Below are 72,089 nucleotides of genomic sequence, written 5' to 3'. Positions count from 1 at the left end.
TGGATTGATCATTTTTCATATTTTATCTAGATAGTCCAAATTTTATATGTTTTTTACAAATGATTTTAATACTTTTATCGTCAAAGAAGAAAGAATAGAAGAAAAGTTTTCTGACTATAAATTTTAGAGAAATAATCCTAAATACTAGATAGATTTTAGGAGAGCATGTATATCTTGGTTCTTCCCAACAATAAAAATAGCAAATAAAAGATGAAATCTCAATTGTAGAATAACGTGGGCAGTCCAAAGCCTCTTGTTACAAAATCGTTACTGTGTTATTTTCCGACACAGATATTTTATACTACTCACTCTTGTGGACTTAGATTGTTCAAATCAAACCACTCTATTGCTTGCTGTTATTAGTGTAGCAGCAAAGAATATGCTTCCTTAAGATTTTTTTTTTTTTTTAATTTCACCATTGGCTTACTGATTTCTCACACGACAAGTAATATTGCTTTGCTCTTGTTGAACTTGTTTAATGTTTACCGATCTTTAATTTCTTTTTTTTTTGTCACTTTTACCGGTAAATATTCGATGCGTTTGTCCTATCTCAATCTCTCAGTCCTTTGAAATCTAGCCTTTTATTGTTTAACGTGATATTTTACATGATTTATTTTGTAAGATGAGCCTCAATATAATATCTTTGTTTGTCATTGTTTCATAAAACCTCCAATTAATTACTGGTTTTGTTTTGTGCATTTTCTTCTCACTCCATCTTAATTAAACCAAAAACGTAGCGGGATTTAACTTAATCTTTGTTTCTTCGATTGGTTATGAACTGAAGGTTTTTCAAGGAGTGCCCACACCCTGATGAGGAACAACGCAGAGATTTAGGCAAGGAACTTGGTCTTGAACCTAAGCAAATCAAGTTCTGGTTTCAGAACAAGAGAACTCAGACCAAGGTACGTCGTACTTGGTCTCAAGTTAGTTTCCGGATACACTTTAATTTAATTATTGTGAACTTATAGGGTTGATTAATGATTATTTTGTACGTGTTATTTTATATGTAAAATTATTCAGACGCTGAATGAACGGATAGATAACAATGTTCTTCGTGCTGAGAATGAGAGAATTCAGTCTGAGAATTCAGCAATCAAAGAGGCTCTCAAGAGTGTGGCCTGCCCTTCTTGTGGGGGTCCCTCCTATGGAAATGAAGAGCAAAGACTTGCTATGATGAAACTGCTCCAAGAGAATGTCTATCTCAAGCACGAGGTTATTATTCAATTAGTTTGATTGATCACAACCCTAATTCTAGATGCTTTTTTATGCGTGTCGTCTTCGAAATTCAAAAGCCTAATTTCACTTAATTACATACTTCGGAATGATGGAGTTGAAACTGATTTAACTTTTTGGATAGTAAAATTGTGTGTGTGCTTTGGGAGATTGCATTAATAATGATTGCACAGTAATGAGTGAACACATGGATATTATCGTTTCAACCTTATCATGACATATATATGATGTTTGTTCCTTACAAAAATGTTTGCTCTTTGAAAATCATTTACTATATATCTCTACAACGATGAAGCAAGAACAAATCAAAATAAAGTCAATCTCTAGAATGGTAATTAAATAATTAGTCCATATATATATTGTTTTAAATGATTGCATCGTATCATCATTTAATGATCTGTTTGAATCCTATCATCTGATGCTGGCCCCTTGAGATATAGTGTTTATAGTAGCATTTTATGATGAAATTGAAATACATACTATAAAATAAAATGATTAAAAGAGTAATAATTGGTACTTGATTCAGTAGTTCAATGGCTGCTTAGCTTCTTGATTTAATATTTCCCGTTTGATTTTCAGTATGAAAAAGCGACAAGGCTTGTCGCAGACTATGCTGGGAATCCTCTGATAGTACAAAAGGATTTCCTAACCCTAGGAACTCCATCACCATCATCACAACATGCCATGCCGACCACGTCCATGTCCGATGACAATAGTAACATGTTGCCAAAACAAGGCATCATCAACAAGGCAGTGATGTTGGAGACAGCCATTAGTGCCATTGAAGAATTAATGAGGCTTATGCGTGTGGATGAGCCACTTTGGGTCAAGTCTGAAGCATTTGAGCTCAAGGAAGGCTTCTTTCTCCCTAACCCTGAAACTTATGAAAGGATCTTCCATAGGGCTCATCACCTCCGCAAGAAGCTTAATAATGCTCGTGTTGAGTGTTCTAAAGCTTCCTGTGTCATTAACATGGCTCCTTTGCAATTGGTTGGCATGTTTCTTGACTCTGTAAGCACATCCATTCACTTTTTTTTTCTTTGGTATGGTATCTGAGAATAAGCTTAATGTCATTGTCCAATAATTGCGTTAGATTTAACTCTAATGCTCGAGGTCCGACAGAGATTAGTTTTATATCCAAAATGACTCAGAAAAACTCTGAGTTTATACAAAAAAAAAGAGTTAGATTTGATTTCTAAATATAAGATTTCAATCCACTTTGTCTATTATATTTATGATTTTTTTCAAACTAATATATCTCTAACTTATAAACTGATGTGTAATCTAATGTAGTCATATAATGGTATTAACTAACTTACTTCACTTTTTTAATCTCCCAAATTATTTAAATAGCTTTTACATTAAGAACTAAAGGGAATACATACTTGTTCAATTTTGTTAATGAGTTTTGCAGGAGAAATGGGCTAATCTATTCCCAACAATTGTTGGAAAAGCAAGCACATTGAAAGTACTTGAAGCTGGTTCGCTTGGGGGCAGGAATGGAGCCTTGCAGCTAGTATGTGTCATTGTGTATGTGTGTGTGTGTACATACATATATGTTTAAGTGTAATTATATATATGTGCAAATTTTAAAGCATTTTGGATATATATGTATATATGCAGATGCATGAAGAACTTCACATGCTTACAGCTATGGTGCCACCTCGTGAATTTGTGTTCCTTCGAGCTTGTTTCCAACCAGACAAGGCAACATGGGTGATAGGTGATGTGTCGTTTGTGCCCCTCGAGGACATCGGCGACTTTACTTATTCTTCCTCTTGCTGGAAGCTTCCCTCTGGATGCATGATTCAGGAATTGCCCAATGGCTTCTCCAAGGTTAGTAACTATACATAACCCTGAGGCTTCTAATTGATTTGCCTCATTCTCTAATGCCTTCTTTAATATTTCCAATTTTGTAAATTTTTTTTATTTTTTATCATTAGATTCCAGATAAAATGGGCAATAGTTTGATATCTTACGTTGATGAAATAATGTAGTTTTGAATTTTATTTTGGAAAAATTCTAAAAAAATAATTGTTAAATTTCAAAATTTCAAATCAGTATTAGTTATTATACTTGTAAAGAAAATGACTACACTCAAAAAACAAAGGATAACACATTTTTTTTTTTTAGTGATTCTTGACTTGGAATGTTAAAATTCAACAATCATTTTTTGGGGATTTTTCCTTTTATTTTTATGAATTTTTTAAAAAATAAATGAAAACGCACAATTTTAAAGTATTTTTCTTCAATTTTTTAAAAAAACAAAACTACACAATTTCATCGCTTCAAGATATCAAAATGTCACTCATTTTGTCTACAGTTATAATGAAAAGGAAAAAAATATTTTGAAGGTTGAGTTATAACAAATTAAGGACATTAAAGTGAAGCACGTTAGAGGCTCCAAACCCAATAACCATATTTTTCAAATATGACTCATTATATATATATATATATATATGATTAATTAATTGATTGTGGTGTGTTAGGTAACTTGGGTGGAGCATGTGGAAGTGGAACATGAAAGCCTGATAGTGCACATGTTGTATAGAAACCTGGCATTTAGCAGCATTGCTTATGGAGCTGAGCGATGGGTTGTGGCATTAGAGAGAATGTGTGAGAGAATTGGTTACACCGTAAGCCCTCACATTGCTCTTGATGGTGAAGCTGCTTCAGCGATGGGCGTTGTACCTGAAGGAAGAAGAAGCTTGATGAAACTAGGGCATCGCATGATGAAGAGCTTCTGTGGAGTGATGAGCATGAATGAAACATCATGCGAAGAGTTTGAGGAGATAAGTGATGAGAATGAGACTGGAATCAGAATGTTCATTCGTCACAACCTGGAGAGAGGTCAGCCCCATGGCATCGTTCTCACTGCTGCTTCTCCTATTTGGCTCCCTCTTTCTCCCAACCGCATCTTCCACTACCTCCGCGACATCACTCGCCGGTTCCAGGTACACGATACAAGTAACTGAATTACTTTTCCAGTCCTTAATATAAGACTTATTTAACTAATTTAATTATATTAAGAAAGTTAGGTAAGTTAGTTAATTATAAGAAATATGACATGTTTTTCCTATAATACTATAATCATCTTTCTCAATATCCTCTTTCCTTCTTCTACTTGATTATGGTTAGAGGAGTATCTATAGGGATAATTTAGAAAAAATTGATAAATGTAAGAAACAAGTATTATATTTAAGACCAAAATCAACTTAACAATTAGGTCTTATATTAAGGACCGGAGGAGTACATATATAGATAAAGGAAAAGTTAGTTAAAATTAATTAAAGAGGTCATAAATATGGGGAAAAAAACCCTTATTTTATGAGGAGAGAATGAGCAAATTGACAATTAATTCAATGGTTAATGGGGCGAAAATGGAAAAAAAGAAGGATGCTAAAAATTTGAGAGAACTGCTATGAGGTCCTAAGAAAAGAAAATAATAACTAAAAAGTCCTCATTACAATTGAGCAGTTTGTAATAACGACAAGTTCCAATGTAAGAAATGACATCATGTTTCAACTATTCATTTGCAACTCAGATTAATTTTGTTAGTAATTATCTTTCTTTTAGGACTTCATACCAGCTGGCAACTTTGAAGATGCTTTCACTATCTCTTATAATAAATAGGAACATGTTATCTCTGATTGGATCCTCTCGTATATAGGATTACTGGACTGGATTTGAATATGAATGACCGTATATATATTTTGATGGCAGTGGGATGTTCTTTGCAATGAAAATGAAGAGCAAGAGGTTGTGCGCATCTCGACTGGAACTCATCCTGGAAACTACATATCAATTATCCAGGTATAATTTTTTTTCCCGGTGATAATCCAGGTATAATTTTATGAGCACCATATATATATATTATTAGTTGAAAACTTACTTTTTTAAAGCCAAGCTAAGTGATAGTTGTTTCCTGTTTAGCGTATTCAAAATCACTTTTTTTCCTCTTAACCTTAAACATGACAAAATGTACGAGGCTAATTAAGTAAATATTATGGTTATTTCAAATTATATGGCAGACACACAATGTGGACGGCAGCGTTGCGATTCTTCAAGAAACTTGTGTGGAGCCGATGGGTTATGTGCTGGTGTTTGCTCCCGTGGATAAGCTGACGATCAATGGGGTGATGCAAGGGGAGGATTCGGCCGCCGTGTCGATACTGCCATCGGGCTTTGTGGTCATGAAGGACGACGTGGGAATATCCAATGGCGGCGGAAAGGACGGTGGTGGTTCATCTCCCGGCGGTGGGTCAATACTGACAATGACTATGCAGATTCTGGTGAGTAGCAGTGTGGAAACGAAGAGCTTGAACAAGAAGAGTGTGGCTACGGTGAACGAACTCGTGAACACCACTCTCAACAAGATCAAGTTTGCTCTGATGAATAATAATTAGGGCTTTCGCGTGGTGATGATGAATGAATAAATTATGCCCAAATAATAATAATAAAAAAAGACTTTTGTTTCATTTCAAGTTGCGTTTTGATTTCCCGTTGTAATTTGCATGGATTGATGATGCCATGCAGACTTGTTTCGTGTTTGAACTTGAAGTTTGGTTTTCTGCGAATAAAATGAGACAGACATCAGTGTGATTATGGATGCGTGATTGAGTTTTCTTCAATTGTAGTACTACTTTCGGTCCTAATTATAAAACCTAGGTTGTAGACTACAAATAAAACTTTATAATTAGGACTGGAAGTAGTAGTATTTTATGGTTTTTACTTTTTACTTTTTACAGGCATGCATACACACACACGAAGCATACTGTAACTTAATTAAGCGCTTTTGGAGTAGTTTGGGTTAAAACGTGATTTTTGATCCACAGGTATTTTCATATTGTTTTGGTTGAAAAGGTTGTTTTCACCAAAAGCAAAGGAAGCTCTCAAAGCATGCATAGAATAATGTTTTATCTCTATTCTTTTTCTACTGATTTGAAACATAAAAACATATTTACCCTCTTGTTCTATGTAAACATATAGTTTTTGGAAAAAAATATAGCCCTATTTGTAAGATATCTTAAAAGGATAATCTTATTAAAAAAAGTTTAAAATTACTAAATCCTATAAAAATGTTTTATTATTTTTATGAAAGTGTTGTTATCAAATATGATTTGAATAGGATATTTTAGAAAAACAAATATCATATTTATTATAATTAACTAATTTATCTAATTTTGTTAATCTAATTAAATTAATTAAATAAGTTTTATATTAAAGATCAGAAGAATAATTTTTCTCCACAAAGTCAATTATATGAAATTGTCATTTTGCTTGAGTGATATGAAATTGAATAACAAATTCCTGTTCATAAATAACAACTTTGATCATAATACTTTTCCAGTTCTAAATATAAGACTATTTTTATAGTGTAAATTACACTATAAAAAGAGTCCTATATTTAGGAATAGAGGAAGTAGTATCAAAAACTACAAATCCAAAGCCAAAAACTTTGCTGCACAAAATTAATTACAAGATTATCATTTTACATGAGCAACTCTAAACTGAAGGTGACAGTGATGAAAAACCTACGACGGAAATCACTGACGGGGGCGACAAGGTTCCCTGACCGTAAATAGCTTCACCTTCCGGCAAGATCGGTGGAAGAGAGCCTCTTACATCGTAAATATTCCTTGTCTTTTACAACTCCTGGTGTGTTTGGATTAACGGTGGAGAAGTAACTTTTTTCTCAATCTGACTTTTCTAGAAGTCAGATTGAGTAAAAGTCAGATAGGGTAATGTGATTTATGTTTGGATTGGGTTTTAGAAAAAAGTCAGTTTGAGAAGCTGAAACTTGTTTGGATGATAAATGTAAAAGTAAGTTTGGATGCAAAATGACTTAAAAGGACATGAATTTTATTAAGTAGTACATATTTAATAATGTGACCATTTTAAAAGAAGTAAGGAAAATAATACTTCATCTGGTTCAAAATATAAGTTAAATTTTATCCATTTATGTTTATCAAGAAACTAGTTAAAATTAATTTAAAATAATAAATATGTAAGGCATATATTTGTTTTTTCAAATATATCTTTATTAATGAAAAGAATAAGAAAATGATGTAATAAATGAATTAAAGAAGAAAGAGAATTTATAGAGGTAAAATTGAGAAAAAAACCTCATTAAATACTTATACAAAATTAAATATTATCTTATAAAAAAAATTAAGTGCATTCAAATAAAATTTAGTTTATATTTTAAACTGAAAGGAGTATTATTAAAAATAAAGAAGACGCTGGGGAGGCCTTTGTTATATTTTTTATGTCTCGTTTTGTCTTATCCCAGGTGAGAGAAAATTTTAGGTAGCAAATTCAAACGATATTGTCAAACGCCCTGTAAAAGCAGCTTTGAATAGCTTCTTGCAGAAGTCCATTGGCATCCCAAAAGTCAGATTCAAAAAAAGTGGAACCAAACATGTTTTTTGCCCCATCTGTGACTTTTCCGATTGGGATGTGCGTTTGGGGGTCCAAACGCCATCCCAAACACACCTTGCTCTATCTTCTTGTTTTTTAAATGTCAAATAAATCCGTTCTCTTTGCCGTACGTTCTCTCCGATATATTGATTCAAATTTCAGCTAAGAACTACACTTTATTGCTCTGCCGTTCTCTCCACCGGCAACAAAACCCCCCTTTTAGTGTTCTCTCCGACGTCACTGCCTTCTTATTCTCCACTGCGTCGTTTGCTGGCTTCTCCTACGGCATTATCGCTCAGATGGGGTCTTAATAAATTCTTTGGATATATATATATATATATATATATGCATATATATGAGCAATCATTTCGTTGAGAAAATAATGATTCTTTTATTTCACTGAATAAGGTTTTATAAAAATGGAGTAGATGCCCACTTCATACAATTTTTAAATTACATATACAAAATGTAATTCATTTTACAAGACACTTCTCATATTGAGGACCGAAAGGAGGATATATGTGGTTGTGGGTGATAGAGTTAGAAAATAAGCGAAGGCGAATCCTACTAATGGTCTTAGACCACAACAGCTTAGGCCTAAAGTCTTGTTTTTCATACCACACATTATTTATCAAATTTAAGCCTGACTCTTCTCTTATTATGATGGCTTGGGATTGTGCCAATAAACATGTAGTATCTCCAACCCTTAATATAAAAGCTAGTTCTAGCTAATACACTTTATTAATAAAGATATTTTAGAAAAGACAACACTTATTTATTATAAATAACTAACTTAACTAATTTTCTTAGTTTACTCAAATTAGTCAACTGACTCTTATATTAAGGACTAGAGGTAGTATTTATTTTTTTTAAAAAAATGTAAAATTAATAAATTCAAACATAACATGCAAATTATAATATTCAAAGTCCAACTTGCATCTCTTTACAGCTAAATAAAAATACTACTAATATATATGTTCTAAAATTTGATTAATTCAAATATAAATTATCTCGTCAACATACAAAAAAAAGAAGTAAAGAAGACATAATTACATAAACTAAATAAGTTTATTTCTCAATATCATCAAATTAAAGTTACATCCTCAATCCACACTATAAGCTTAAAACATGAACATTAATGATTTTTTTTAAATAACGAATTTATTTGACATTTAAAAAAAAAAAAAAGGGCTTGGCCGAGCTTAGATGAGTTTTTTCAATACACACACCCGGGTCTGCCAAAATCGATGATTAAAGAATTGGACCGGACCAGTTTTTTAGCCTGACTGAAAAAGACAGTAAAAAATTTTTTAAAAAAGAAGAAAAAAAAAATTGACCCCCTCAAATATCCTAATATATTTTTAGACTATTTATAACCATATAGTATTAGTTCATTAAAATTTTCATATATTGTGATGTTAAAACTATGAGTCGCTAGCCTTTTTGTTTTGATGTCTGGTATAGTTTTTAAAACAATGTTTTGATTTAAATGAATTAATAATTTTTAATATTATTAAATATTTTAAACATACATAAATTTAAATATATAAGGTTTTAGTGCATTTTCAATGATTTCACAATAATTTTAGATTATTTAAATGTATTTCTAAATTATTTAATAATTTGATATTATATATACTCCTCTTGACCTATTTATAAGGCACTTTCAATATGTTTCACACAGACCAAGAAAACCCTTAAACTTTATTAACTCTCATTTAAAATTTAATAACTTTTCAACTTTATTCCTATTTAATATATATTATACCTCATGTAAACAAAGTCAACACAATAATAAATAAAGGATAAAATTGTACATCCATATAAAAAATTTCTCTTAATACCTTATAAATAGGACAAAAAAATATTTTCTCTCTCTCTTTCTCTGCCCTATAAATAGGACTAGAGGAGTATTAATTATATGTATATAATATTATTTTTAATTAATTATTACATTATTGGTCTGACCAAACAGTCTAATCAATCCAACTGATTAAACCATGACCCGTTAATATTTCCGGATTGACTTCCGGTTCGGCTTTTAAAACATTGGCCAAAATCTTAAAAACCAAGTAATTAGGAGAGAAATTTTCGTCACTAAATAAGTTTGCAACGAAAGTTAAGATTCCGTTACTAATTTAGGGATGGATTTGCAGTGCGTATTCCTCATGGAATTTTTCCATCGCAGACCAAAATTTCCGTCGCAAATTTCGAGAATACCGTATCACAATAAGATAAACCTAAAGTATATTGACTTTAAGTTGATGCAATTTAATGCAACATAGTTTCCGCATAAAGCATAAATATAAGCACAACAGAATATAGATTCAATTTCCATCATGATCTGAAGCATTCAATGGCATAAATTACATTAAATGTTTATACCTAATGTTAGTTTCATATCTAATGACTTATATATACAGAAAACAACACAGAAGAACCACCTATATGTAAATTCAAGATAGAGGAAGATCGATCTCTTTGCTGAAAACCAAGCACGACCATGCTGCACTCATCAACCCTTCGTCTTTTGCTGCTTGTTCTTGTTACAGCGACAACCTCAACGACTGCTAATAGCAGCAACAACAAAGATGAACAACAACCAGACATAAACCTATCAATGGTTGATATTCACAACGATCTGCCATCGAACTCGCCGAGATTGTACGTGGTGGGTACCTTCCAATCGACGGAGGCTCCGATCGAGCCGGGAAAATCATACAACTTCGTCGCGGGAGGCAAAGAAGAGACATGTTTCCTGATAATGGATAAGGTATGTGCCGACATAGTGGTGTTTGATCCCAAAGTGGATTTAGGACACCACGGCGTGTTCTGGTCGGTGAGAAGCGATGGGGCGTATCACAGTTGGGATGAGGCCAAGTGGGAGAAGAAGGCTTCGTGGCAACCAGTAGATAAATGCCAGTAATAATGAATATAGCTAGTTTAGTTTATTCGTTTCTATCTTCTTGTTTTGCATTTGGAAGATGATGAAGTTGCGTGACAGATGTAAACTAGCCATAAATAAATAAACAATCTCATGCGGATTTTCGTATCCTTTACATTAATGTTTCAAGGAAAGAATCTAAGGGTTGTTTGTTTTTGTTTTTTGTTTTTTGTTTTCTTGTTGTTAAAATAATTTTATAAAATTGTTTTTTTGAACAAGTTTTGAAAACAAAAAATAAAAAAATTTGTTTTGATAAAAATCTTAAAAAACATGTTTGAAAAAAAAACCCATAGAAAACCACACTTGATATGTGATAGTTGTCGTTAGTAATAATAAGGGTGGATAATAGGTGAGAAGAGAAAAAGATTTCTCAAAACTTCTTAAAACAAAAACAAAAAAACATATAAAAGTTGTTTTGGTTTTTTTGTTTTTAAAAACATGTTACTGTTTTTTGTTTTTTAAAACAGTCAACTAAAAACAACTTACCATACATGTTTTTTTTATTTTTCTGTTTTTAAAAACAAAAAGTTGTTTTCAAAACAAAAAACCAACCAAACCCTAAATCATTTGTTTTTTTAGTCTTTTTTATAAGTTTTTTTCAATATGTTTCACATAAACTAATAAAAACTTTAAACTTTATTAGCTCTTATTTAGAATTCAACAACTTTTCACTAACTTTATCCTAATTTAATATACAATATATCTCATGAAAATATAGTCAAGATAATAATAAATGAAAGGTAAAAGTGTACATTCATATGAAAATTTTCTCCCATTACCCTATAAATACAACAAAAAATTTCTTTTCTTTATGCCCTATAGATGAAGTAGATTAAAGCAAAAATGGTTTGCATTCTTTGAGTGACAAAAGCGACACATTTTCTTTACAAGAAAATAAAAGTTTGGTCTACCAAATATAAGACATTGGTGGGGTTGTAAATTTCATAATTTAAAGGCAAAAGTGCACTTCTACTGTTTTAACTTCACATTAATTTTATTTTTACCTCTTAATTTTACAAAGAAAAAACAATGACAATAAAATTTTCAGTTTCGACAAAATACTCTCAATTACATTACTGACAGTTTAATTTCAAAAAATTAAAATAATTGGCACAAAAAATTATCAGTTGAAACCAGTAATAATAGGATCAGAGAAATTGATACATTGTGAAATTAAGAGAGCAAATTAAAACCTTGTATAAATTTGAAGGACTAGAGATATACTTTTTTCTAATTTAAAATTTAAATTATAATTTTTTGAAGGGAGACTTGTATGGCACAACCATATAAATTGTATACTTTGCTTTCTTTTTTTGACCAGCTTATAATTTGATTTCAAAAGTAGAAAATGAAAAAGGAAATATTGTAATATCTCAAGAAATAACTTGTAAATAAACTGAGAGGAAGACTTTTTTCCTAACTGAAGTGAAAACAATGATCAATTGATTTATAAAAATTTGAAGTAGTTAAAAAACATATAGGTTAACTTGTAAATTGAGCAGAATGACTTGTAAGTAAAATATCATTTAAATTATTATATATTAAAATGTTAATATTTTAATAAAATATTATTAACAATAAAAAAATTACTTTTTTAAGTACTCATCGGCTCTCTGTCCGATGGCGGTTTCGCAACTAGGGACGAACCCATTGACAATTGCACAACGTAACTACCAGGGGAAAAAGTGAGCATTCCATCAACCCTCCTTCTTTTGCTGCTTAATATGATTAAAAACATGTCAAATTATTAATAATTAATTGAGAATAAAACATGTTATATCGATAAATGTTAACTTATCAAAATGTATATTTAAATAAAATATTAATTTTGTTATAATTTGAGCATATGAATAAGTATATAGAGTAAAATACACCTTCGTCAATCTATTTCATCTTTATTACAGACACTTCCATTCTATTTTTATATACGTAGGACATGATGAATAAGATTGTATAAAAGATATGAAATGTATATCCAATTCATAATATTTTTCTGCCGAGAACTCATAAAATTTTTAAATTATAAACAATGCAACTCATGTTTCAATCACCATAGCAGGAAGCCTAAAAATGGGTGATGGATGGCCCTAATGGTCTCGGCTCTCAAGAGATGTTAACCTTATTTTTCATATATTCTAAAAATCATTTACAAAATATAGTTCTTATAATCCTTATTATAAGATATTTTCTAGGGAAAAAAATGAGAGAGCATTATTTTTTTGGGCATAATTTTAAGTGAGTTGAGTCTTAAAAACTCATCAAAATTAGGACATGTTTCTGACTTTTTATTAATGGGATTAATTCTTATTGACAAAATATTACTATTGTTTATTTATTACAGCTGGGACCTAATTCATCCTCAGTGGATTAAGGCCCAAGATCATCTGTGTAAAACTGTAGATAGGTTGGGTTGTTTTTCCTCATCATTATTAAATATTAATATTTTTTTCCCTAATAATGATCCCTCAACACCGTTAGCTATGTGAGCATCATGGCTCATGGCTGCCAGATCATTCCATCCAACTTACCCAAATTCTCTCAAAATCTTTCAATTACATTTTTTCAAAATTGTTCCTATTTGAAGTTTGATTAGATTTTTTTATTTCAATGTTCAATTTCTAATTCATGGTTTTAGATATGTGTGAGTTTTAAAATTTGCTTATCTTTCAACAAATTTAATGAATTAAGTCAATTAACCAGCTCTATTTAACTTTGGTAAAATGATAGGGAAAGTAGGAGCCGAATAATATATATTAATCTCAGTTTTTAATATAAGATCTAATTGACTAATTTGGAAAATTAAAAAAGTTAGTTAAGGTAATTATTTTTAATAAATACATGTTATATTCTCCAAAATACCCTTATTACTCGTATGTGTTTTTCAGCCCAAAAAAAATCATGTGCGATTGAATTACTTATTGATAGTAATCCCTTAACATATACAATTATTATAAGAATTATTTGTGGGTAAAATAGATAAATATTAGAGATAAAATAGATTGTCGTCTTATATTTAAGATTAAACTAAAAATCAAATTATCTCTTAAGAATAGAAGGCTGTAAGTAAAAGTCAGACGCTTCAGAAGCATTAAATGCCAATTGATTTCCATTATGATATGAAGCATTAAATGGCTTAAATGCCAATTGAATTTAAAAATCCAATAGCATAGTTTCATACTTCCTCCTCTTTTTCTTGTTATAATAACCCATTTACTAATTCACACATACTAATGAAATTAGTTTAAAGCATTAAATTTATCATAAAATTTAAGTAATTTCTAATATTACGTGCATTAATTATAGGGGAATCTAATTTGAAGATCCTTACAGTTTTTATCAATTTTGAATCAAGACTCTCTACTTTTTTATTTTATTTTATTGGGTCTTTTAATTTTATAATGTTAAATATATTAGTCCCTTAAAGTTAAATCTGTCAACAGTGTTAAATTTTCCGTTAGCTCAAGTCTGAAACATTTCCTTCCACCATATCTACCCAAGCTCTCCTCTCTTTTTCATTCTTTCCTTAATTTCGTCTCTTTACTCATTGTCTTCCTATTGATAATTGGCTTACCATTGCTTTCAACCTCTCCATAATTTTAGCTATAAATTTAATTTTGCTTGGCCAGAGGAACCTAGATTCTCGTAGTATTTTATTTTTACCTCTATGGATGATTCTGCAACAGTACTTGTTTTTTTGGCTCAAAAGAATCACCCACCCCTTTTCTTCTCACAAACCTGACACTTTGTCTTTTTTCATACTTTTCTTGTTATCGTAATTCCAAACGGGGGTTCAAGCTGGATGGCCATGGACAAGTGACTGCGAGGTGGCTGAAGAGGGTCCTGGTGACATTACAACCAAGGGAAGAGAAGGTATTAGGGAGAGGTTAAAAGCAACGGTGAGCCATTTATTAGTAGGAAGAATGATGGATAAGAAAATAAACTTGTTTTTTTTTTTTTTACCAAAGAAGATAAACTTGTTGAATGAATGAAGGAGAGGGGAGAGCTGGGTCAGATATGGCGGAAGGAGAGAGAGGGCAAAGATGTTTCTGACATGACTAACAAAAAATTTAACACTGTTAATAGATTTAACTCTAAATGACTAATAGGTTTAACATTATAAAATTAAAGGATCCAATAAAAAGAACAAAAAGTATAAGGACTTGATCCAAAATTGATGAAAACTATAAGGATCTTCAACTTAGTTTTTTCTTAATTATATTAAATTCTAACATTATACTGATTTTTATTCTCTTACTATCTTTATTAAATATGAGCATATATAAAGAAAATTATCTACAGTTAACATAATTTTTTTAAATTAATTTATTAAATTTGAAGCTATTTAAAAAAATACATAAGTTGATTGGTAAATTTAGCAGAATGATTTAGTCATTAAATACTAGAAAAATGTCATTTAGTCATCGCAGTGTATATGAAGAGGGTTTCATGCCTAGCATTAAAGTCCCGAGAAGTTTATAGTGCAAGGGAATTAATCATTACTATCCGCGATAGATATCCTAGGATCAAATTTTAAAAAAAGTGATATAATGTACGGATTGGATTTTATTAAAAATATTTAATTTTTTAATGAGGGAAAAATTGTAGAATAATTAAGCTTATTTAAAGTTTATTAGGATTAAGACTTTTTAAAGATAATAAAATAAAATTCAATCAATCGGTATAATACACAGTATAATATATGTACGCGCATGTGACTAGAGGCCAAAGGGTCAAACATTCAAATGATACATAACAAGTGGAAAAATATAAGAACTGCATGTAAATACACGTCTCTATTTCAACCCTTAGTACCTAATATTTTTTCCAAAAAATATTGACGCAAATCTTCACCATACAATTGTATCTTTGTGCATCAAATTCCCACCAACCTTACATACGGTATAAAAACCGTAATTCTTTCCTCTTAAAGCATTACCCAAAACATGACATTAAGGGATTGAGGTAGATAATGTCAAATTAATTATGTATATATGAAGTATTTTAAAGTATTAGTACATAATTTATAAGAACAAAAATATGAATTCTATTTTTTTAATTTAATTGTTGATCTTTTCTTTTCTTTTTTCTTTTTTGAGTTATATGTTTTATGTTGTTGAAGGAAGTTCAAAAAAGATATTTAACTCCACAATTAAAAGCTTAATAGAATGTATCAAAATAAGGAAAAAAAGAACTGATCTTCAAGTAGAACTGAAGTTTGAGGCATGAAATTTAATAATAAATTTTTCACCTGATGCCTAACGAATAACTGTCAATTGGCTTTGGGCGGTTTTTATGAAGCACTTTTTAATACTATTGAGTGTGTTAATTTTATTTTAGCTGATAATAATGACTGTATCATGGAAGATTGTGTACTGAAACTGCAGATGATGTGAATCAAAATGAAAAAAAAAAATGTTTTCGGGCTAGTGCAATTTATAATACTCATCGTTTGTAACCGAATTTTTATACTAATCCTGAGCTTAGAAGTTCTCTCATTAATGTTTTGCTTAAATTACTTGTAGGAGAAAAATCCTCACATGCATTTACAAATTTTACATATGATTTGCTCTTGGCACAGTAATAAATGATAAATAAAGCTACTAAATAAAATAAAAAATTCTAATAAAAGATAAATAAAATAGTTATAGTATATGTTTAGTCCTTTTAAGTTTACATGAAATTTCAATTTAGTCTGTTAAGTTTAAAAGTGTATTTTTAATTTTTTAAATTTAACACCGTTACTAACAGGAAATACTGACATGTTCATTTTTAATTTAAAATACGTAAATTAAAAATATTTAAAATAAAATATAATTAAAGGTTCATCAAATATATGAGTAAATATTCCATATGGTTGAATTTTCTAACATGATTATATAGGATTTAGCATTACTCTTAAATTTTCATAAATAATTTAAAAAATATTTATATTGTAACTTTTCAAACTTTTTTATGATCATATTTTTAAATTATGATATTGGATCTAGCATAAAATTTAATAATAACATTAATCTTTGAAGTAATTATAATTTTAAAATTGTTCTAATATAAATTTTTAAGAATAATTAGATAATTTTTTAATCATAAAAGTAACCAAAAAATTATTTATTTCATAATTATTAAACTGCATACAAATTATTGATAAAAGATCGTAAGGTTTTGTTTTAAATATTTCCTAATTTACATACTTTATATTAAAAATTAATACGCCAGCATTTAAATACTGAGTTATCATTTTAAAATCATTCAGTAAGAATTTTCCGTTAGTAAAGTTAGCAGTGACAAGTTTACGAAAATCAAATGACTAAATATATACTTTAATTTAAATAGAATTCCAAAACATTATCAATTCAAGACCCACCACAGAGCGCGCTGATTTTTGAAGTGATAATTCGTCCTTATCATTCCAAATTTAAAGTTCTTAATTATTAATTTTTTAAGTATATTTATATTTTTATATCTTGCTTCTACTAAAATGAATATATATAATATTAGAATTGATAAGCCAAAAATGTTTGCTTAATAATTTGCTTAAACATGATCAAAGTTATATGCACTTCGGGTTTGTATCAAAGTTAAACTCAATTCTTTATTCTACTTTTCATCTATCATATGTCCTGTCTATACAAGCAATAATTCTTTGTCATCACGTTCAATTAACTTTACAAAGAATGGCAGGTTACATTGTTCTTGAAACACGTCAAAAGCAATGGGGTATAAATTTACACAAGTTGGCACAAGATAAATGCATTTCGGGTTGACCTTACTTGATATCTTTAAATTTTGTTTTTGCATATCTCTTTACCTCAACATTCATACTTTCACTAATTTGTGTGTTTCTCATATTTAGTGTGAGAACGTCCTTTATGTAGCATCTAGCTTATTTCTCCGTAATATTATGAGTACAGTTCAACCACCCATTTTCATGGACACTGTAAAAATATAACAAATCATCCACACTCCTTCAAACTTATCCATTTGAAAAGAACCAAGCATGCATTTTTTTAAGTTAGTCAAAAAAGTGAGTCTTCTTTCATCAAGTTCTCTAGGCACTCGATGCCATTTAGCAACAAATGCCAAGTGCACAAACAATATCTTGCACTAGGAAGCACTTCACTCAAATGCCCAAGCCATAGCTTGTTCCTAGTCAATAAACATAGTATTAGGCTTACTGCCGAGATGAAAGATTTGTCTATTTTTGAAGAGCCTAGTAGAGACGATGTTTCTCGGCACTTGAACTCATTCCTAGCATTATCCAAACGAGGAAAACATTGCTTGGCAATTGAATGACTCATTCCTAACTTTCTTGAAATGGCGCGCATAGATGAGGAACTCTTGTTGCTCATCATTATGCTTAGACAAAAATGAGACCTCTAAAAGGTTAGACTGTATCAGTCCCTCCTCAAACCCAACTGAAATGAAACTACAAATAAACTTGACACAAAAAGGCCAGTCCTCTCCTTAGCGAAGACTCCCAAAACTGAGATTAACTCACTCTATTGGCAGATACAGATCTTCTAGGGTCAATAATATGTGAAGCTGGCAAAGTTAACAATAGTACCATTATAACATCCACATTTTGCATTCAACTTCAGAGGATCTATTCTACTCTAACAGCTGCACCTACCCTTCGGTTATTTATAGACCCTGGTATACGGCTGGCAGCAGCCGCCTTCTCTGAGCTGGTACCTCAATTTGAGAAGTAAGACCATCTTTATCGTACTCTACAAGGTTTTGCACATATATCTTCAACGTGTCCAGTCCCTAGGTTCTAGTTTTTGTCGGATCAGTGCATGCATCATGTCTAAGGTCTGGTGTCCATGTCTCTGCTCCATGGGAAAAAAAATTCATAAGCTGGTCTGACAAACAGAAAGCAGCTCTTGAGTAAAAAGCATCATAGGAACTAACTATACACAGATTTCAATAGACACAGCATTTTCAATTTCATCAATATGAATTATTTGGTCAGCATATGGAATTATTGCTTGACTAGAATACCTCAAAAGTACCTTTTAAGCATAAATCAACTTCCACCGTGCTTTTCTCAAGTATGAAGCACCTCATATCCTATTTTGGCCAAATGAGATAAAAATGTCTGCCTACTTGAACCCATTTCAAATTTAAGCAATGAAACACAATCAAAACAATTCAAGCTATAAGAGTCAAATACGTGTTTTTAGGTTACTGGTGAACTAACTCTATAACAGATAACACTCCATGCACATTTAAGAATGTTTCAGCATTTGGAAGTATTAAATTCAGCAAGCATGTGACACATAGTAAGTGAAACCATAATCTCCATAGTAAGTATGACGGATGTAAAATATCTGTCATCCAAACATTTATCAGATAAAAAATGAAGTAGGTTAAATTCAAATGTCCAGTAAATCATATTAAAAACTGTTAAGACTTTTTTTCCCATACGAACATGTGACAGTCATTTGTACTAGCTACAAGGAATGAGAAGACAAAGGATCACTTATCCTTACTTAATTGGATCCATGTGCATGCCAAAGATCAAGGGACATGCCTCTATATAAGAGGATAGGGCGTATAGAATTCTTAGGTAGTCTGCTATAAATGTCTTATTCATAAATGGTTCATATATCCATGATTCTCTGGTATATTTTTTTAATTCTATTTAGAAGAATATGAAGGAATTGAGGCCTAAAAACACTATTCCAACATCTTTAAAGACATCTAAGAATGCTATATACTAATATAATCAAGAAATCTAGGAATTTTGATAGCCTATTGGGCAACAAAGAAGAAAGAAAAAGAATCTTCCTAGCGCATGTTAAATGTCAACAACATACTGAACAAGTCTTAAGTGCATTTCACTATAACCTAAGAAGTGTTTATATCAGAAGCTACTGGAATGGAAAGTCAATGTAGCAATACAAGGACATCCAAATTGATCCACTTAAATGACCAAAACAGCATAGAAACCGATACTATATGTTTAGACATATGGCAACTATATGCTCTGGCTTACAAGCACAAAGGTTATATCGTAAGTTATTAAATTAATTTACTATTTGGGTTAGAAGCTCCGGATCAGTAAACATGAAGGGATTAAGTCTCTTTACCATCAATTAACTCACCCATTTCATCACGCGAAATGAAAAACTTGGCTAAAAGAATGTTTAAGTGCAAACTTTTTGTATAATACACAAGACTCAAGGCATAGGAAATGTGAGATGAGTGCAAATAAATGTAAACTGTCACCTTGCATCACAATACTAAACAACATATACATAAAGTTTGATAATCCCTAATAAGTATATTTCTATCGTAAAGTTCTCGACCAATTAGCAAGAAATTGCGAACAGAGTTGAAACATACAGCTTACTTGTTCTAGTCTTTCCATTCAGCAATCATGTTTTCCAACAAAAGTGAAATCCTCTTCAGACCCGCAACATCTACACAACCAAAAGCGTCATTTAGTTCCTTTGCCTCCTTTATCCGAGCCTGCCTCAACAATCCGCGATATACACAATCCTTCGAATCGCAAGTAGGCGCCGTGTTAGCCCCCACCATAGCCCTCAAAACCTTCAAACCCTCAAGAACGAAGCCTTTTCTACAAAACCCATGAATGAAAATCCCATAAATTTTCTCATCTGGCGAGCACGGGGAGTCAGGCCTCTGTATCCAATTGAACACTTTGAGGGCTTCTTTGTATTTATACTTGTTAAAATACGAAGTGACAAGCATAATGATGATGGGTCTAAGATAAGGGTATGAAGGTGGAGTGAACTTGAGGCGCGTGAGAAGGGACATGGCGTGGGTCATGTCAGGTTGGGAAGCAAGAGAATCGATGAAGACGGAGATGGAGAGGGATTTCAGAGGTGGGTTCGCAAGGAGGGCGGTGGTGGTGAGATTAACAGCTGTGGCGAGTTGGTTTGAGTCGCAGAGGCGAGGAATGAGGAGGTTGATCTCTGTGAGCTCCTCATCGGTGAGAATGCGCTCTGTGGAATCGGATTGAAGAGGGGACTCCCCTGAGGAAGAAAGAGAAGAATAGAAGGGCGATGCGAGAAGCTTATGGCAGAGTGAACCGAAAATGGCAATGGCTTTTGACGGAACACCGGGAAAATGAAGCCGCCGGAGTGAACTCATTTCGCGTCACATGCCCAGATCATGCGTGGGTGCTTGAAATAAAATTGAAATGAAACAAAGCAAGGGTTACCGATTAACAATTTCAAAAAGACAAGAACAACAACACAGAGTTGCTAATCTATTATTGATTCTTAGATTTTATCTACACTAAATTAATTATACTTAAATTTAATTAGTTAATCTAGAATATTAGTAGTTAAAAGTGTCTATTGGTTCATTTATAACCCTATCTCTATTAATTATGTAATCTCTCATACAATTATATAAGGTCCAATTTAATCTAATTTCACTCTAATTTGATTACGTGGAACCTTTAGGTATATGTCTCCAACTCCACATTATTTAATCTCACGGTCTGTTTAAGATTTTATTTGTCAAATTCAATCCTAAATTTTCAAAACAAACTCAATGTTGGCCAAACACTAAGCAAGTTAAAATTAAATACAGGATTAAGTACACTAGATTAAAAATTAAGCATAACCAAACGGTGGGAATAATCTCTGATTCACATACAACTTCATGGTACTTTAGGTTGCAAAACAAGATTAGCTACGTATGACTTTAGGCAATTCCGATTCAGCAACAATGATTTCAAAACAAGATGACATAATGGAATAATAGAATAATGTTAACAGTTGGAATGAAAAATCTGAACAAGGGAATGATGGAAGTAGAATAATTGTAAACTAAACAAGAACCAAGTCTCCAGCAACGGTAGCTCTGTTCCAGCTCGACAATGCTTCCTTCCTACTAGAACCATTCGGTCCAGAGAAGAAGAAGAAAACGTCGATGAACCAGATTCGGTCTCCAGCCAAGCTCCAGCATCAACGGCGTTTCTCCTTAGGTCCAGCGAATCAGAAAAACTACCCAAAATCGTCCTGCCTCCTCTACGAGAAGATGATGAGCAATGATCTCCCTCTAGTCCAAAACAAGCGTCGGCGACGTCCTTTCATCTTTGATCTTCTCCACTGAACCCATTGACCAGAGCCCCCAAAGCCGCGGAAGAGGAAGATTGGAGGAGATGATGGACAGTCCGAAAATGCAGCCTCTGTTCCCAGGACTTGTTCCCTCTCCCCACCAGTTCGGCGCCTTCCTTCTTAGAGTGTTTGGCAACCTCCAAACCATGGTTTTAAAAGTATTTTTTTGTAAAACGAGACAAATTCCTCTACATATTTACTTTGTAAACCATAAAAGCACTTCTGAAATCATGGTTTGGTTTCTATCCAAACACCCCCTAAGACGATGATGAATAGCCCTCCAGGTCTCCCCTGATCCAAAAATTGCTTCCCCAAAACGTTGTCGTCCCAATCTCCACAATCTACACATGCTCCCCGTGACTCCAATCAAGTATAGCTGGGAATACGAGTCAACCCGCAGGTTGTGGACCAGCCCGCTACAACCTGCGAGTTATGCGATGCGGGCTGGAGCAACCCGCATTTTGGCGAGCTGGGAAAATCCTAACCCTAACCCGCCACAGCAGGTTAGCGGGCCAACCCGCCATCTTTTTTTTTTTTAATTCTTAATTTTTAAATCTCATTTTTATTTAATTTTTTAAATTAATAAATAATGATCTAAAATTTTAAAAGCAATCACAAGTATAAATTATGTTTAACCATATTTAAAATAGTCAATATTAATATAAAACAATACATTACAAATATTTTACATGATTAACATTCAACATCAACTCATCAAGTGATAAATTTTATAATTTTTTCCATACAAATGTGATGTTTGATACAAAACACTATCTCATAATAAATTAGAAGTGCATTTATCTCTTTTTTTTTAAAGTTCATTTATCATGTTTTTCTAAAACACTTGTTTTTGTAATAAATATTACCTTATATTTGATTGTAATTATTAAATTTTTGCTATAAATATATTATGCTTATTTTTTAAAAATATTTTTTATTTATATATGTATTATGTAACATGAAAATTGAAATCTAAATAAGAGAAGAAAATTTTCAAATATAATAACATATTATTTATGTGAAAATTTTTTTTTAAAAAAAAGGTGGCGGGTTAGGCGGGCTAACCCACCAACCCATGGGTTAGCCCACCACAGCCTGCGGGTTATGCGGTACAGGCTAGAGCAGCTCGCATTTTGATGGGTTGGCAAAATGCCAACCCTAACCCGCTCTTTTATGGCAGGTTGACGGGCTGACTCGTGGGTCCTAACTCATATTCTCGACTCTATATTTAAGAATGGCCTAAACGGTGCATTTATGCTTGTTGAAGGGAGAAGAACATAAAACAAATAAAAGGAAAAGAAATAAACTATAAGAAATTGAAAGAAGATAAGATAAAATCAAATAAATCTTAAACTTAATATTAATTATTTTAATTTATTTGAAACCAAGATATTTATAAGATAATCCCCCAAATAATACCCATAATCAGATCTTCCAATTAATTTTTAGAAATCTCTTAAAATATATTGATAACTCTCCAAAAATCACTCAAAATATTCTTTAAATATATTAAAAATAAAGAGTTATCAATGCTCATTTCACTTGCCCTTATGAGTTGTACTAAGGAAAGATAAAAATAGCCCAAGTTTATTATTCAAAAATAAAAATTAAATTTTTTTTATTTTTGTGGCAAATAAAAAACAACTCCTTAAGAAGAAATTTATACATGCAATCCTCCCTTCCATTTAGAAGTCAACTTCAAGTTGACTTAACAATAAATTAAGAATTTTTTTATTAAAAAAATTACAAGGCATAACAATAACTCATAAATATATTTGTTATAAGGGTTTTTGTTTGTTTGTTTAGATGATTACTATAATATTTAAATGGATATATTTAGTTCTTAAAAAAAAGGATATAATCAGCACTTCTAAGGAATTAATTAAAAATTGAAGAGAAGCCAAACTCGTTCCATGTCAGTTTCTTGTTTTAGTATTTCTTTCTTGGCGCAGAAACTCTTATTTTCTTGTATTTTCTAATGGAAACCCACATAGACAAGTGTGATGAAAAGTTCAAGGCCTACCAAAACTACTATAATGAAATGGAATTCGTCAAATGCAAAGAAGTATATAAAGAATTGAAGGTACCGCAAACAGATTTGTAGTTATGATGTATTGAGAGTTTAGTTGGATTTAATTTCTCTATCCGTATAAATAATGATCAGTACTTATTTTCAAGATTTATGGGCTGTTTTCACTAGCCTCCTGCCAACATTTGTCAAAACACCAAATGCTAAAGAAAATTGAATGAAAAGTGCCATGGTCCTTTTGTATCCTCCTTTTTACATATAATAATTATCGAGGAGCTCTCCAATGTTTCCCTCTTTTTTTTTGGTATCAGAACCATGAGTTATTTAAAATCTTTAGATGTGCTTGTGAAAAATCTTGGTATTAATGGAGCAGTAAATTTGAAATACTTTTTTACCATCTTTGTGACAAGTCTAGACATGAAGTTGCAAATTGCTTTAATAGGTTTGACTAAAACTACAAAAGTTATAATGGAGGTGAAAATGTTTATGCCCATGTTGCTACTCCTGAAACCGCCAATGATCATGCATGGTATTTCGATACCAAGACTACTCATCATATGACTCATGATTTCATAGATTGATTAGATTAATTTCAAAGCAATTCACAAATTGTTGTTGTTAGAAGGGAATTCATAATTCTAAGCTTTTATTCTCTAATCAATTGATTTCACCTTGGTCTTGTGATTAGCTTGCCAAATATTTGTGTTTATGAACCTGAGAGATCATTAATTTAATTAGTATCTATAATTTCTAGGGCAGATAACAGAGAATGGTATTTTTGTGGCTATCAAAATAGAAAAGCTAGAAACATTTGAGAAGGAATTCTTGCGATTGAAATTTTATTACTCTGATGACTGGTAAGTATTCTTGGCCTTTTTTCCTGTTTATGATTTTTTTTGCCATTATGATGATCAAACCCGCTACATATATAAAGGACATTAATTTATGAGGTAGTTTTTATAACTTTGCACAAGCATCTTCAATGAGAGCTTGCTATGCATTCTTGTAAAGGCATAAAAATACCTCATAGCAACATCAATAGAGCAACATTTGGGATTAAACCCATCCGGCTCTAGGTACCATATGTTTTAGTTAGTTTTACAACTTTAATTTACCTCTTGTAAGGAAACAAGCAATTAACAGACATGATTCTGATATCCATAAACCCATTGAATATGATTGTCTTTAAGAGTGCTAACGAAGTTAAAGACATTTTTTTTTACCAAAAAAAGTCTTTATTAAGTCTGGCTCTTTGAGCCTAAGAAATCTTCTCACATTCATACTAGAATTTAGTCCTTAAAATGAATCCCATCATTTATGCCAAGTAAATTAAACTTCTTTTGCAAATTAAGGATCATATGTTCCAACAAACAAATATTGCTTTCAAGTTCAAAATGGTACATAGTTTATTTTTCACAATACATGTGATAAAAGAAAAATACATTTAATTTTAGAAAACAAACATGAAATTGAAAAATAAAAAAATGTCCCACTAATTTGAACATTTACATGGCAGGCCCCTATAAAGATATCAAAAATTTATTTATTTTTTTGGGATAAAATGCTCAGAATATTTGCCTCGCATATGGAGTGGTTTAGCCTATTAAGGGGAAAGTTAGCTTCTGTTTTTATTTATTATTTGGGCTTTAAGCCTTTTGTCCTATTTTGGATCAAAAGACCCAAAATATAAATGTGGTTGATGTTCTCACTTTTATATTCTGAAAGTTAATTTTCCACTATTTTTTTTTCCAATTTTCTTTTTCTGACTTATATTTTTCTTGCATATTCACCACATAAGGCTTGCATAAAAGCATCAAGAGGGGTAATCACATGATTAGGCTAGTTAAAAAATTATAAAAAAATATATTAATATAATTTTTTGTCCCTTAATTTTTTATTTATTTATTTTTTGTTCATTAAATTTCGAACTATAGGTTTTGATTACTTAAGTTTTTCTTTTATTTAAAATATAAGTCCTTATAACTCAATAAAAAATTAGACTATTTTACCTCTTAAGAGACCAAAACTTGTGGTTTGAAATTTGAAGAGTCAAAACCAAAATAAGAATAAATTTAAGGGACCAAAAATTATATTAACCCAAAAAAGAATATAGAATTTAAATCTTCTCAGGCATTTCAATAAGTTTTAGTATAACCTAGTATGTATAATATAATATTTGCTTCCCTTAAGGTGTCTTTTGTGTTGGTTTTGTGGTAGTTGATTTCATATATAAATTGTTGGTTCATTTGTTCGGATAAAAGTTGTTTGAAACATGACCAAGACATAAAAATTTTCAGCACCAAACAGAGATTGAGCGATCCAGACCCAACTTCTCTCCGCTGCTATTTGAGTTCACTGCCCCAGAACGACGCCGTTTTCACATGGACAAAGGGATGATGAGACGCCACGCAAGAAAAGAGGGAGCAGGAGGCGCATGAAGGATGCCTTGGTTATATTACAAATAATTTATTAATAAATTTAGGGAAAATCCCAGAAAAAGCCCTTGGAATATACTAAATCCCAAATTGGGTCTTTAAATTTCGAAAATGACAGAATGGGTCATTGACCCAATCTATCATTCGTGAAATTCAGGCGAATTGACATTTTTGCCCCTGAGCAAAAGTGAGTAGTTATTCTCTAAACAAATCTAGATAACGCTTACACTGTTCTAGTGATTACAAGATTCGTTGTAGTTAATAATAAGGTACCTGACAATAATAAGATACCTGACTATAAAAAAATGAGTAGTTATTCTCTACACAAATCTAGGTAATGCTTATATTGTTCTAGTGATTACAGAATTAGTTGTAGTTAATAACAAGACACCTGATTATAAAAAAGTGAGTAGTTATTCGCTACACGAATTTAGGTAACATCTAAACTCTTATAGTAATTCCTTGAACCATTGTAGTGAATAAATAAATGAGGGCAAAATTGTCAATTCGCCTGAATTTCACAAATGACAGATTGGGTCAATGACCCATCCTGTCATTTTCGAAATTTAAGGACCCAATCTGGCATTTTCCATATTCTAAGGACCTTTTTTAGGATTTTCCCATAAATTTATAACGGTCAATCTATTTTTATAAAATCGTAAAAAAATTAAAAAAAACATACACACACAAATTAACTGGGTAAAAAAAATCATTTTATTAGTACTATATACTACTTTGTTCTCTAATATAAAAATTAGTTGATGAGTTAAATTTGGCCCTAAATACTTCTTCAGTTCTTAACGTAGGATTTAATTAGAGAATTTTTTTTTTGTTTTAAATGCAAAACTTATTTTTCATATTGGTCATTTTCCTCCCAAATTATCTTACTAATACTCCCTCAAGAAGGTGGGGATTTTTTTTTAACAACAATAGTTGAAGTCAAAGATCATCATAAATAAGAATGTTTTAAGAAAAATATGTTATATTTATTATGATAAACTAATTTAACTAATTTCTTTAATATGTTATATCTATTAAGGTTAGGAGGAATATAACATACCAATTTATTATATTTCCTATATTTAACACGAGTGTTTTTGGGAAACTATATCATATTTATTGTAATTAATTAATTTCTTTTTTTTTTTTGTCAATCTACTTAAATTAATTAAGTAGGTCTTATATTAAGAATAAAGAGAATATTATATAATTATTATTAGTTAGTTATATTTGTTTTGTAAATACTACCTCCGGTCCTAATTATAAGACCAAATTGACTAATTTGAAGAGATTAAGGAAAGAAGTTAAGTTAGTTATTTGTAATAAATAAGTGTTGTCTTTCCTAAAATATCCTTACTAATCAACTATATTGGTTAGAAGTACAATTATTAGAAGGATTATCTTGGAAAAAAATGCATAAATATGAGAGACAAAGTGAATTGGGGTATTATATTTAGAACCAAAATAAAAGTCAAATATGGTTTTATATTAAGGACCGGAGGTAGTATTTAATTAAGAGATGGCAATACATGTTTTATTAAAATCATAGGGTACTAATTGTAAAGTGATGATGGGGTGAATGTCCAACATACGGTACTTATCTTTAATGTGCATTTTAAGAGTATCAGACAAAAGTATAATTAAGTTGTTAATCCCAGGGTTAGGTGGTGGCAGTTAAAAAGTGAGAAGTGGGATTTTTTAAAAAAAAATCGAGGACTCTTTTGGAGGAAGGGATCTAGGAGTTGCAGGGAAATACTAACATCATATGGGAGGAGATGGCCATGAGTGTTCGTCAAGTTGCTAAAGCAATTTTGAAAAAATCCAAAGGTTATAGTCAGAGAGATAAGGAGACTTAGTAGTAGGAATGTACACGAGAAATCAAATAGAAAAGAGATTGTTTCGAATCTATATGTTTGTGCAATAATGCAGAAAACTAAGAAAAGTATCGTTTGGCTAAAAAAAAGACGAAGAGAGCAGCGAATGAAGCACATTCTAAAATGTTTGAGGAGTTTTATAAGGAATTAGAAACAAAAGTGGGGGGAAATAATATTTACATGTTTGCAAAGCAAAAAAGAAGGAAAAAGAGAGATTTAAACCAAGTGAGATGTATAAAAAACGAAGAAGGTAAAGTTCTAATTAGTAATGAGATATTAATAATAGATGGGAGGCTTAGTTTTATAGGCTATTCAATGAGGGAAGCGAATGTTTGATTCGGGAATTGGAGAACTGGTTAATTAACAAAAAGGATCAGGATTTAGCTTTTTACTGCGAGATCCGTATCAGAAAGTTAAAGGCAGCTCTTAAAAAAAAGGGCAATGATACCTGACAATATTCGTATTGCTGTTTGGCCAACAAACGTGGGACGAATATGTTATCTTCATCTAAGCAAGATTTATATGATCATTAACATTACTATATTAATGCTGTTTACTTAACAAAAACTTCAGGTGAATTGACCCTAACAATAAGGTCAGGGCAATGCTTAATTAAATGATCTAAAATCCCATGAAATAAACAATCTGCTTTGAAGTCTGAAGTTTTTTTTATGTATAAATCAGCTTTCATACTCATTTATCAAAATATATTTTTAAGTGATATTTTGGGAAAAGCAACATTTTTTAAATGACAATGACAATTATTAAAAAAAATCATCTTACCTAATTTTTCTAATTTTCATAAATTAATTAATCAAGTCTTATATTTATATTTAGAGGTAGCAGCACTTCGTCTGTATAAATGAAATAGCATGTGACGCAGCATAGAATCTAATCACATAACACGTAAAAGAAGCAATTTTTATTTGATCGACTGATAGAGTCTCAAACGTCATAAAGATCTAGTTTCTTTGTAATGCAACCAGACAAAGTATATTGGTAAAATCATCTCACAGAGCAACCTAGAACCTTTTCTTTAGCTGTATTTTTATTCAGAACCGCTTTCAATGTAGGCATAGCATGAGTGTGCCTAGGCTCTGGTTGTGCCTCTCTCGCAGTTGTCCCATTTTCATTCCCCGAATGAAAAGCCGCCACAGGTCACAAGGTCAGATGGGAAGGGGGGTGGGAGGGAGATAAATGAAAACAAGGTTATTAAAGTCAGTATAAAATATTGTACCTTGGGGTGATGAAAGGGAAGATTCTTCAGTCAAGCCATCTCCCTGCCTGGATAAGTCGCAAGATGAGACCTGCAACTGTATCTTAATTTTAAAAATATGATTTCACGTTTTCTGCCAAAACAGAATTTGCATATAGATAATAAAAGCAGTTGATTTGAAGCGGTATTGTAGGCAAAGAAGGAAAATTATATCATCAAAGCACCCAGAGGTCATGTTGTCAAAGGAAAAAAAACGAAGCCAGAGGTCATATAACTAAAAGGACTCGAGCATATATCCATAAACAAGGATCATGGCATCAATTATCGGAAGAAATATCAGTTAGTCTGTGTCAAAAAGGAGAGGGCAGCAGAGTTGGAAAGTTTAGAACATTGAAGCCCAGATAAAATAACGGGCAAAGGTACATACTAGCTAGAAATAAAACCGATTTTGCCAGTTACACTCACTATCCTATATTTCTATAAACATCATTTTGGCATGGTCTTTGTCAATCAATCCTTATAAATATCTGTGTCACAGGTTACCAAAAACTGGAACAAAGTTGCAAGAGTCTTCAAGAGACATTTGATTAGTAACTTACTAACTAACTTCAGCAAAGAGTAGTAAACCATCTAGTAGAACATCTTTTAATAAACTAAAATTTATGCAGATTAGAAATCCTAGGATTAGGTGATGAAACTAAAAGTGGGTAATCAAATAAGCACACAGGACGTTCAGTGCGATGAAGCCAAAAGAATCCTGAAAAATTCAAGGAAGATAAACTCTACAAAAAGGAATGGTCGTGTAAATTATACAGATACAAATGAAAGTACAAGGGACAGAAGGCCATTTAAAATGAAACCAAATGATCCGCAGCCGACCAAAAAACTTCAGATAATTGAGTGCTTTCCCCGAATAATTAATATTTCTATAACTTAAACTAGAGCGGTAAGTAAGAGAAGCAACATAAGTGATGTAAATAGAAATGGTTAGATTACCCAACAGAAGTACACAAATTAGAAGTACTGGATATTCCTTGATAAAGGGGCTTGATGTAGTTGGACGTGGATCAATTACAATAAAGTAACTAACCAGCCAACCCAGATATTGCTATTAAACCATGAGAAAGAATGAACAAGTTAAGACTAGAAGCAGCACCTCATATTTACGGGCAACAGAAATATCCATAGAAGACTAGTTTTTGTTTGTTTCACCAGAACAGATTCCTTAGAAATCGTTTCTGACATGAAAGTACTGTTTACGTTTGTTCTTGATAAAATTGAGCTTAGAGGCTTCGCCTAATAAAAGCCATGCGTCTGGTAAGCTATTATATAAGAGGAATCAAATTTGTGGATTATTTCATGTTTCTAAATAACATATACAGCAACCAAACCAATGGATTATTTTAGAAGTCCACATAAAAGCTTTGAACCTGTTGACCAAAACTAGCCTTTAAATATTTCACTCGTGTCTTCTTCAGGATATCCAAGCTGTGATTCATATGAATTCAATCCCGAACAACTTCACTGCCTGTTTTGGCATACTGCCACCATTAGATTATATGGAATGGAGAAAGAAAAATTAATAAGTAATTGAACTTGATGATATGACATAACCTGCAGGTGAAGATGGGGCAGCTTCATGGATTACATTTTCTGGTGGCTGTTTCAAAGATGAGGAGGGTGGCAATTGCCCACCAAAGTATTTTTCAATAATCGAACATGTTTCCTAGCAACAATACAACTCAAAAGACATAATTTTTTTAAAAATATAATTATCCGAAAAAAATGCTATGCTCCACCAAGCAAACTAAAAATGTTTGGGTAAATTACACTAACGTATGGAATTTGGCTAAACGACATTTGACACACACCACTCTTGTTTTAAAAGTCATACAAGCCTCCATTGACATTTGATATAAACTGCAAAAACTTTCAATTTACTTATAGTCAAAGAAGTTAATCTTTTAAATAATATGAAAATGTAATTCTAACGTTAATGTAACAACAGAACTGCTAAATTGATATCAAGATAATTACGAAATTCCACTTTCCGAAGCAATGCATGCAGTGCAGAAAGTTTACGTTTATATTTTTATAAAAAATAAATTAGAAATGAGGTTTTTGCTATCCATATCAAAGGTAACGGGACCCAACAGCGATTTTTTAAAACAAAAAGAATATTAGGGGCAATGCAGCCCAACTTGAAGGGAGATTTTGTGTAATACTCAATATCTCCAAGGTAAAAAGGTGGACAAACATTAGCAGTTGACGACCTCATATTATCACAGGCAACTAGCTGGTTCAATTCAAATGCTTCTACTAAATATGTCAACATATGAAAGCAGCTAAATGAAATGATGAACTAATTTACAGCCCAAGTTGTATCAATAACTGAGGGAACAAGCAAATAGCATCTTATTGCAGAGTTCTTTCAACTTTGAAATCCAGCACCGCAGCTCACTATTTCAAGGTGAGCCTATGTCAGAGGCCACAAGTTGAACACACGAAATACAGCTTATATTTACACAACAATTCAAACTTACAGATGGTGTCGTGACCATTTTACTTGCACCAACAGAAAGTGATCTTATTCCCCAACTGCTGTTTTGGCTTCCCTTATTATTGTGAAAGCCAATATATTCAAGCAATCCAGCTTGAAACAGATTTATAGCATCTTCTTGAATCTTTGCAGCCGCATATCTTAGTGGACAGGATTTAGAAGGTAAGTTTTATGCGAATCCGAATCACCCTGTTGTCAAAGAAAAACCTCAATAGATAAAATGAAATAGAATTAAGTTACTACAAAAATTCATAATCAATGTCTCGATATATAACATAAAATTTATAGTGAGCTGTATTATTTATAAGTCATGAACAATGTTACTCATTTTTCAGATTCTGTACAACTACAAGGCTTACATCTAGTTTACAATAAAAGACTAATGAAAAAGTGAGAATGGTACGTTTATCAAAATAAAGAAAATCATGCACAGATCAGTTATGGAAAAGCCACCTTGTATGCTCTAGCATGCAGAGTCAATGTGCGTGCAATACTCTTATTTTGTTCCAAGTTAGATTGAAGACTTGTTCCAAGTTAGATTGAAGACGTTCACTCAGCTCTTCACACAATTGATTAAGCCAGTGCTGAACCTGAAGAAAGAAACAAATAACAGTACATAGCAATGTAATGAAAGGGATTTTCTTGGATGTGAAACTGTGGATCAAGTTCGAAGTCATATAACTAATAAAAATCCAATAACAAATTTCTCAAAAGAAGCCAGCCAGTAAACTCATTAAGAAAATTGAAGAGCCAAAGGCATTTCAATTATTTTGGGGCAATGAGAGAATCTGATCCCATAAACAACAAATAAAATAATGAGAGACCAAACTGTGCAAAGATTTAAAAGGAAAAAAAAGGACTTAAACCAAGATCAAGAGCAAGAAAATGATATCCTTCACTTAACTGGGAGTAGATTATGATATCCTCTAGCACTTCCCTGTCATCATCAAAAAGAGTAAATTATAAGGTTGAAAACAACCCAAGAAGATAGTAATCAAAATCACAAGCAAGAAACACATATCATTCACTTAACTTCGTGTTGTTTATGATATCCTCTAGCAACTCCTTGTCATCATCAAAAGCAGTAAATTATGAGGTTGAAAACAATCGAAGAAGATAGTAATCAAAATCACGAGCAAGAAATAGATATCATTCACTTAACTTGGTGTAGCTTATGATCTCCTCCAGCACCTCCCTGTCATCATCAAAAACAGTAAATTATGAGGTTGACAACAATCCAAGAAGATAGTAATCAAAATCATGAGCAAGAAAATGATATCCTTCACTTAACTTGGAGTTGTTGATGATATCCTCCAGCAACTCCTTGTCATCATCAAAATCAATAAATTATGAGTTTGAAAACAATCTAAGAAGATAGTAATCAAAATCACAGGTAAGAAGGTGATATCATTCAGTTAACTTGGAGTTGTTTATGATATCCTCCATCACGTCATCATCAGCTGCCATCTCCTCATTTAGCTCAAAAGTAATTCCCTGCATGAAAGATATCTAAAAATGCAACTATAGTAATTCTCCTCATTTATTAATCTTAACCCTAAACAATGAACATTAGCACAAGACAGACCAAATGAAACATAGAACTTCCCCCTCCCATCTTGACCTAGCAACACATCAAACTCTACCTAGTAAACTTATCCTCCCAAAAAAACACACTTGTAACTCTATTATAGAAGCCCAAATGAAGAATGGAGCATAGTGATTTGAATAAAGCATCAAACTCTACCTAGTGCAATACACATGACAGCTTCACGAGTAATGCAATACAAATTATCCCTTCCCTTCGTAAGTCATGAATTTAAGTGATTTGAACGAAGCATCAAATGCTAAGCTCAAAAATCAAAAGGGACCAAACAAATGGAAATACAAGAGTCACAGGCAAAGGCAAAACAAGGTCAGTCAACATCTTTCCTATCAAAGTGACTTCACATGAATCAAGTTTTTAAGCACCATAGCAACAGGTTTAACATGGTGAACCTAAGCTTATAGTCCCTCACCAATGACAAGTGTTAGGTCTCTCACTCAAAGTGTCTAGGCCTGTGTTTACACTCAAATCCACCTTACTTAATCCCCTTTCCATAAGCTTGGATATTGTAAAGATATGTAAATATATTGTAATTAGTATAGAATCAAATCAGATATAATAGGATAGGATATTATTTCCTAATAATGAGCCATTAATGGTCCAGGCTCCTCTCTTGTGTATAAATTCCCTCATTCTGATCATGAATATACAAGAAATATATTCCATATTATTTTTCTGTTTAATATGGTATCAGAGCAAGCATTTTAGTGCTCCTTTTTTCTCTTTTCTGAACTCTGTTGCGCCGTACGAACCTCTCCTTCGTCAGCCCCTTTGACCGACGTTAGGGCTTCAGTTCCTGGCCTCTGGTTGGAGCACGTGCTAGCCAATAGGAGTTGCAGGGTCCCGACCGGCCAGCCACCAGAGTTTTATCGCCGTCCGAGGAGCACGTGAGCTTCACGCGCTGTCGCCACTGACCACTTTCCGACGTCAAAGTTCTTCCTTGAGTTCGTCTCTTCATTTTCGACCCATCCCTGGTGTGTTTCGGGCCTGGGTCCTTCTCTTTGTGTTGATTTTGGCTTCTGTTTGCTGTTTGGCTTCTGTTCAGTTAAGTTTCAGATAGGGTCTTCTTGCTACTATCTTCTGTTTGACTTAATAGGCTTTGGGTAGTGTTGTTTGGTCCCTGGTGTGACCATTTGTGGCTGCCTATTATTGTCTTTCTTTTCTGTTAATCTCTCATGGGTGATAATAAGTCTGCAGTTACCTTTGAAGTGGTTCCGGTAGTCGTTAAGATTATTGAGCACAAATTAAACTGGACAAATTATCTAGATTGGAGTAAGACTATTCGTATCTACTTACGAAACATTGAGAAGGAGAATCATTTAACTGAAGACCCTCCAACCACTGACTCCCGTCAATCATGGTTAAGGGACGATACACGGCTCTTCTTATAGATCTGCAACTCCATTGACAATGAGATTATTCCATTTGTTACTCATTGTGAATTTGTTAAAGAACTGATGAATTACTTAGAGTTTTTATACTTAGTCAAGGGAAATATCTCTTGTGTTTATGAGGTTTGCAAAGCTTTCTATCGTGCAGAGAAGCAGGATCACCCTCTCAAGACCTACTTCGTGAATTTTAAACGAATGTATGAAGAATTGAATGTTCTAATGCCTCTCACTACTGATCTGAAAGTTCAACAGGCTTAACGGGAGCACATGGCCATCATGAGTTTTCTCACGGGTCTTTTGCCTGAGTATGAGATTGTTCGATCTCAAATTCTATCTGGATTTGAAATTCCACCCTTCAGGAGGTGTTCTCTCGTCTGATGAGGACTGAGAATCTTTCATCGCCAGTTACTAATGCTCCTGTTAGTGCTTTAATCAGTCGGGGACAAAATGAGAGTCATGGGACAACTAACCGTGGCGGTTCTAAGCAAGGGGGAACTCCTCCAGATTCAAATGGGGTGATATGTTACTACTGTAAGGAATCGGGCCATATGAAGCGTACCTGCCGTAAGCTGCAAAACAAACAACAACGTAATAACTCTGCACATGTGGCAACACTAGCTAATGACAAGGTCACAATCTTTGCTGCTGAATATGCTCAATTAAAATCTCTCACACCACCCATGAGTGCTCCTGCTGCTATAGGTAATCAGGCTACTACTCTTGTCTCTTCTTCCTCCAAATGGATCATAGATTCTGGTGCTACTGACCACATGACAGGTAACCGCCATCTCTTCTCCACTTATAATTCTTACGCCAATCCTTCAACTATCACTATTGCCAATGGCTCCTATTCCCGAGTCCTCGGATTAGGCACTGTTAAACCTACCCCCTCCATTCATTTGTCATCTGTGCTAGATGTACCTGACCTTGCATTTAATCTGCTTTTTCCTAGTAAACTTACTCGTCAATTAAATTGTTGGGTCTTACTCTTTCCTGATCATTACTTGATACAGGATCTTTTGACGAAGAAGATTATTGGTAGGGGCTATAAATCTGGTGGACATTATCTTTTCTCCCCTGTTGCGAAACTTTTCTCTGTTCGTTTTTTCATCTCTATGGTGGCAACCTATGGGTGGGATCTCCATCAATTGGATATCAAAAATGCCTTTTTACATGGTGATCTCCTTGAAGAAGTCTATATGGAGCAACCACTAGGCTTTGTTGCTTAGGAGCATGGAAAAGTATGTCGCCTCAAGAGATCCTTATATGACCTGAAACAGAGTCCCCGTGCATGGTTTGACAGGTTCAGTACTGTTGTACAGAAATTTGGCATGTGTCAAAATAAGTGTGATCACTCTATGTTCTATTAGAGTACAAACACTGGCATGATTCTATTGGTTGTGTATGTCAATGATATTGTGATTATAGGGAATAATATGTCAGGGATCTTCACTTAAGTCCTTTCTTAATTCTCACTTTCAAACAAAAGATCTGGGCCCGTTAAAGTACCTTCTCAAAATTGAGGTCTTGAGAAGTAAGAAAGGAATCTTATTGACTCAAAGGAAGTATATTCTTGATCTGTTGAAGGAAACTGGAAAGTTAGGGGCTGCGCCGAACAGTTTTCCTATGACTTATAATCCACTCCTTGATGCCGATGGAAGCATACCATTTGAGAATCCCTTTGATGTTGCTAAGAGCAAGCCCTTTGAGAATTCGGAGAGGTATCGAAAATTGATTGGAAAATTGAATTATCTTACTATGACCCGTCCTGATATCACCTATCCAATCAGTGTATTTAGCCAGTTTATGGTCTCGCCTACGATCAGGCAGTGGGAAGTCTTAGAGCATGTGTTTCATTACTTGAAGGGGTTTCCAAATCGTGGGATATTATACAGAAATCATGGTCATACAGATATTGAGTGCTTTTGTGATGCTGATCATGGTGGTTCAAAGGCCACAATAAAATCCACTACAGGATATTGCGTCTTTGTAGGAGGAAATTTGGTGTCCTGAGGAGCAAGAAGCAGAATGTGGTGTCGCGATCAAGTACAAAGGCAGAATATAGAGCTATGGCACAATCTGTGTGCGAGATAGTCTGGATACATCAATTACTGAAGGAAGTTGGTCTTAAAACCTCGTTACCAGCAAAACTGTGGTGCAACAATAAAACAGCCTTACATATAGCTTCTAATTCAGTGTTTCATGAATGCACAAAACATATTGAGATTGATTGTCATTTTGTTCGAGATAAGATCAAGAAAAACTTCATCTCAATAGGACATGTGAGATCCAGTAATCAATTGGGTGATCTCCTTACTAAAGCTTTGAATGGGGTTTGGGTTAACTATCTTTGTAACAAGTTAGGCATGATTGACATTTATGCTCCAACTTGAGGGGGAGTATAAAGATATGTAAATATATTGTAATTAGTATAGAATCAAATCAGATATGATAGGATAGGATATTATCTCCTAATGGTCCAGGCTCCTCTCTTGTGTATAAATTCCCTCATTCTGATTATGAATATACAAGAAATATATTCCATATTATTTTTCTGTTTAATAGATATAATCTAGGTTCTTCACCACTAACAATCAAATGCTAAACATAGATCAAAAGGACTTTTATTGGGTGATGAAATAGGCTTGGTTAAGAAACAAGTGGCAAACAAAAGAAAGGATATCAAAACACAAAGTAGATACTTTAGAAAATTAAGAGCCATTTAAAAAAAAAATGGGATAGATAGAATATGCATGCAATAAATTTGAGGCCCAGAATTCACAACCACTTAATCAATGAAAGGGGCATATGCATAAAAAAAGCATATCATCTCTCTTCCTTTTCTTTTCTTTCTTTCCATTCCTTTCCTTTTTTTCTGTTTTTTTTTCCTTTCCTTTTTTTTTGCCTTTTCCAAGTTTTTTTTCAACTTCTCTTTTTTTTTCCCCCCCAAGCTTTTTCAAGCTTCTTCAAGCTTCTTCAACTTCTTTTTTGACCTTCCTTTCTCAAGTCCTTTTCGATTTCTTTTTCTTTTTTTGGCCTTTTTTGAGTTTTTCCCCCCTCTTTTTCCAAACACTTTTTTCTTTCCTTCTTTCTCTCTTTTTCCCCCATCCTTTTTCTTTCTTTCTTTTCCCTTCATGTTATACAGACTTCCCAACCAATCAAATACAATAAAAGTAAATAGGCCATAAAACATAATTATTCATTCCTATCTATCCCATACATAAAAGGTAAGACTCTCAACAATCTGAAACACTCAACATGGTAGGAATATATTTATTAAGTTGTTCTTGACTATGGGTTCAGAAAGAAAAGATTATTCAAGGCTCAAAGTGGTACAGCAATGAATGTTGTAATGCATCAAGTTAGGCTATTTGAATCTAGCTATAAACAAAATGAATGCCTTTCTCATTTCCATGTCTAGCAAATGCAAATATGTGGTCTCAAACAAGATACAAGCCAAGTTCTAGAGTAAGGACAGATATAGGTGGTACACACACGAAATGAATATGAATAGGCCCAAAAATCTCATAGGTCATGACCACCTACTTACGATTCACCTAAAGCCAAAACAATTGCCATGTAATTTTTCTACTCAACACATGATCAATCACTTATCAATTTAAGAATGCATACAAACCAAGGATTACCTTGTCCTTGCAATTCTCAAATCCAAAACAAATTCTCTCTCTCTCTCTCTCTCTGTGGAAAAATTCTAAATTTTTTCCAAAACATAAAACAAAGCAAGCACACAAAACTAAAACCTAGAAGTAAAATCCTATCAATGCAACCCCAACTCAAAATATAATATTCAATCAATCCGCCCTATTCAAATGACAAAGAAACGCAATATGGAAGTGTAAAAGGAAAGTGTACAAGCGGGCCAAGCTAAGTGGCATATTGAACAACCTGCTCCTCCATGTTGCGTGGGAAATCCCTCATCGAAAGACTCCAAAACGCTAGCCCCAGTGATCTGCTCAATCTTCACAAGACACGGACAAAATAAAGTTCTTGAAAACAAACATGCAACTTTAAATGCCAGTTGGATAAAGCACATGACGCATTAATCATTAAATTTACGGGCGATTCATAAAATAATTTGGTCACAGTGAACTGAGGCTCCTTTTTAGCTCCTTTATATCAAATGTCATTAGAAGAGAGAATTTTCAACCAAAACGCAAGTCAACTCGGGCACCATATATAGATCATGATAGATAATCCGTACCTTTTGAACTTGAAAGATGCAATCAGTATAAATTTATCAAATCCCTTAGAGTGTCAAGCAGCAAAATAAACTGTCAAATGCTAATAATTAAAATACCCAGCATGCATGGCCCAATTAACATGTATAGTTTGAGTAAGAAGTTCGCATCCATTCAAATTCTCTTTTGCATTTTGTGCTTCCTCAGCATACTCATATTCAATAAATACGTGACCGGAAAATCAAAATAATTAGAAGCTGATATTAGTACAGTAATGAAACTATTGATGTGATAATGCTGCTAACCAAGTCCAAAATAAAGATTTCAACTACGTAACTAGAAATTGGCAATTCTCCCTTGCTATTTCCTACCATTTATTTTGTTTGACACTCTGGGCTAGGGCAGAACATCCGTAATATAGCATACTGTTTTATATAGAAGAGACCCATCAAAAGGAAGTTCAAAGTACCTTAAGCTCTTTATCTTTGCCATGGACCAGCTTCAAGAAGTTAGAACGAAAAGTGTACTCAGCGCATTTGTTTCAAAGAAGTGCAACCTACTTTAATGTTTCACACCTAAAATTTATGTGCTGTGATCACATATCAAGCTATTAAATACATTTTACCACCCATTATTATTAAATGCTATGATATAATCAACCAGGTTAGCAAACAGATACAAACATCAATTTCAGATTGTGTACAGTTTTATCGGCCCATTTCTCTCTATTTACAACTCTAGAAAGGAAATCCACGGTACTGCTTCTAACCAATATCTACAGAAAGTTACAAAAGAAATGCCAAACAGCAAGGGAAGAATCAAAAGGAAGGAAAAACTCACATCATGAAGGCCATCAGACCCAGAAAAGGTGGTGTTACTATTGGCATCAGTTTCGGACGAAATCCTCAGCCTTTGGTTTTTCAGGGGTCGGTGAGGAAGAAGCAGGAGAGGGGAGAAACATGGGGAAATGCAGAGGTATTAAAGACAGCTTAGACATCTTCGTCGATCAAGTCACCGTTCGGTGGCTCAAACGCCACCGCGTCTCCGCCAGTTGCGGTCCCTGCTTCACTCTATCGTCGTTCTCTCCGGACAAGCAAAACTCAAGGACGCTCGAAAGAAACCTCCCGTAAGAATTTTCAACCGCTCAGAAGTAGAACTCGTTGAAGGAGGAATTACTTGGCTGATTCAGGCAATAAAAAGCCCGCCCCGACGGAACTATTTCGATTTTCTTCTGATTGCTTTGCAGGGCGCGCCCCAACGGAACAATTTCTTCTGATTGCCTCGCTGATTTAAGAAATAAAAAGCGCGCCAACGGGACTACTTCTTTAAGGGAGAATTACAGTGAAATCTCACTGGAAAAAAAAAATTATTAAAAGGTTTTAATAACAATTTGAGTATCCTGTAATTAAAATAGAAAATAACAATCTCTGTGATTTATTTTGTTATTTTTTGAATGGTAAATTCGATTAACATATCTTCCATCAAAATCCTTACCATTAATTGAGCGTTCGTTCGCTGTCACTATGCTTGGGAGTAATATATATGAAGCTATTTTTCCGGCAAGAAAAAAGTGTATATACAATAATATAAAAATATTAATATTTGCTACTTCGAGTTTCTAAAAGGACACAAGGTCAGAATTTCCTTTAAAAAAAATATAGAACGAAATATAAAAATTTTCTTTTAAAAATACTTATATTTTTTTTTTGGTGGGGAAAAATACTTATATTTTGAAACGGAAAAATTTTGGTCAAAAAACGGGGGGAAAAAGCAGTAAGACGATGACTTATTTTAAGTAATTAATGTAAATTAAAAAAATTAAGTAATATCAGTTTATTGTCTTTAAACTAAGCCATACCATTTTTTTCTCAATCTCTTCGATATTATTAAAAAATATTCATACCAAAAGCAATATTAGGGAGAGAAAGCAAAAGCATTTGTGGCTGAATATTAGGAAAAATATTGCCTACTTCATTAACTTTACAAAATGACTTATAAATATAAATGAAGATGGCATTTTATTTTATATATCATTTTTCATGATAAATGATATTTTTTGTATTTTGAATAAAAAATATATACGTTGCTTCCATAATTCTTGCGTGAGAGAATTCTGACATCCCGAACTTTAAGGCTCTAGAAAAATAGGTCAACAAGTATTTATGAAATTCAAAAAAATTATTTTAAAAATCAGAACTTTAAAAATATTTTAATGACCAAAAAACTTAATTCGAGTGTGAAATTAAGAAAAAATACTTAGTAAAATTAGTTAATGCCTAATATATGATATGAAAAGGTTGTTGCCACTTGGTGAGCTTTCTTCCAATTAAATCTCACTGTCTTCTTTTTTGGTGTTTTATTACCTACCAAAACCTATCATTTAGGTATATGTAAGACTAGATTAATGTTTATTCCATTCATAACTTATCATTTATTAGGGGATTTATCTTTATCATTTAGGTATATAGTTTTAATGCATATGATTATATAAGGTAATTTGAAAAAATCAAAACGCATTTGTTAATAATAACTAATTTAACAAATTTTTTTAATATCTATAAATTAATTATCTAACTTTTATATTAAAAATTGAAAGTAGTATTTATTTTTTGAACTGAAATTTTTCAAATTTGAAAGAAAAAAATATTATTTTCTATTTGGTTTTTAAAATTCAAAAATTGAATATGAAATGATGATTTTTTTTGGTTAATTATTGTTATTTTGAAAAATTAAACTTGACATATGAATACTTGTAGCAATAAAAAACTAAATAACTATAGTTATTTAGTGATAAAAAAAAAAAAAAAGCACTATTTTTCTTCCAATTCTAAAAAAATTCAGTTGAAAAATAAATATTTACTAGTTTTCGAGAGATTTTTCCAAAAATTATTATATCTAATTTTATTGGTGTAAATGAAAAAGTACGTAGATTAAGTATAAAAGAATTGAAAATGTTGGGAAAACGTGACATGTTTTACTTTATCATTAAATTGAAAAATAAAAACATAAATTCAAATTATAAAATTATAACTATTAAGTATGAAAAAATCAAAATAGATTTTGGTCGGAATTGTCAAAGGCAAGTTCAGAAGGCCACTTGGGTTCAGCTTCGGTTTTTGATTTCGGAACTCACAAGTCCCATATGAAACGACGTCGTTTGGGAGCAAAGGACAGCATCACCAAGAAGCCAATCGCGTATAGCGCAGAAAATAACTCAGCCATACACTTACATCTCAACTGTTCTATTTACAAACTATAAAAAGGGTCCTATGAAGGGGGGAAAAAAATCTGTATTCAATAGTTCCCGTGATTAATCCTACACGAGTATTTTGTAAGAAAAGCATTATCTTCTTCAATAGTTCTAAATGTTTCCGGCTATATAATGCTCCTCACAATTCACCTTTCACGTGGATTCTTCAGTGGATATTGATTTATCTGCAGGACTGGTGGCTCCATAAGTAGATTGTTTTTCATGAAGCAGGCCAGAGGAGATGAATATCTTATGCTGAGGATTGTCGCAGAGGTTGAGCTTCATTATGTGCTTCATTACTCTGCTGGTCCAGTGGCATGTACTGTGACATAATTGCCATGATCTCCGAGTCCATGTAAGACTGCACAGAAATAAGTTAAAGAATATCGGCCAAAAAACACACATTAACCTCAATTTTTTTATACTAGGTACTGGTATATTTCTATTAAAAGCAATCTAGTTTGAGATAATATCGGCTACTAAATATGGACATCTCTCCTAATAAGATGATTAACTTCATTTTGTAAATATAGATGTAAGAGTATATGTAAATGGGTGGCAACTTCAGTTATCATACCCGGAGCCTGTATTTGTAGAATACATAACCAGCCATGCCAGCGCCTAAAACAACCGCCAGAAGCATGAAGACAAGGAACCGTCCAAATCTTGATCCACTTCTTTCTGCATGAAAGCAAGCAAAAGGCAAGTCACGCATCTTGATCTGACTTATAAAGTCTACTCTCTCCATCAGATAATGGTTAATTGGAAATTAAAATTTTCCCTAATAAGTCTAAAGAAATTGCAATGGCAATGAAAATAAATACATGTTTAAAGTATATGCAAATTGATTTTAGTGTGTGTGGGGAAAGAAAACGATCATAAATGCGAAGTTAAATCGTAATTTAGTGCTCAAAACAATCTTTTCCTTCTACTACCTCCAGTCCCAAATATAAAAACTAGTTGAGAATTTGATTCGGTTCTAAATATAAGACCTCAATCCACTTTATCTCCCAAATTTACAATTTTTTTTTTCCAAAATATCCTTATTGATTGTAAACGGTTTCTACCAATGGATAATTCTAATATACATGATTAAATAGGGTAATTTAAGAAAGTTAACACACATTTATTATAAATAACCAACTTAATTAATTTCTTTAATCTCTTCAAATTAGTTATTTAGCTTTTAAATTAAGGACTAGAGGTAGTACTTCAGAATACAACAGTTAAGTATCTGTCAAAAAATCTACTCTTCTTATTTAAGAATTGCCAATTATCTCTTCAATAAATATTTGACAGAATTTATGGAGTTGACTATTGATTATCTAAAGCTTCTAAAACTTCTATTGATATAGAGTTGACTATTGATTATTTCGTCATTTAATGGTATGCCATTCAACTATTATCTCAAACCAGAATTTATTGTTCTTCAGCATCTTACCAATACAAACATCTCGTTCTTTTATATACACAAGGTCACCCTTGCACTTGCAATCATAACCACCCCATGTGTTTTTGCAGCTGCAACCATCACATCGACATGCACTTCGTTCTTTGCATTCATCGATATCTGCATCAAAAATTACAGAACGCTAAAGTCAACTATATGTCGTATAAAGAAGACATGAGACTGTCTTGCTTTGCTACCATGGAATTCAAGATTACCTTCACATTTTCTACCATCACCATGAAAGCCCACCGGGCACTGACAACCTTCTATCTTGTATTCCTGCATATAGAAAGGGAATTCAGTAAGCCATCAGCCATTCCAAGGAGATGGGAAAATGAGAAATTCATAGGTATGCTCCCTTCCATCAGCCCTTCCAAGGAGACGGGAAAATGAGAAATTCATAGGTACGCTCCCTTCCAGTTAGATGGTGCAAGTTGTTAATAGAAATTTACCAAAAATGAATGTACAAATAAACCTATAATCTTCAATAGCCATTTCGTTGACTCGTTATATAGTCAGCTAGCGCATGATATATAATGTGCTATATATACAGATACCCAAGATTTTCTCAAGAAAAAACAAAAAACTGAAGATTAAAATATGCAGTACTGAACTGAGCAAGCTGAATGAGTTATTCCATTTCTAGTCTCTGACCAACAGCCTCCACTATTTATTGAACACCTTAAAGGACCATAAGCTGTCAATGAAAGCAAAACGCAACCATTTCAGCACCATCATGAGAAGAGAATAACACTTGAAGTATTAAGTATATAAATGTTCCACTTCATCCCACTGTGAAGTATGTGAATACATATTTGAATATTTTGTCTAGTCTTGCATCATCATACACAAAAAGTTGACAGGCAAATTCATATTCTGAAGTTTTCTGAAAAATATAGATCCAATTGGTCATTCAAGAATGAGGATAAGGAGATGCTATACTGCTGTTGATTCACACTGAAATCTAAATTCATAGTAAACAGGCATTTGTAAATGAATTTATAGTAGAATAACTTTCTTAAAACATCCGCATGAAAAGTTGCACGGAGAACAAACTGCAAATCATAGAAGAAGCATGTTAAGGAAAATATTTTCAAACTTAGGAACAGTTAACTAGACAAGTGGTTAGATAATTCAAGGTATAGTACCTTTACTTATCTTATCTTTGAGCATTGTAAGTCACTATTGGGAAATAAAATTACGTCACTTGGAAAATCGCATTTCTCATATGATAGAAGGCATACCTTCACAAGATGTATAACCATCACCTCTAAAATGAACACCTCTTACAATGGGGCACTCACAAACTCTTCCCCTGAAGGTATCCTAACAAAATTCAGGTTTCACTATCAGTTTGCAGCCAATTATAAGCAATCATTAAAGTATCATGATATACATATACATATACATATATATATATATATAGAAAATCATGCTTAAATGATATAGATACAAATTAAGGAAGTTAAATGCGTGCTTGATAACATTTATCCATACCCTGCAAGCAGTGACATTTGCATATTTGTCCTCCCAACATCCTCCATTCCTTTCAAGACATTCATTAGTCTCAAGATCTGATAAATACCAAGGCAATATGAAAAAAATCAATACCATAGGGATATCAGATTGGGATCCTCTAAAATATTAGAGACATCAACATCATAAATTTTCAACAGGAAAACGCATTCAACCTGAAAAACCCATCACTTAATCAGTGGACAGACTTATTGCTTCAATGTGGGTTACAAATCAAGTGTTTATCTCAAAAATTTATGGTGTAAATTTCCCTCTCAATGTTCAGATTGGCAGAACCCTCCATCTTTACAACTTAGAAAATATAACAGCAAGCATACGAAGTACGAACCTCCAGTTAAACAGACTGCAGGCTCAGTAGTCTCTTTAAATCCTGCACATATAGCCTTCAGCACTGCTACTCTCTCCAATTTTCCTTTAAACAAAACAAGCTGAAAACTTAAGAAATCTGATCTATGTAAAATTGCTCTGAAAAGGATAGATTGAAGAAGCAAAGGAAAACTACATGGGAAAATGTTACAGATCAAATTCGACTAAGTGGCAGAAAAGGAAGATGGTTTTTACAAATGGAACATTCAAATTTAGGCAAACTACATTTCCCTACTAAGCTAAGGCTTAAATATACATGTGTGTGTGGATGTGAATTTTAAAACATAGCAAAAATGCAAAACACTTCCTAAACTAAAGAGCCGAGAAAATAGCAAAATTAAAGAGTAATAAGTTTAAACAGAGCACATCCAAGCACCTCAGCTTCATGTTAATTGATTAGGGTTAAAGCAACAAACCTCGATATTGGACATTGTTTATAACCAATGTTGGCAAGATGGTCACATCACCACGAGATCCTTTCCCAATCTGAACATCACAATAAAGCAAAAGATACAGAATTCTTTTACACTTTAGTTGGCAGTTCATAACGAATGGATTCAAACTGATATAGAAGTGAATAAGCAATTGTGACCTGGAGTTGTTGCTCAATCTTTAGCACTTCATTATCCACATCAGCTTCAGGATCACCCATGCATTTTTGAATTTTCTCGATTGGTAGATCTGTGATAATAATATCATTAAACTTAGTAAAATAGAAAACAGGAAAATCTTGATCATGACAGTACAACAAAGTGTTAAGGCAGGGAAAATATCTACAGGGGGATTCTGAACCTAGAGCAATTTCATCATAAATAACAAAATCTAAAAGTGCTCAGGATAAAAAAACGTACGTGTGAGCACAAACCGAATTTAATTTGCCTACATTGATGAGCTAGGATGAGGAAATTCTACAAATGGGCACATAAATGGAGTGACTAAACTCAGATCCACACTCGCCACTGCACCTTTATCCTTGGAATGATTTCCTCGCAGAAAATGATATATAAATACTTACATAGAAATCCTAGTCTCAACTAAATATTAAGATAGCAAAGCCAAATCCAAATCCTATTTAGATGCGAGAATTATTTCCTCGCAGAAAATGATATATAAATACTTACATAGAAATCCTAGTCTCAACTAAATATTAAGATAGCAAAGCCAAATCCAAATCCTATTTAGATGCGAGTGAAATAACTATATTTCTATAATACTCCGATAATCATCTTGATATATCGTAAATCTAGAAAAATACAAGGAACAAAATGAACTAGGATTTTGTCAATCGATGCGTCTTTTTTCCGAGTGAAATCAATCCATGCGTCTTGATAGCTAATAAAATGTTTAAATTATTTTTTTGGTCTTTACAACGTTAATTAGTTTTTAAATTGATCCACATTTTAAAAGTTTGTTTTAAAAAAACTACCCCTCGTTAAACCGCCATTAGTAGTTCATTTAATTTGATAGCATCGCCAGTTAGACGTCATCTTAACACTATAGATACACATGATTCAAGTCAATTTAATTTACCCCAAGCCACCCACACACTTGAATAGATATACTTCACTCCATCATCTACTTTTAGCCCTTTGGTTGGTATGTAGTAATGCATATTCACAGTCCTAAAACGATGCTACACCGACATTATTCAAGGACACATGATAGAATTTAATACAGAAAAATAAAATTGTAACACTGATAATGTTTGAAACTAACTGTGAGAGACTAACAGCATCTAGAATTCAAGACACATCCCAAAACAAAGTAGCGCTTACCTAATGATTTCATGACGTCCTCAGCGCACTGTTTGCTGTATCTCTTCTCCTTCATAGAACATCTGATATGAAAATCTGTCACAAAATCCCACCAAACCCAGGACCGATTGCTCTCATTGGCAACCCTGTGAACACAGAGTTGCCTCAAATTCTCAAACACCACATCTTTCCCTTGATAACCCTCTCCAAAATCCTTTTCTGGATCTGGTGCACAATACCTCCCGTGGTTTATGCACTGCGACTTGCACTGACTGCTCTGAACAAAAGCAGAGGGGCAATACCAAGTTATATAGTGAGGAGTGAACAATGTGTAGCCCCCCCTCTCAAGAATCTGAGCGTGACCCTTGAAATTCTTGACGAAATCCATCTGTTCATCGCAGCGGGCCCCACACTCGTCGTTGCTGTTAGTCCAGAATTCATACTCCACTCTGTTATCTGGGTGAGGCACTGATTCTCTCCAATCTAGCCTTATAAGAACGTCATCCTTGTTTTTTAGGGCTTCCTTCAAGGAATCGCCGAAGGATTTCTCGATAAGAGCCGAGGGAATGCTGATTTTCTCAATGTAGCCGTCGGCATCGGAGCTCTCCTCGGGGGAATCCATGGTGATCAGAGGCTCGTCGATGCTGTCTGCGACGAGAACTGCGGCAGCTCCGGCGAGTTGAGCGTGCCATACCTTCAATGTAAAATAACACTCTACAAATACAAATGATTGTGTGTTAGAATAATCAAGTTGTTCGTTGCATCGAGATCATCAAGCTTCAAAGTTGGAAATTTGCATGAATTTGGATCATTTCCTGCACCATTCTCTTGTGCATCCATCATTCATTCGACAACTGAAAGAGATTTCGAAACGTAAAGAGATTGTATGTGTTTGCATGAAATACATGTCGTTCATATTTTTCATTTGTGTGGCTGTTTGGGATGGCCTAAAAAATCCTTATAAATACTTTTCATACAAGTCCATGGGAAACTTTTTTCATATATTTATATTATTGAAAACCTATTTATAAACTACTTATAAGCTGTTCCAAACAGACCCTCATATAAGCTACTTATAAGCTGTTCCAAACAGGCCCAATATTTCTTCGGTTCTAAATATAAAAGTTATTTTATAATATAATTTATACTATGTCGCCTATGTCGGAAGTTACAGCAGGATTGAGAAGGGTGATTCTGAAGAGAGGACTGGAGACTGAGGAAGATGAATTAAACCTAAAAAGGAGAAGGCTGTGTTTTGATGATTCTCCAGGAAATATTGAAACAGAGATGAAAGAAGAGACTATAATTGCCATAAGAAGAAGTGTAGGGGCCGTAAAAAGACATATCAGAAGGAATGGCAGGGGGAAAGGGAAGCCTGTGAAGTGTGTTCGAAATGTGGAATCAAGCTTTAAAGATACTGAAGGTCTTGGTGGCTGGCCTCAAACAGCCACCAAGGAGCCATGAATTTCATATCTTGGAACTGTCAAGGTTTGAGAAGAGCCTTGACAGTCAAAAAACTGAGGGAGGAGTGTCTCAAGTATAAACCCTCAGTGATCTTCCTAATGGAAACAAGAAATAAGAAAGAAAAGTTGAAGAAATTAAGAATCCAGTGTCATATGGAGGAAGAATTCTATGTGGAGCCTAAAGGAAGGGGAGGTGGTCTGGCTCTATGGTGGACTCGGGAGGTGATAATCAATGTTTGGTCACATTCAGCAAACATCATTCATGTTAGTATGTCCTCTAACACTCTGAGGATCCCAGATTACGTTACCTTTGTTTACGGTTCTCCAACAGACGAAGGTAAGCTTGTAGTTTGGAATAAAATGAGAAGTTTTGCAGCAAACATCTCCGGTTCCTGGATTTGCATGGGTGATTTTAATGATGTGGTTTCTAGTGATGAAAAATGTGGGCGACTTCCTATCGACATGAGGAGGGCTCTGAATTTTCAGTGCATGTTGGCAGACTGTCAACTGCTTGACCTGGGCTTTCAGGGTCCAAAATTCACATGGTGCAATGGTAGAGTGGGTATTAATCATGTAAAGGAAAGACTGGATAGAGCTGTAGCCAATACTGAATTCTGTGATATCTTTGCCAATGCAGTTGTTTCTCATGTGGAGCCAGTAGGATCTGATCATCATTTGCTTGTAGTTGTTTGTGAGTTCAAGCATTCAAAAGTCCCCAATTTGTTCAGGTTTGAAGCAGTGTGGGCCGAGCATGATGAATTCCTACCTACTGTAAGTGAAAGCTAGGAAAAAACAGTATTTGATTGCGATAATAAAGTGCAGGAAATTGTTAAGAGGCTAGAGAATTGTAGGAAAGCCTTGATTAGATGGGGAAGAATTAACTTCCCTAACGCACGCAAATTGATAGGGGAGCTCACTGTTAAGCTAGAAATTTGTAGAAGAGGGGAAATGTCAGCAGAAAGCAAAAATGAAGCTGAAAATCTGATAAAGAAAATTGAAGAAGCTTGGGAATGGGAGGAAAAGTATTGGTGGCAGAGGTCTCGAATAAACTGGTTAATGAGTGGGGATAAAAATACTAAGTTCTTTCATACCAGTACAATACGAAGAAGGGCTAGAAACAAGGGGTTAGGCTGTTGACAAGTGATGGAAGATGGATTGATGATGAAAACGAGATTAGTAATGCTTTCACTAATTTCTACAATGAGTTGTTTGCTTCCAAGAGTTGTAGGAATTTGGAAGTGGCTCTTCAGTTTGTTGAGAAAAAAGTGACAGAAGCAGATAATATGCTGCTAGAAAGAAGAGTCTCAATAGAAGAAATCAGAAGTGCTGTTTTCCAACTAAATGGTAATAAGGCCCCTGGACCGGATGGGTTCTCGGGTTTGTTTTATCAAGCAGCTTGGGGAATTGTGAATGAAGAACTGATATTGATGGTGAGGGAATTTTTTGAAAACAATATTAGTCTGAAGCCTGTGAATAGTACTAATATTGTTTTGATTCCTAAAGTTGAAAATGCAGTGGCTGTGGGACAATTCAGACTAATTGGTCTGTGCAATTTTGTGTATAAAGTCATTTCCAAGATCCTGGCCAACAGGTTGAGGAACTTGATGACAAGAATAATTTCTGAGTTTCAGAGAGCCTTTGTAGCTGACAGGTTGATTCAAGATAATATCCTCTTGGCTCATGAGGCTTTTCATTATTTGAAAAATAGAAAGAAAGGAAATAAGGTAGAAATGGCGGTGAAGATTGACATGAATAAAGCCTATGATAGGCTTGAATGGAGGTTCATTGAGGAGGTGATGAGGAAAATGGGATTTGGAGAAAAGTGGATTGCTTGGGTGATGGAATGCATTTCTTCAGCTAGCCTTAGCTTAATGGTAGCAGGAAAAAAAGTGTCTGATCTGAATATGGAGAGGGGAATTAGGCAGGGAGATCCTTTGTCTCTTTATATTTTTATCTTGGCAGCAGAAGTTCTCTCCTTAATGACGCAATGGTTTGTCAACAGAGGAAGGCTTAAAGGAATTAAATTAGCTGGTACTTGTCCTATCTTGTCTCATTGTTTTTTTGCTGATGATGCATTATTCTTTATCAATGCTGAAAAAAAGAATTGTGAGCTGTTGAAGAATATACTGAACTGCTATTGTGAGGCTTCTGGACAGTCCATTAACTTTGATAAGTCTTGCATTTTTTCCTCAAAAAATGCAAGTATGGATCAGAAGCGAACTGTGTATGAGGTGTTGGGGATTGAAGCCTGTGATAATCCAGGAAAGTATCTTGGTATGCCAATGATTTGGGGAAGGTCAAAGTGCGAAGCTTTGTCTTTTGTCAAATGCAAGATGAATCTGAAACTTCAGGGGTGGAAGCAGAAACTTCTCACTTTTGGAGGAAGGGAGGTACTAATCAAATCTGTGGCAAATGCAATACCGGTTTTTCCTATGTCCTGTTTTAAATTCCCCAAGAAGACGTGTGCTGAATTGGATGCAATGGTATCCAAATTTTGGTGGGGACAGAAAAACCAGGAAGGTCGTGTGCACTGAAAGTCCTGGAACTGGCTTAGTAAGGCTAAAGGGGAGGGTGGCATGGGTTTCCGTGAATTGGAAGCTTTCAACACTGCTTTGCTGGCAAAAACCGCTTGGAGACTTATTCAGAATCCGGATCATCATTGGGCAAGGATTATGAAGGGTCTGTATTTTCCGAAAAGCAGTTTTTTGAAAGCAAAGAAAGGCAGCAAGGCTTCATGGGGATGGTCTAGCATTCTGGAAGGCCGAGAACTTCTGGTCCAGGACTTATGTTGGAGGGTTGGAAGGGGGGAGTGTATTAAGGTTTTTGAAGACAAATGGCTCCCTGATATGATTGATTCAAAACTGAGTACCAGGGATTTAGATGAGGAAATGAAGAATCTATCAGTGTGCAATATAATAAGGGATGGAGAATGGTGGTTTGATAGGGTAGGTGATTGCTTAACTGAAGAAGATAAAGCATGCATTAGAAAAGTCAGAATTCCTCTGATAGATATGAGAGACAAACTGATTTGGTTAAAGAGTAGAAATGGTGAGTATGTGGTCAAACTTGGGTATAAAGTGGCATTACAAAAGAAGACAATAAAGAATGTGGATAAACCCAGTAGCTCATATTCTCCTTCAAAGAATTTATGGAGTGGTATATGGAATATCAAGATGCCCCCTAAAGTTCTTCATTTCATCTGGAGAGTGGTTAATGGAGCTGTGGCTACTAAGGAAGCTCTATTCCATAAGAAAAGTGCTCCTAATTCTGTTTGCCCAATCTGTAGAACTGAGGTTGAGACTATTGAGCATTTACTCTTCCTTTGCCCCTGGACGAAGAGCTGCTGGTTTGGATCACCGTTGGCTTTGAGATTTGACAGGATTGGGAATTTCAGAGTTGACAGGTGGTTGGAGAATTGGTTAATGAGCTCGGATGTTATTAAAGAACAGGATATTGCTCTTTTTGCTGGTATCTGTTGGAGCATTTGGAAGAGTAGATGTAATTTTGTATTTGAAGGTCGGGAACTGGATGACTGTGGTTGTGTAGCTGCTGCAATGAGACTTGTCAGAGATTTTGGGGAGGCTAATGCAAGAAAGGCAAGGAGAGAGTCTCATGGTGTGAAAGTAACATCAAGCCAGATATGGATGAAGCCGCAGGAAGGGGAAGTTAAAGTTAATATTGATGCTGGCTTTAATAATAGTTTAAGACTTGTTGCAGCAGGTGTTGTCTGTAGAGATGAGTCTGGTCGCTTCATAGGAGGGTTAGGCATGAAAATTTCGGCCTCCTCTCCTTTTATGGCTGAAAGCGTGGCTCTCCTAACTTCCTTTGAAGCTGTCTCAGGGAAGGATTGGAGGGTAGGGTTTTGAGACAGATTGTAGTGAACTTTACAATCTAATGTGCAGAAAGAACTTGAAGGGAGGTGAATGGTGTTGTGCTAATATCCTCCAAAAATGTTGGGAGCTCTTGTCTTTGAACAGTAACTGGGAGATGGCTTTGGTAAATAGAAAGGGTAATAAGGCTGCGCATTGGATGGCAGCTGAGGCATTGAGGGGTATGGTACCGATGGGATGGCTTTCTAAGCCACCATCCCCTTTGTTTGCTATTTTGCGCTCTGATTGTCAGTGTGCTCATGGTTATGTGGTCTTTGATGTTGGTGATAGAACTGGTATAGGCTAGTTTGCTTGGTTGAGCTGTTTGCTTTGTTTTCTGCTTTGTGTTTGCTTTGCTTTGTTTGTTTTCTTTCTTTTTGCTTGTTTTGTTGGTGTGGTAGGTTGTATTGTTAGGCTTTTCTAAGTGTTTTTCTTTTTTTGGGCCTTAAGTGGCTATTGGTGTTTGTATCTCCCTTTTTTGGTATTAATAAAATCATCTGTTTTGCTCAAAAAAAAAATATAATTTATACTATAAAATAGATTTTATATTTAGGATTATATGAATAAAATTTCTTTGTTTTAATATAAAAAAAATTATTTCAAAAACCATCTTATAATAATTATAAATTGCTCTACAACCTAGTATTATATTTAGATTAGATTTACACTACAAACAATGTTTTATATTTAGAAGTGAAGACAATTTTTAAGAGTGGTGTGAGAAAATCCACTTCAGCGAGCTCCAATAAAATTTTTTAAAAAAATTAACAAGTATTACAATAATTTAGCAAATAAAAGGTTGATATTAAAAAAGTTAACCAAAATATATTTATTAAAAAATCTCACAAAAAATGGAAATTACTGGATTCTATACGAGGATTGGTTCCAATATTTTAGTTTTTAATTACACTTTGCGAAAAAAAAAAAAAACTGAAAATTAGTCAATCCTAAATCAGGATTGGTTCCTACATTTTAGTTTTCAATTATATTTTGCAAATAACAACATATTTTTTAATAACTTCTGATCATTAGTTATCTATCCGTTATTTGAAGACCATTGTTCAATTACTTCCAGCTTTATTGGCATTTTAAAGATATCGAAAAAAATACTCATCTAGTTCTTAATATAAGATCTAATTATTGAGTTGATTTTAGTCCTAAATATAATACCTATTTCACATATTTATTAATTTTTTATAAATTACCCCTATAGATATTCCCTCAACTATAACCAAGTAAAAGAGGAAGCGGAGATATTAAAAAAAATGATTATGGTATTTCAGAAAAAACATATTATATTTTTTATAATTAACTAACTTATCTAACTTTTTTAATCTAATCAAATTAGTTAAATAAGTATTATATTAAGAATTAAAAGAGTATTATAAAATCTGCGAAAAGACAACACAGCAAAATAAACAAACAGAGAATTACAGGGCGACCTGTTTCACGTTTCAGTCAACAAAACAAGCAGTTGTTTTTCCAAAAACAAAAAAAGTTAGTTCAACTGTCGCCGGGCGGCAACAAAATAAACTAACGGATGTTCAATTTCGGCCCAACCAAGCAACAAAAAAAAAAAAAAAGCTTCCCGAATCCAAGTTTTGACTTTGTGCATCCAGCAAAAACCAAAACGAAGCTACGAAAAGCAGCCAGAGTCAGAGTCAGAGAGAACCAGATACACAACCACATTAGAACCAACTCTGTTTTCTCAAGCAGTATTGTTTACTCATGATGCCCTGCAATTGAAATTTCAGGGATCCTAGCTAACTCTAATTTAATTTTATCTGGTGCATTCGCGTGAAGAAGATGTTTCACATACAATCATATTGCAACAGAATCATTCATGTTACTCTCTCACACGCAGACTGCTACTTTGCAGCAGAAAGAACAGAGTTAAAAACAGAGCCTGGGAATGAGTAGAGTTAGATAGGTACCTCCACGATCAAGGAGGACAATAGTGGGGCGAAAGGACTGAGACTTGAAGGGCTTGTGACCAGGGAAGGGTTTGCAGCCAGAGGAGTATTGTTGATCTGGGTAAGTCACAGAGCCAATGATGAAACCTCCATAGTCAGGAATTCCGAAGTTTCCAATGGCTCCATCATGCTTGGACCTCAGTTTGTGGGGTGACACAACACTGATACTGTTCTTCTCCACCACAAAGCGAGCATCAACAACAACACAAGCCCATAACACAAATATTAACACAAAGATGATATTGTTATTGGGGTTTTGAAGAACAGCCATGTTTGATTTGCAGTAGAGCTTGGTTTTGTGATTATGAGCGGCGTGAGAAAGAAAAATAAGGAGGAAAGGAAAGTTAAGGCATGAGAGATGTAGAGAGAGAGAGAGAGGGTTCGGTGGAATGTAGAAGTTGAGGAGGGTCGAGTTTCTTTATCAAGGCTGTGACGTAAAGGGATGATTAACAACATGGCAAGGCACGGCAAGGTGAAGGTGGTTCCTTTTCACTGCACAAGCTGACACTGCCTCCACCATTTATTTATTTTTAATTATGCTAGCTGTCCGCTGGTTAACATAAGCTTAATAACTAATTTAAAAAAATCAAATAAATTAGTTAAGTTAGTTATTTGTAATAAATATATATATTAACTCCCGTAGACTATTTTTTTTAATCATATATACTGAAAGCATAACCTTGTAAAAATCTCTTACATTTAATAGAGATATTTTTAAAAAAAAATATGAAATAAAATAGATTAAGATTTTATATTTAGGACTAAATTTAATTCTTTAATTAGTTTTTATATTAAAAATAAGAGGTAACAGTATTTTGTTACCATAGGAGTACAAGTTGAGCTACGAAGATGAAAGCTACGCTACTCAATGGACCGGTTGGGATAATGATTTCATTCTAATCGAAGTCAGACTGGTTCAATCCGTTCATTATAAAATAATATATAATCTAAAAGGAGTAACATTGAAATAAAAAGAAATTAACCCATAAATTGAATATTGATGTATAAACCATACATAATTCAATAAAGTAAAGTTGACCAGGCACAAATATGACATGAAAATGATGAAATTAGCATCCTCATCCAGTCTCCTTCGATTTTTTTTTTGGGGGAGGGGGTGACTGCGCTGCAATTTTCTAAGTTATTTCATGTTTATAATTATATGTCATATCTTAATCTTAAATAATTAAGAAACTTTTAATATAAAAAAAAAATCCTTGAATACCAAGTGTTGATGATGGTGTCAATACAAAATGGGAGGGTTGACGTTTGGATGAAGCCAGTCAATATTGGAAAAACTGGCACCTTGTAACATGCGCTTGACTCCTTCAACTTCAACCGAAATCCAACGTCCACCAGATATTAATAATGTGTCACCAATCCCCAATTTGTTTCTTCGTTTCATTTCATTTTCATTATCTTCCATTCATCCCCCTCACATTTATAAGGCTCAAATTACATCAACCATTTCCCATCTCTCCACCATTTGCCCACAATTAAAACTTGCACATATTTACATTATTATCCAAATTACATATATTTTATTTTAAAAATCAAATTTTTTTTTTTTTGCTTTTAAAATTTACAAACATGTTCAATGTCTTAATGACAAGGCGGCTGATTGGCTCTTTCCTAAATCCAAGTTAGAGAACTTTCTTCCTCGTGATATAAAATATCTCATTACTGGTTTTCACTTCAATATCTTTTTAAGCATCTCATATCAATGTGAGACTCAATATTTCATACCATGACGTTTCCATCGATTAGCAACTTGGAACACTTCTATCAGTGATTTATGAAATTAAGGGAGTCAACAAAAAGGAATGGAATTGTGTTAGACCAAAGGTATGCCCACCGTGACGCTCAAGCTACAACAATCGCACCAAATTAAAATTTGGGTTAAAATAATTTTTGATCCCTCAAATTTACCTTCATTTTGGTTTTGGTCCTTTAAATTTCAAACTTTAGTTTTGCTCCCCTAGGGGTAAAATGATCCAAATTTTTATTGGATTATAAGAACTAATATTTTAAATAAAAAAAGAAACTTGAGAGACCAAAGCCGATGATTTAAAATTTGAAGAACTAAAACCAAATTAAAAGCAAACTTGAGGAACCAAAGTTTATATTAACCCTTAAAATTTGAAAACCAGGTTTCAATTGAATTAACTATAAGAACTAGTTACACCGAATTAAAGTTTTAAGATTGGATTACAATCAAGTCAAAATTATAAAGACAAAAATACTAATTTTCCAATAAATACAGGCTCCACAAATTCTGAAGCAAGTCACGCTCGTCCCTGCTAAGAGTACTATTCCCTGTACCTCTTATATTTTAGATTAATCACATAAATGAATCTTACAAATAGGATTCCCCAAAGAAACATAAATAAAACAGCATTTATCTTCTATTCTCATTATTCTATTACCCGAAGGAAAGAAACATAAGCAGAGTTAACAGAAACCGAAACTTCAAACAAGGCAGGGGTAAAACTGTCTGAACTTCGCTGCCACATTGTTAATTAAAGGAAATTTGTTCTCAAGCTTGAAGAAGTTTTCAGGCGTTTGTGCACAACAGAATTGTTCAGAATGATTCAATCATGAAGAACCGGCAGCTTCAGCAGACTTTTTCTCTCTTTGTCGCTCCCTCTTTTTCTTGTTTCGTAACGCGTTCTTGCTCATGTTGCTTGATCTGCATTAATCAACAATTAACATTTATTTAACAACACTAAACAAATCGTAAGAACCAAAGAAGATGCATTAGAAAGGGAAATTTCGCTTACTCTGTGGGGTCCATTCCTAACAACTGCAAATGCAAATCATTTTGGACACCATTAGATACATTAAGTAAATCATCTTGAAACACATCATAACTAAACTTTCCTTCTGCATAAATTTTACGTACCTCTGCTTGAATAGCGGCTGCCTTCTTGGCATGTGGAGGGCAGTAAGCAGCTTTGGTTGTCGTTGGCCCTTGAGCTGAAATTAGTCCATACTCTTTCTATCAAGGGGGAAAAAAAGATATAACCCAAAAGAGAACAAAATATCACAATAAAACACATCATAAACCTGGTCGTTTGCTATCTTCAATTTTCACTGTGCCCAGAGATTTGATTAATTCACCAATGTCACCAAACTTATTTGGTGACTCTGGTTTCCAGTCAGCCTGCAAAGAATTTGCATACAATGATATTTCAAGATAGGTGATGACCCAGAAGGATCAAGGCATCACTGACCTGAAACAACTTGTCAAACTTCTTCTCGAAGTACAATGACCCATCATAATTGAAAACCTTGACCCTATAATGAGAGGGGAAAATGGATAAAATTAGGAGGGGAAGAAATAGAATGCTTGCTTGGTGAATGAGAGAGAACTAGTTAATCAAGTCATGACCACAAACAAACTAACATATTCCCCCAAAACATCATTCCAGTTTATCGGTTACCCCATAAATGTTGCTCAAGTTAAAACGCTAATTGTGATAGCATCAAAAGTACAATATAGAATCACTCCCAAAAAAAAAAAAGTACAATATAGAAGTGGCCTGTCTGAGTGAACTAAGACCAACAAAATAATTTAGTGACCATGGGTAGATAATTACTTATCTTCTAGCAAAGAGATAGAACAAGATTCCACTAATGGCCAAATATAACATACCCATTATCAACTTGAAGCCTTGGAGCTGTTGTGGCCGTCATGAAATAGCATCCATCAGGTGACCATTCACTAGTCACAGACCATTCAGCCTTTGTTTTTCGAATCTTTTTTGACTCTGCGTAATCCCAGAATTCCTAGAAAGTATGCATTAAACAAATATTAACTTCATAAAAGAAACACAAGTTTCAAGCTTGAGCATCTTTTTCTACGTCTTATGGAACTATAGCAGAGAGTCTTAGAAACACAAGTCTTTATCAAGGCATGGCAACACGGCAGCTTCTAATCTATACAAGATCTCCAACGGCTACTCTAACCACCGCACCACCTAGCAACTTCAGAAACATGTTTCCAAACTACAGAATCTGTATTGACTTCCAAACTTGTAAAAATTTGTTCAAATAAAAACCATACTTGCATTCAGTTAAACAGAATTGTGTTAGAAAGAGATATCCAGTCAATAGTCAATACAAGAACCAAAAGGCAGCTAAGGCCACACAGCCAAGGACCAAAGAATAATAAATTCAGCAACAAAATCAACATCTTTAATATTGAAAATAGCAAATGTATGTTCTTTATTGTCCTCAAATGGAAGAAGTACCCCAAAGTAAAAATCATACAAAGAATACAATCATTTCTATTTGGGGGGAAATCATAAGGAAATATAAGAAAAATTAGCATGTAAAGAGAATAGAAGGCCAAAAATAGATCTCTCGGTTTCAATTGGTTAAAACGTGGAATAGTTCAACTAGTTGAACATTATTAACTGCATTTGTTTATGTCATTTATAATGACATCATTCAGACGAAAGACCAAAATATGTGATCTACATTTAATCATTGAGCAAGGAGGGTCCCTAGTCATCATAAGGCGTCAAATATCTGTCATGACAGGAAAAATCAAAACAAAGCATAATGGACCATGACAACATACCATATCACCAGGTAGGTTACCAAAGCCAGCCAAAACTAAGACTGAAAAACTAGATGTCAAGGCCACAAAGTTACAGATTAACATGCTTTTACCCAAATGTGGATATTTATTTTTTTTTTTAAAAAAATAGACATGAAAAAAGGCACTTCATCAGCCAAGGATACACTTTCCCTTTGGGTTCCATCGAATTGTATTGTAAGGACCACTGCCAAGCTCAAGTATGGGTCTGCCCTTCTTGTTAAATACAGTTGCAGAAGCAGGCATAACTAAAATAGGTCAAGGAAAAGAAAGAAATTCAAGGGATGTGTAAAAAAATAATTCAAAACATGATACAGATCAAAATACAAATCTGAAAGAGAAGAAAATTCCTTAAAAAATGCACCAATCCAATATGCATCCAAAACCATGTAGGAAATATCTACTCCACCATGGCCAGTATGGAAGGTCATATAGAATGCTTAGCTCATTTTAGGACGACTGGACAGAAATGAAAGGGGGGAAGGCTCTAGTCTCTTTTCACAGCATTTTCTTACATGATTCCAAAAGCATCATCAGGGACCAGTTTAACAAAAATCTGTCCATGACTTTGTTGAACCTGAGCCAAAATATACTTATATGAAAAGAAGGCCTAGGCCCAAGATGTGAGGGATGGGTGCTAATGTAAACAGGGGTATTAAGGTAAATTGGGGTAGTGACGGTTAGTCCCTGGAGTTGTTTCCATCAGACTTCAACATAAGTACTGATTTAAAGTAAGTCAATCCCGGCCCTAGAATTTGAAGTTACGGGATCTTCCCACATAACATACTATGCGTCTTCAGACTGTATATACCACAGAGAAAAGGATACAACCATATAGAACACCGAATTCCAAGCCAGAACATGACCACTGGGCATCATGAACAGGTCCCTCTTTACCTGCCATTTTATATAAAATAATCATTTAGGCATTGACTATATAACCAAATAACCAAGTTCTTGTTTTACTAACAGCAAGAACGTACGTAGAGCCACAACTGTTTCTTGAGTCCCATCAGTTGTCAGGTAGCATAACTTGGATTCTCCATAGTAACTCTGATTGGTTTTATCAACATCTGATTGCACCACCACTAGAAGTCCAGAAGATCCATGATTCCAATTAAACTGGACAGTTGAGCATCGAAAAAAATTTCGTCGGGCAATAGGTTGACCTTGAGAATCTTTGTCACAAGCAAATATCTGCACACTAGCAGGAACCCCCTACACAATAGAAAACTTCACATTATATGTATTGCAGATAAAAACGTGGACAGTGTAATCTTTAATAACTTTCATTTCTAGGTGCTTGCCAGTCACCATACAGTCTGCAGTTAAAAAGCTTATCCTTATAATCTTGACTCATAAGGGAGGCCAATAGGATTTTCCAACCACAGAAGATTGCAAATTCTAAACCTTCATACCAAATTTCCTATAATGTAATCTGCGTTCAAGAAACCTGGTTTCATATAATTAAGCCATCAGCTACAGGGGAGGCTATCGAAGTTTAACAGACCCAGACAACTCCATTTATAAAATAACTTGATTGGTAAAATTTTTTACCGTGTTTAACACAACATGATTTCTTAAATTTTGATTCACCTGTTAATAAATGATTTGAGCATGTCCAGCTAGTTCTAGTTACAATCCTTACAATAATTGGATGAGAGATTTATTAATAATACACTGTTTCCCGATCCAATTTATTCATACATTCACCATAGAATACAGAATGAATTTCAAAGATGGGTAACTTTTCAATTTTTGAACATGAATGATTCATAGAACACCATATGTAAGAAAGTACGAGTCTAACAGAACCGCAGGATACAAACCTTGGACTCCGGAACTAATACAGCTACATGAGATCCAGGGGTCTTAGAAAGCTCAATTGCAGCAACTCCTGGAACTTTCAATCGATATATAATTCCTTTAGAGAAATCCCCCGTGTCAAAAAATTGAACTTCATTCGTTGCCATCCGGCATGCAACAGCTTCATCAGAGCTAAACTGAATCGAGGGCCTGAAGTATAGCCAAGGTTATAATTACAGAACAAGCCGTTGTGAGAGTGTTATCCATGCATCAGGAAAGCATATGTACAAAGTGCAAGGCCATGACAGGTTCTCAAATCACTGTCCTTCAGAAAGGCAAAATGTCCTAAAATATATAACTTGAGCACAGGATCAAAGACAGACTTGTTAAGAAGGAAGTACATTTTTGTTGTAAAAATTCATGATTACATACCATGTGGTTTTTGTCATGTTCTTTTGGGAGTGCTGATAAAGAGAATTCCCAGTCTCAGTCTTCCATAAAGTCACATTCTTGTCTTGGGGAGCCGAGGGTTTTTGAAACGTCAGCAAATAAGTCCCACAAGGGGACAAGACGGCAGCAGCAACATTAGGTATCTCAAAGGATCTAATCTCTTGAAAGTTTGCGCAATCATATACCGTAATAACAGAGTTAGTCTTCGTGACCATAAGTCTAGACCCATTATCACAGAATTTCGCATTCAAACAAGAGACTTTGTCAAGCTTGACACCAGGTTGAGCATTGGGAAAGGGAGGTCCACCCCAGATTGAGAAGCTATCGGGCGTCCGAACTGAGAAAGAATCGAAAGATAAGATAAAGGAAAATAACAATAGTGAAATCAGACGGCAGCAAATTGATGGCAATACCGAGTATCTCCAAAGATGGTGGAGGATCTTTGGACGCCATTGTAAGTTGGATGGAACAAGTCTGTACGAGGAAGCTACCTATATGTAGTTATGGGTTGTGGCAAAACTGAATCACAACCCAAGTTAGTTGTGATCTGTGGTCTGAAAGCTACGAAAAGAAAAAGAGAAGAACGAGTACTTGTTTTTGCTAATTGGCTAAATTTCCACTTCGATTCCAGTCTTGCTGATAAACTCAATTACCAGAGGCCCAAGCTGCGGCAGCTTATTCTGCCTCTGATTCTCAATTTAGCAGCGCACACCCCAGTCGTTTCTCATTGTTACCCTCAGACCTCAGTCTCCCTCAATTAGCTGTATTCATAATTTTATTTTTATTTCAATATCCTTAAAACAGAAGGATGAATTTTCTTTCTTTAAATCTAAACAAGAAGTCCGTAATTCAACATATTTTTTCGAAGATTAAAAAAGCTGTCATAATACCCTCAAAAGTCAATAATAACACCATTTGTGGTCCTTCCAATTCGTCCCATTTTGATTTTAAACCCTCAAGTTTTAATCATAAGTTTTAATCTTTCAAATTTATTTTATTTAAAAATTAGTTCTTATAATTTAATAAAAACCTAAATCATTTAACCTTTTGAAGAATCAAAACTTATAATTTAAAATTTAAGGGACCCAAACTCAAATGAGAATAAATTTAGGGGATAAAGTTTGGTTGTTGAAGGAACCCCATATAAACGCATCCTTACAGTGCTGATATGTTAGCTAGCTTGACATCCATTTATGTCACGTTGATGGTGAGAATTGAATCAAAAGAGACACTACAACAAAATATGTTATTTACCTCCCTCATTTATGTCTGTTTTAAAGAAAACAGACGTTAATTCACGTCTGTTTACATCAACCAGATGTGAAGTAACGTTTGTTGCTTCAAAACAGACATTAATTCACATCTGTTCACACGAAACAGACGTGAAGTGGCTTGATTTTAAAAAAAATTTGCCCGCAGCTAGCATCAGCTTCATATCATCAGTACCGCAAACCTCCACCCCCAGCTATCTCGCGCGGCAACTCTGATTTTTCGGTCTCTTCCTCTTATTTTCGTCTTCTACCTGCAGTAGTCGTGAGCTACTTGAAGACTCTCCTTCTAATTTCAGCTCTCTCAAGGCCGTAGCCCTCCCTCCATTGCCGTCGTGTGTTCTGCATCAGCTTGATTTTTTCGTATGGCAATAGCTCGCCGTCGATTACCAAGGCTGAAGCCGTGAAGTTCACAGGCACAGCATCTCACCGTCCTCGTCCTCTCTCCAGGCCGTGATAGTCTTTGATTTGAAGGCACGCCAGAACAGTGAAGGTATGTTCATTTAACTGTTGCCTTGTGGGTTTCATATGTTGTATGTGGGTTTGAGTAGGTTGGGGAATTTTGAATTGGTTTCTGAGGTTGTTGTTTAAATTTTTATTGAAGAATTGTGTTTATATAGTTTTAAATTTGTATATATTGATCGGGTAGAAAATTTAAAGATTTCAAGCCTTGTTAATACTTGTTAGAAAAATAATGCATATAAGGTGTTTGTCACAATGCCTAAGAGGGATTGCATTTAGATAGTTTCCTATATGTATTGAATTTAGATTAAGGATTGGGTATACATTAAATTATTAATGAAAAAATTGCATTTAGATAGGTTAAAATTTGTTTACATTGATTGGGTAATGGATTTGAAGTTTGAAATCCTTATTAACTAAAACATAAAAAGTGTTTGTCAAAATGTCTAAAAGAAAATTTTCCTATATGTATTGAATTAGATGTTGATTACATTCAAGAGGAATCTTTAAAAATTGGATATTTATTAATTGGATAATGGATTTGAAGATTAAAAAGATTGTTATGCATTAATTAGTTGTCAATGGACAGCTTTGTTCTCATAATCTTTGGATTTTTGTTATGTAATATGTAAAATTTCCACTACTTGTAAAAGTAATTTTTATGTCTTTTTAAATTTTAGGAATTGGCATGATGATATAGTTATTATGAGATGTTTTATGTTGTAATTGGAATGAATCAGATTCAATTGATATCATTAGTTTTGAATTTGGTTAATGTTTATTGGGACTGTGCTGAATGGAATTAAATTGTTTAAAATTCCTTAGGTAGTAACGGAATGGATCATAGTTGGATGAATGCTTTGAGAACAAGTGATGAATATGAGAATGGAGTAGAACGATTTATTGAATTTGCTAAAAAGAATGCTCCTAGCAATAACGGAATGTATTTTTGCCCTGTGTCAAGTGTTTAAGTGAGAGGTGACTAAGTGTTGATGATATTAGGGATCACCTGCTTTGTGATGGTATAAATCTTTGATATACAAGATGGATATGGCATGGTGAAGTAGGAACAAGTTCAATACTCGAAGAAGAGGAAGTTATGGATGATGTAAATGATATAATGAGCGATATGATTCGTGATGTAAGGATAGAGTTCTTTGTGCGATCACATGCAAATGATAACTTGAAGAGTGATGCAGAGATGCCTTTGTACCCTGGGTGTTCTAAGTATACACGATTGATAGCTGTATTGAAATTGTTCAGTTTAAAAGCAAATAATGGGTGGACTGACAAAAGTTTCACAGAGTTGCTTCAATTGATTAGTGATATGCTTCCAATTGATAACGTTCTTCCAAATCGTGTGTATGAGGCAAAGAAAATCTTGTCTCAGATGGGTATAGGCTATGAAAAGATACATGCTTGTCCTAATGACTGTGTATTATATAGAAAAGAGTATGCTGGTCTACGTGAGTGCCCAAAATGTAAAACTTCATGATATAAAGTGAAAAAGAACATGGACTGTGCTGGTAACTATGATGGTGATGAGACAAGTAAAGGGCAACCTTTGAAGGTGTTATGGTATCTTCTGATAATACCACGATTTAAGCGCTTATTTGCTAATGCAACAGAAACGAAGAAGTTAAGATGGCATTTTGATGAGAGAATATCATATGGAAGATATCTTCGGCACTCTGTTGATTCTCCTCAATGGCAGAAAATAGATTAAATGTTTTCAGAATTTGATCTTGAACCAAGAAATCTTCACCTTGGGCTTTGTACAGATGGAATCAACCCTTACGGTACTCTTAATAGCACACATAGTGCATGGCCAGTACTGTTGGTGATTTACAGCCTACCTCCCTAGTTATGTATAAAGCGCAAGTACATGATGCTTTCTATGATGATTTCAAGACCGAAACAACCAGGAAACAATATCGATATCTACTTGGCACCTTTAATTGAAGATTTGAAGATGTTGTGGGAAGAAGGCATGGATGTGTTTGATGCATACAAGTAGGAGTCCTTTAAGTTGCGTGCCATGATCTTTACAACGATAAATGACTTTCCCGTATATGAAATCTATCAGGATACAGTGTGAAGGGGCATAAAGCATGTCCTATATGTGAAGCAGACACATACTTCCACCAACTTAAGCACGGAAGGAAGACAATTTACCTCGGTCACAGGAGGTTTCTTGATCGGTTCCACCCATATCGGAGATTGAAAAAGGTTTTTAATGGCTTACCAGAGCATGACATGGCTCCGAAGGCATTAACTGGAGAGGAAGTTTACCAGTGAGTAGAAAGAATCAATGTCATCTTCGGTAAGACTCAAAAAGTTGCAAGTGAGAAAACATATGGAAGAAGAAGTCTATTTTCTTTGATCTTCCATATTGGCTCAGTCTTGATGTAAGACATAGTATTGATGTGATGCATGTGGAAAAAAATGTGTGTGATAGTCTTATCGGTACTCTTTTGCACATACCTGGAAAAACTAAAGGCAGAATTAACACAAGACCTGATCTGGCTGAAATGGGAATACGAGAGTGCTTACATCCACAATTGAAAGAGGGTGGTAAGCGGGCTTATATGGAACCTGCGACCCACACATTGTCTAAAGTCGAAAAGACAAGCTTGTGTTGGTGTTTGCATGACATCAAGGTGCCCCAGGGGTATTCTTCTAATGTGAAAAGGCTTGTCTCAATGCATGATTTGAAGTTAGTGGGAATAAAGTCTCATGATTATCATGTACTGATACAACAATTATTACCAGTGGCTATTCCAGGCACAATGAGAGATGATTTGAGGAGCACTATAACTAGATTATGTATCTTCTTCAATGCTATTTGTAGCAAAGTCATTGACATAGAGAAATTGGATGAATTGGAAAATGAGGGTTATGTTATTTTGTCTCAACTAGAAATGCACTTTCCTCCAGCATTTTTTGATATCATGGTGCATTTGATCATTCATTTAGTGAGAGAGATAAAGCTTTGCGGCCTTGTTTTTCTAAGATGGATGTATCCATTTGAGAGATACATGAAAGTCTTAAAAGATTATTCCAAGAATCCTTATCGACCTGAAGCATCAATTGTTGAAAGGTATGTAGCGGAAGAGGCTATGGAATTTTGCAAAACATATCTATCTATAGCTAAAACACCATCTCAGCATGAAAAGGTACAAGTAAAGGAATAAGAGGGCTGAAGGTAAAGAGTATGGGTCGTGAAGAAGTGTTACAAGCGCACTTATACATATTGAATAATATGGAAGAAGTGCAGTCGTATTTAGATGATCACAAAAAAAGTTTAAAAGAAAAATATCCAAAGAAAAGTGATATGCAGATAGCTAATGAGCATAACAAAACATTTATAACATGGTTCAATGAAAAAGTTTTGAGAGAGGCCAATGTGTCTGATATAATAAAATGGTTAGCTTGGGGTCCTTGTTTTGAAGTTATTACTTGGAGTGGATACGACATAAATGGATATTCCTTCTACACAAAAGCTCAAGATGACAAAAGTACTGTGCAGAATAGTGGGGTAATAGTGGTTGCTGAAGCGATGCATTTTTCGAGTTCGAAAGATAAAAACCCCAAATTGGCATCTATGGCTTATTATGGAGTTATTGAAGAGATATGGGAGGTAAACTACACCAATTTCAAGATTCCTGTCTTCAAATGTAAATGGGTCAACAACAATGGTATTGAAATATATCAACAATTTGAATTTACATTAGTTGATCTTGGCAGGGTTGGTTATACAGATGAGCCCTTCATTTTAGCAAGCCAGGCAAAACAAGTATTTTATGTTACTAATCCAGCGAATAAAAAATTGTCTATTGTCCTTCAAAGTAAAAGGCAGAAGGACAGTGATCCAACCATGAATCTTGAGGAGAGACACCACCTTTTGCTTCAAATCCGCCTAGACCAAGTGAAGTTGAATTGGTAGATAATGATGCATATGCTGCAAGAGATGATCATTGTGAACGGATATGGGACAATGCATAAAGTCATATTAAGTAATGTAATTTTGCAATGTACCTTGTGTTATTTTCTTTCATTTATTTCATTACAATGTACTTAATATTATTTATGTTAATGCATTTCATTATAATTTACTTATTTATCTAATTTTGGTTTTTCAACAGGCACATGGAGGACGATTCTAATAGAAATATGGAGGAGGATTGTGATAGAGATATGGAGGAGGATTGTGGCAGCGATGATGTCAATGAGCTGGAAGGAAGGAAGGGTAGAGGTAGTACAAGGCTACCGAAGTTAGCAGTACGTCATGGTCGTATTCAGAAGAGGCATGTGGATTTTGATGTCAATATGAATCCAATTGGTGAAGAGAAGGACAGATTCATTAGCTATATAGGCTCTGTAGCCCGAAGCAAAGTTAACATTTTATGGCCTAATTGGAAGTCGATTTCTAAGGAAACGAAGGATATGATTTGGGAATATATTTTGGTCTGTCACTTTCTAATTTTATTTGATTTATTTTTTTTGTAAATATAGTTATAACTGAGATCTTTAACTCAAACATTTTTTTTTTACAACAAACATATGACATCCCTCGTACTGAGCAAATGAAAAAGCATTTGTTGCAGCAAGTTCGTCAGCGCTGGAAAGATTTCAAGCACACACTCATGAGCCACTATGTGCGAGGGCCTAAGAAAGATGATGATCCGTGCCAAAAATACTCCTTCCTTGATCCAGATGATTGGAGGAGGTTTGTGGCATCACAGCATGATCCTACATTTCAGGTACGTTGCCTTATAAAACATTTAATTTTGATTTAATTTACTTCACTTACTCAATTTACTTTGTTTTCTTTTCTACAGGAATTAAGTGTGATGAATAAAGAAAGGCAAGCTAAAAATTTATATCCACACTATTTATCTCGTGGAGGTTACAAGATGCTCGAGGAGAGGATCATGCAGAATGACTTGAAGGCGATGCAGGAAGCTGCAAAATCTGATCCTAGCATCGTTGTTTAGACCCCACCTCCTCCTCCATGTCATAGAAAATGGAAGGAAGCAAGGATGAAGAAGGGTCAGTATATTAATCCAGCAGTTGTTGAGATTGCTAAAAAAATTATAAGTTCTATAATTCAAATAACTTTAACTTATGGTAATAGTCCTTATACTTTGTCATTAATTTTTTATCATACTTAAAATGTTATAGGAGATACTTGAAGAGCAAAGTAGTGAAGGTTCATTTAGTCCGAGTGGAAGGATGGACATTTTAGCGACGGTGATTGGGAAGCCTGATCACCCCGGATGTGTTAGAGGGGAAGGGAGGACAATTGGTCTTGCCCAATATTTTGGACAAACTTCACGAGCTTGCCTACGAAGTCAACCCACTGATGAGATGATAGCTAAACTTCAAGACCAAGTTCATGATGAGCTCCAATCTGAGCTAGAGGTCAAGATTGAGGCCCAGTTACGCCAGTCACTTCGACAAGAGCTTATGGCTGAGCTTCGTGATGAGATGAAATCTATGGTCTCTAGCATGCAACTTGGGATAATTCAACAACAATGCACATCTCAGGTTTGTAATCAATTTCACTTAAATTGATATTGAGTTTTACCAACGTTTTTCTTATTTAATTTAATACTTGCATTTCTCTCATTTAGGATTCCCCCGTCTTTCCTAGCACTAGAGACAGTTGTAATCCACCGGGGGCATTGGGAGAGCATGATCCTAGTAGTCCCATGCTGAACTTTGGACAACCTTGTTGTCTTCGTTTAGAGGTCCTAAGGATGCGTGTTGTTGCTGACACTCTCCTCTACAATCACGGGAGCACCATCCATCACCAACAAATTCCAGAGGACCAAGTGAGGGTTACAGTTACGACTGTTCGAGAGGGAGAGACAGGAGCGGATGTGCCATTCCTGACTACTGAAGTTGTGAAGTTAGGTCAGGCAATTGGAACTTTCATTCTTTGGCCTAGACACCTTGTCGATGAGGAGATAATACCTTTGATGGTACGAAAATGTCATGCTGTATTGTGTGAATTTTTTTTAACATAATACTTATTATGTTTATTTGATGTTTCATTAAGACCAGAAAGATGTTGATAGATATCCCTGCTTGGCACAATTATATGAGGAATATAAAACAATTAACAAGGTCAACATAAAGATGCCTGTAGGGATTGCGGTGAAGAAAAATCATATTTCTTTGGACTTGACAACAACGATATCAGGGAATTCTTATCTTTGAAGAAGTTGGACATAGCATGGCTTCAATTAGGAATCATGTAAGTTTATTTTTTTCATTTCTAACTTAAACTTCTAATTTCTTACTTTGCACATGCTAATAATTACCTTATTTCAATTCAATGATAGCTTTTTCCATAACAAATGCATGTCATCAATGGAGAAGAGAAATTTGTATGGATATTTATGCCTTGCAAGTGTCCAAAAGAAGTACAACCCACTAGATAGGAGAATCAGATATATGGGCAATACGATTGGAGACACTAAATTACCTTGTTATTTGGCACCAATTATTGAAGGGCAAGTAGCTTAATTATATTTTTTTAGACATACTTAAATTGCTAAAAATTATTGTGATATCCAATAATGTATAAGTCTTATTCTATGATGCAGTTATCATTGGAGTTTGTGTGTTTCTTGTCCTATCGACAATGTCATCTACTGGTTTGATCCCTTGGGTCGTCGTCCAAGCACTGAGATGAGGGGCGTTTTCAACACGTAAGTACCTTAATGTAGATCAATAATTTTGTTTTTACTATAAATTATTTAACTTGTGTTTTCATTTGCTTATAGGGCTTTAAAGACTTATTATACAACCGGTATGAAGCATTTTGGCAAAAATGGCCCAACAACTTGGGTCTATCCCAACGTGAGTACTTTGAATTGAAGTTCTTTCATTGATGAGTTATTTTATATATGAATTTAGATTATCATTTCCTTGTGATTTGCAGTTGCTAAGCAACGAGGGTCAACAGAGTGCGGATATTACATTATCCGTTATATGTTTGAAATTATTGAGAGTGGATGTACTACAAAATTTGATGAGGTAAGTAAATATAATTTTAGTTTTGTAATAGTTGTTGAATTTTTAAATTGAATTGTTATTTATTTTATTTTCTTCATATGTTTAAATTTGTTCATTTGTCAATTTACTATTTTTGATAATGACTGCTCATATACTGTTGATGATATTGACTTCATCCGAGACCTTTTGGCACAGCAACTGCTTCAAGAATGGTGGTCTAGGGATTGATCAAGTTTATGTTTATAGAGATAATAGGTTATCAATTTTGACTTTTGCAATTTGTTCTTCTTTTTTGACTAGTTAGTTAATGTGTCAATATATTGATGAAGTTGTGATGTTGATATGTCTTGGCTGAAAATATTGACTGGTTCATTCTATTTCAACATGCTGGAAAGTGGCTATTATGGCTATTGTGGCTGTAGGGGAAGTGGTACATACGAAGTGAATTTTTTTTAAAAAAAAAGCACATTCACGTCTGTTTTAGGAAAGAAGTAAAAAATCATACTTTTAATCTCTGTTTTACACCACAAACAGACGTCAATTTACCTCTGTTCTAACAAAACAGAGGTAAATTCACGTCTGTTTCTCCAAAAACCAGACGTGAATTTACGTCTGTTTTAATGTCACAAACGTAAATTCACGTCTGTTTTGTTAAAACCAGATGTGAATTACTTCTGTTTTTGTAAAAAACAGACGTAAATAATACCATTATATCCGCTTCTGTTCAAAACAGAAGTAAAAAGGGGGTACTTTTTATGTCCCTTCTTTTCATGTCCCCCGCAAAACAGAAGTAAAAAGTCATGCAAAACAGAAGTAAAAAGTCTTTATTGTAGTAGTGAGATTTGAGAGAAGAGGCAGAGAAGAAAGATAAGTGAAGAAACATTTAAGGTGTGTTTGGCTCATAAAAAAGATAAAAAGGCAAGATTTTAATGGAGGAAAAAGAGATAAAAGGAAGAAGAGAAATTTTAATATTACCTTGTTTAGATTAATAAAAAGGAGGGGAGGGAAGGAATTTTAATGTTACCTTATTTGGTATAAGAAGAGAGGGGAGGCAAAATATGTTGTGTGGACAACTTTGCCCTTATATTATTTAAGTTGATTTTTACAAACTTTATAGAGTGATAATAAAAATAAAATTATTAAATAACATTTAATGTATAAGATCAACTTTTTATAATTAGCAAAATTAAATAAATATAATGATAATACATAATTAATAGCTATTATATATCCAATAACTATAATTTATTTATATCCAAAATCCGATCTAATGAAGTAAGAATGTTTAATTTGAGTATGCTTTTTCTAGCTTTCATTTTTTTTTCTGTGTTATTAGTACGAGTAGCCAAATAACTTTTTTAAAGACAACATAAAAAGAACTTATTTGTATGTTGTTGTTTTGTGTGCTTGATTTGTCTTGGAAATTAAACTTTATTTGATAGCAACCTTTTTTTTTAATATTTGATAGCACATAAATGAGGGGAGGCATTGTTAAATCCAAAAGTATACCAAATCACATACAATTCGGGGCCGAAGGGTAACATGAGATTATTAGAAAATAATATACACATATTAGCCAATACAAGCGAAAATATTATCCTTCCTTTTCAAACTCTCTCAATTTTGGAGGGAAGGCTTATGAGGGGAGAGGAGGGAAAATGTTAAAAAAAATTTCCTCCCCTTCTAAAATTTTTATCTTGCCAAATAAGAAAAATGATCAAAACCCCACCCCACCCAAAAAAAAATCCTTCGTATCAATGATAAAACGCACTATTAACAAATTCAAATACCGTTTCACGGCTTGCGAGTGGGTTCT

At 33.9% G+C, this 72,089-nt stretch overlaps 4 protein-coding genes across 4 annotated transcripts in view; 1 reads left to right on the top strand and 3 right to left on the bottom strand.

Moving 5' to 3' along the window:
• LOC114712480 (homeobox-leucine zipper protein ROC8-like) overlaps positions 1-5,639 on the top strand; it is a 6,751-nt gene extending 1,112 nt beyond the window's left edge. Inside the window, exons 2-9 of the mRNA XM_028897031.1 lie at positions 785-902; positions 1,021-1,212; positions 1,813-2,244; positions 2,648-2,749; positions 2,857-3,069; positions 3,723-4,187; positions 4,957-5,046; positions 5,265-5,639. Of these exons, the coding sequence (XP_028752864.1) occupies positions 785-902; positions 1,021-1,212; positions 1,813-2,244; positions 2,648-2,749; positions 2,857-3,069; positions 3,723-4,187; positions 4,957-5,046; positions 5,265-5,639 (1,987 nt within the window). The remainder of the gene's footprint in view (positions 1-784; positions 903-1,020; positions 1,213-1,812; positions 2,245-2,647; positions 2,750-2,856; positions 3,070-3,722; positions 4,188-4,956; positions 5,047-5,264) is intronic.
• A 12,419-nt stretch (positions 5,640-18,058) lies between these two features.
• Positions 18,059-20,713, bottom strand: LOC114712472 (pentatricopeptide repeat-containing protein At4g11690-like). The gene is made up of 2 exons (XM_028897021.1): positions 19,943-20,713; positions 18,059-18,423 (listed from the first exon to the last, which is right to left on the bottom strand). Exon 1 carries the CDS (start codon positions 20,711-20,713, stop codon positions 19,955-19,957), a length of 759 nt encoding a protein of 252 aa, XP_028752854.1. The 3' UTR covers positions 18,059-18,423; positions 19,943-19,954.
• A 21,468-nt stretch (positions 20,714-42,181) lies between these two features.
• LOC114712512 (vacuolar-sorting receptor 7-like) lies at positions 42,182-54,946 on the bottom strand. The gene is made up of 12 exons (XM_028897061.1): positions 54,620-54,946; positions 47,375-48,067; positions 46,192-46,280; positions 46,016-46,085; positions 45,562-45,645; positions 45,195-45,271; positions 44,942-45,023; positions 44,312-44,394; positions 43,913-43,976; positions 43,689-43,817; positions 42,825-42,928; positions 42,182-42,608 (listed from the first exon to the last, which is right to left on the bottom strand). The coding sequence occupies exons 1-12, from the start codon at positions 54,927-54,929 to the stop codon at positions 42,498-42,500; spliced, it is 1,896 nt and encodes a 631-aa protein (XP_028752894.1). The 5' UTR covers positions 54,930-54,946; the 3' UTR covers positions 42,182-42,497.
• A 2,006-nt stretch (positions 54,947-56,952) lies between these two features.
• On the bottom strand, positions 56,953-62,215 carry LOC114712502 (eukaryotic translation initiation factor 2A). The gene is made up of 14 exons (XM_028897051.1): positions 62,109-62,215; positions 61,931-62,036; positions 61,500-61,854; positions 61,091-61,277; positions 60,245-60,479; positions 60,090-60,158; positions 59,408-59,509; positions 59,244-59,284; positions 58,314-58,447; positions 57,892-57,955; positions 57,725-57,821; positions 57,561-57,634; positions 57,439-57,461; positions 56,953-57,347 (listed from the first exon to the last, which is right to left on the bottom strand). Exons 2-14 carry the CDS (start codon positions 61,968-61,970, stop codon positions 57,254-57,256), a joined length of 1,515 nt encoding a protein of 504 aa, XP_028752884.1. The 5' UTR covers positions 61,971-62,036; positions 62,109-62,215; the 3' UTR covers positions 56,953-57,253.
• Positions 62,216-72,089: the final 9,874 nt, after the last annotated feature.

This window comes from Neltuma alba, unplaced genomic scaffold (assembly GCF_004799145.2).
Source record: "Neltuma alba isolate B1F8T4 unplaced genomic scaffold, ASM479914v2 tig00001828_pilon, whole genome shotgun sequence".
NCBI lineage: Eukaryota > Viridiplantae > Streptophyta > Magnoliopsida > Fabales > Fabaceae > Neltuma > Neltuma alba.
The sequence above is the reverse complement of the archived record's forward strand: the minus strand, read 5'-3'. Positions and strand labels throughout refer to the sequence as shown.

What these genes read in the sequence shown, in the direction of transcription:
- LOC114712472 (XM_028897021.1), bottom strand. Translation starts at nt 20,713, where the DNA reads ATGAGTTCACTCCGGCGGCTTCATTTTCCCGGTGTTCCGTCAAAAGCC.
- LOC114712512 (XM_028897061.1), bottom strand. Translation starts at nt 54,929, where the DNA reads ATGGCTGTTCTTCAAAACCCCAATAACAATATCATCTTTGTGTTAATA. An exon ending in AGATTGAGCAACAACTCCAG is followed by an intron (nt 46,086 to 46,191) that starts GTCACAATTGCT and finishes TGTGATGTTCAG; the next exon opens with ATTGGGAAAGGATCTCGTGG. An exon ending in TGATGGTAGAAAATGTGAAG is followed by an intron (nt 43,818 to 43,912) that starts GTAATCTTGAAT and finishes TTTTTGATGCAG; the next exon opens with ATATCGATGAATGCAAAGAA.
- LOC114712502 (XM_028897051.1), bottom strand. Translation starts at nt 61,970, where the DNA reads ATGGCGTCCAAAGATCCTCCACCATCTTTGGAGATACTCG. An exon ending in GTAACCTACCTGGTGATATG is followed by an intron (nt 58,448 to 59,243) that starts GTATGTTGTCAT and finishes CATACTTTCTAG; the next exon opens with GAATTCTGGGATTACGCAGA. An exon ending in AGGCTTCAAGTTGATAATGG is followed by an intron (nt 57,956 to 58,313) that starts GTATGTTATATT and finishes CTCTCATTATAG; the next exon opens with GGTCAAGGTTTTCAATTATG.